Raw genomic sequence first — 71205 nt, 5'->3', positions numbered from 1 at the left:
TATTTCTCTCCCTAAATTCTAAGTGGCTTCTCAATTTATGGATATGTGACCATTTCAAGAGGAATGCATTCGTTCATTTTGTTCGGATGTGAAGACTATATGTTGCAATTTTCATTCCGTTGGATTCAGCTTCATTTATCTGTCTATGTGCTAACGATGGTCAACCTCTTCAAGATGGCTCCCGCTAAGAGCACCAATCAGAATCAAAATCAGGATCCGCCACCACCTCCACCTCCTCTGGAGGCATGGCAAGCTGTGATGGCCGCAACCAATGCAAACACACAGTTGATCATGAAAATTCTTCAAGAGCGCAATCAAGGCAACCAAGGGAGCCAAGGCAACAATCAGAATCACTTTGCTACACTCAACCAGTTCCTTGCTAACGGGCCAAAGACTTTCAGCAATTGTGTTGAGGCAACCGATGCTGACGATTGGCTTGTGGATCTGTGCAAGCATTTCGAGTGCAGTAACATCAGGCCTGAGGACTTTGTCAAGTTCGCTTCCTTCCAACTCAAAGATCAAGCTGTAGAATGGTTCCAGCAGTACAAGGATTCCAGAGGTGGACGTGTTATTACCTGGGATGAATTCCGTCAAGATTTCAGAGCTCATCATATTCCCCGGAGCGTGGTTGAAAGCAAGCGTGAGGAATTCCGCAACCTGAAGCAAGGCTCTTTGTCTGTCTATGACTACAACAAGTTGTTCCAGAAGCTCGCCCGCTTTGCCAAGCAGGACGTCCCTGATGAGAAGATCATGATATACCAGTTCAGGGGTGGTCTCAGAGAAGAAATTCAGCTAGCTCTTGTTCTCTTTGAGCCCTTGAGGTACGATGAGTTCTACAACATGGCATTGAAGCAAGAGGCTGCTCAATTGAGGTGTGATGCTTCCAAGAAGCGAGTCAGAGATGCTACTCCTTCTTCCTCGACTCAAGTGGCCAAGCAGCAGAAGTATTGGCTTCCTCCTCCTCCGTTCCGTCAGCCGTATCAGCAGAAGAGCAAAGGTGGAAGTGGATCTTCCCACCCACCCAACCCTGGCTTTCAGAACAAGACTTCGTCTCAAGCTCCAAGATCGAGTGCTCCGTATCACCGTCCGCTTTCAGAGGTCACATGCAACAAGTGCCAACAGAAGGGTCACTATGCCAACAAGTGTCTCAACCAGAGGCGTCTTCCTCCTCCTCCTGTCAGATCAGCAAGTACAGCTGTGGTCAAGCATAACCCCAAGTACGCCAAGGTCAATATGGTGAATGCAGCCCAGGCAGAGGACTCATCAGATGTCATCATGGGTAACCTTCCTGTTAACGATATCCCTGCAAAAGTTCTTTTTGACACTGGTACATCCCATTGTTTCATTTCCAAACCTTTTGCATCGAAGTATGAGTGCGATTATCAGTATCTGCAAAATTCCTTGCAAATCGTGTCACCGGGCAAGCAAATGACAGCTAATTTCTGCGTCCCGGATATTACTATCATGTTGGGCGACTACAAATTTCTAGCTTCTCCTATTGTTCTTGGTAACTCGAATATTGATCTTATTCTCGGAATGGATTGGCTTTCTAAGCACAAGGCACATCTTGATTGTGCTGCCAGACAGATTCAATTGACTCATTCGTCTGAGGATGTAATTGTCTTTGCCGCTCGTGATGATACCATCCGTCTGTTTTCTCTCAATGAGAAGGGTGAACTGGATGCTATCTCGCAAATTCCAGTCGTTTGCGAATATCAAGATGTCTTTCCAGAAGAGCTTCCAGGAATGCCTCCGCACCGGCCAGTTGAATTCGTTATTGATCTTGAGCCCGGTACGGAACCTGTGTGCAAGCATCCTTACAAGCTCGGACCTGAAGAGTTGAAGGAGCTGAAGAAGCAACTCGATATTCAAGAGAGAATGGGTCTCATCCGGCCTAGTTCTTCTCCGTGGGGTTGTGGTGTTCTTTTTGTGAAGAAGAAGAAGGATGGAACGGACCGACTTTGTGTTGATTACCGTCCATTAAACAAGAAGACCAGCAAGAACAAATACCCACTTCGCAACATCAACGAGCTGTTCGAACAACTCAAAGGTGCCCAAGTATTCTCCAAGCTTGATCTCCGTATGGGTTATCATCAGATACGAATCCGTGAGCAAGATATTCCCAAGACAGCTTTCAGGACAAGCTATGGTTCATATGAATACACTGTCATGTCTTTTGGCCTCGTCAACGCTCCTCCGACTTTCTCTCGCATGATGAACTTCATCTTCAACGCCTACACCAATGACTTCATTTTGGTCTATCTCAACGACATTCTGGTTTTCTCGAAGAACAAGGAAGATCATGCCAAGCACTTGCGTTTGGTACTCGATAAGTTGAGGGAACACAAGTTCTACGCCAAGTTCTCCAAGTGCGAATTTTGGCTCGATGAGGTTCTTTATCTTGGTCATATCATCTCTGCCAAGGGCATTGCGGTGAATCCTGAGAAGGTGTCTGCAATTGTGAATTGGGAACCTCCTCAGAACGTGAAGCAACTCCGTAGCTTCCTCGGTCTCGCAAGCTATTGCCGAAGATTCGTTGAAAACTTTTCTAAGATCACGAAGCCTCTCTCAAATCTTCTCCAGAAGCACGTCAAGTACGTTTGGTCTCCGGAGTGTGACATTGCTTTCAACACTTTGAAAGAGAAATTGATCACTACTCTAGTTCTCACTCCGACTGATGAATCCAAGCCGTACGAGGTCTTTTGTGATGCCTCTCTCCAAGGTCTTGGCGCAGTGTTGATGCAAGAGAAGAAAGTTGTTGCTTATACCTCTCGCCAGTTGAAGCCTAATGAGAAGAACTACCCCACTCATGATCTCGAGTTGGCGGCAGTTGTGCATGCTCTTTTGACTTGGAGACATCTCTTATTGGGAAGAAAAGTGGACATCTTCACCGACCACAAGAGTCTCAAGTACATCTTCACTCAGCCTAATCTCAACCTCGGGCAGACTTGATGGGTCGAAATGATTCAAGAGTATAATCCGAGTATCGAGTATACTCCAGGCAAGGCCAATGTGATTGCTGACGCATTGAGTAGAAAGGCTTACTGCAACAGCTTGATTCTCAAGCCTTATCAACCCGAGCTTTGTGAAGCTTTCCGCAAACTTAATCTGCAAGTTGTTCCTCAAGGTTTCCTCGCCAACCTTCAAGTCTCTCCTACCCTGGAAGACCAGATTTGCCAAGCTCAGCTTCTTGATGCTATGGTGAAAAAGGTGAAGATTGGGATTGCCAAGAGTCAACCCAAGTACAAGTGCTACCGCCTTGATGACAAGGATACTCTCTTCTTCGAGGATCGTATTGTTGTGCCCAAAGGTGACCTCCGTAAAGTGATCATGAACGAGGCTCACAATTCTCTCCTCTCCATCCACCCTGGGAGTATGAAGATGTATCAGGACCTTAAGCAGGCTTATTGGTGGACTCGAATGAAGCGCGAGATTGCTCAATTTGTGAATGAATGTGATGTCTGCAGAAGAGTGAAGGCAGAACACCAAAGACCAGCGGGTCTCCTCCAACCTCTTGCCATTCCAGAATGGAAGTTTGACCACATTGAAATGGACTTCGTGACTGGGTTTCCAAAGTCCAAACGTGGCAATGATGCTATATTCGTTGTCATCGACAAACTCACTAAAGTGGCTCACTTTCTGCCTATCAAAGAGTCAACCACTGCAGCTCAATTGGCGGAACTCTATACCTCTCGAATTGTCTCTCTGCACGGTATTCCTCAAGTGATCTCTTCAGACTGTGGCAGCATCTTTACCTCCAAATTTTGGGATTCTTTTCAGAAGGCCATGGGCACCAACATCCGCTTCAGCACAGCTTTCCATCCTCAAACTAGCGGTCAAGTCGAGCGTGTCAACCAGATTCTTGAAGATATGCTCAGGGCTTGTGTGATCTCCTTCGGCATGAAGTGGTAGGATTGTCTTCCATATGCTGAATTCTCCTACAACAATAGTTTTCAAGTAAGTTCGGGCAAGGCCCCATTTGAAATCCTGTATGGCAGGAAGTGCCGTACCCCTCTCAACTGGTCCGAAACCGGTGAACGTCAGCTTTTGGGTAATGACTTAATCACAGAGGCAGAGGAAATGTGCAAAGTCATTCGAGATAACCTCAAAGCAGCCCAATCCCGCCAGAAGAGCTACTATGATAGTAAGCACCGTGGTTTGGCTTTCGAGATCGGAGATCATGTTTACCTCCGCGTCTCTCCTATGAAAGGTACTCGTCGCTTCGGTATCAAAGGGAAGCTTGCCCCCAGATATGTGGGACCTTTCAAGATTGTCAGCAAGAGAGGCGATCTCGCCTATCAACTCGAGCTTCCTTCAAACTTTGCAAATGTTCATGACGTGTTCCATGTCTCTCAGCTTCGAAAGTGCTTCAAGACTCCAGACCGCACCATCAACTTCGAGGACATTGAGCTCCAAGAAGATCTATCTTATCGTGAGCACCCAGTTGCTATTCTTGAAGAGACTGAACGCAAGACTCGCAACAAGTCAATCAAATTCCTCAAAGTCAAGTGGTCACACCATTCCGACCGTGAAGCTACTTGGGAACGCGAGGATCACCTCCGTTCCGAGTACCCGGCGTTCTTTCAGTCCTAGATCTCGGGACGAGATCCTTTCGTAGTGGTGGAGTGTTGTAACACCCCGGATATGACTTTCCCAATATGTACTCCAACTCTTGCCGTTTCCGGCGTTAAGTTATTTTATTTTCTCAGGTTCGGGTTTTTGTCTTCGTGTGTTGTTGTCGTTGTCATGCATCTCATATCATGTCATCATGTGCATTGCATTTGCATACGTGTTCATCTCATGCATTCGAGCATTTTCCCCGTTGTCTATTTTGCATTCCGGCGCTTCGTTCTCCTCCGGTGGTCATTTCTACCTTTCTTTCGTGTGTGGGGATTAAACATTTCCGGATTGGACCGAGACTTGCCAAGCGGCCTTGGTTTACTACCGGTAGACCGCATGTCAAGTTTCGTATCATTTGGACTTCGTTTGATACTCCAACGGTTAACCAAGGGACCGAAAAGGCCTCGTGTGTGTTGCAGCATAACACCCCTCCAATTTGGACCAAAACCCTCTCCATCATCTAGAGCGTTCGATCACGATCGCGTGGCCGAAAACCGCACCTCATTTGGACTCTCCTAGCTCCTCCTATGCCTATTTAAAGAACCCCCTTCGAAATTTCTTTTCTCCTCCCCCGAAACCTTAGATCCATTTCATCCGCCGCCGCCGGACAAAAACGTCCACCGATGGACATGTCCGGATAGCCCCGTCGCCGCCACGTGTCGCCCGCCGGTTGGCCCGGCCGCATCTCCTCCGCCGCCGGCCCGCGGAGCCCGCCGACGGCCCTCCCGCGCCGCCAACCGGGCCGCGTCCCGCCGCCACCTACCTCCCTCGCCGCGCCCCACCGCCACCTACCTCCGCCCGACGCCGCCCTTCGTCGCCATCGCCGACCGCTGTCGCCCGGCGGCAACCGCAAGTCCGGCCGGCAGCCGCCGCCCCGCCACTCGCCGCCTCACCGCCGACCGCCGCCTCCCGGCGCCGCCATCGCCACCGCCGGCTCCGGCCTCACCTCGCCCCGGTCTTCTTCTTCCATTCCGGCGATGCCCCCTGCTTCTCCGGCGAGCTCCGGCGACTTCTGCGATGAACCTCGGGAAACGTGCCCCGGATCTCAGATCTGAAATTCAAACCCTAGGGTTGACCTTTTTTCTCCCAAGTCTGCAAATTATTTGCTCATGTTCATCGTGTCGTAACTTTGCATCCGTAGCTCCGTTTTGGGCATATAGCATATCAAAATGTTCGACTCGGAGAGTACATCATTTTATATCATTGCATCATTTTCATTTGAGTTCATCTTGATGCCCGAAATGCTGTTTGAAGAGTGCTACTTGAGATAATTGTCAGATATGCTGCTCCTTTTAGCTATTTGTCATTTTTGCCATGATTATTGTGTGCATGATATGCCCATGAGCCCTACATATGTTTTGTTAAGGATTTTGCCATCTTTCCAGAGGTGCAACCCATGTATTTTTGTGATGTGTGTGGTGACTAGCACAAGCTTGCAAAGTGAGGCACTTGGTAATGCTGATTTCAGGGACTTAGCATTTCCACTAAGTCCTTGAGCTGTTTATCTCATATGGCCATATGTTCATGTTGTTTCCTACTGATCCGTGCCTCTTTTGAGGATGAACAGTAAGGATGTTTTGTTAATCTTGTAGTTCTCTATCCATCCATGTCTTTGTTTGCAATTATGGAGCACCCTAGCTTGAGTCAATCGAGCTCTATTTTTGCTGCTTCGTGAATCTGGGCATATTGTCTACTTGTTAGCGATTTTGCCGATGATGTTGTAGTTGATCCGTGCATGCTATGTTATTGTTCTTGCCATGTATAGCTTGCATTTTGTGTATTCTTGATGGGTGTATGCTTAGTTTGTCATGACTTGCTCTGTAGTGAGTGCATCGAGCTCGTAAACATGCCTACTTGATATTTGTTTTCAGCATGCTCCAGTTTTCACTAAGTCTGAGAACCGATTATGTTTTTGCCATGTTCACATGCTTGCAATTGTATTTTATGATCCCTTTTGGCTCAAGGTCACTAAGGGACTTTTGTTAAGCTCTTTGAGTAGCTCCATGCCATGCTTTACTTTGCCATGTTCAGGTCCTGTAGCATGTAGTTTTGTTGCTCCGAAGAGTGCTATCTGATCTGAAATTCCAGACAAGTGTTAATTTCACTAAGTCTGAGATCTGTTTACCATATGCATTTTTTCCATGCTTGTTTGAACCTGTTAATGGATGAATTGGCCGTAGCTTAGTGCTAGACTTTTGTTAAGAATCTTGAATTAATCCCTGCCATGTATTTTGTTGTCATGTTTGGGTGATGTAGCTTGTTCATCTCGTTGCATTTAGATGGCTACTTGCTGTAAATCGCAGACCGGTGTCATATTTGAATCGGTTGCCATTTCCAAACCGTAACTCCGATTCCGGCGTTCTTTATATCGTTTTCAAGCGATTTCATCTCATCTTTCCAGTGGCACACTTGGATTACCAAGTTGAGGCCAGGTTCATGCATCCCTTGTAAAATCTTGCATATGTATTCCGCATCGCATCCCGCATAGCATACCATCTTCGCATTATATTGTTTGAGCTTTGCACGTGGTTGATTGTGTTCCGTTTGCTTGTTTTCTTGTTTGGGTAGAGCCGGGAGATGAGTTCGCTAACGAGGAGCCCATTGAGTTTGCTTTCGAGGATCTAGTCAACTCTGACAACTTTACAGGCAAGATGATCATACCCTCAAAATCACTACTATCTTTGCTTTGCTAGATGCTCGCTCTTTTGCTATGCCAATGCTACGATGTCTACCACTTGCTTTCAAGCCTCCCAAATTGCCATGTCAATCCTCTAACCCACCATGTCCTAGCAAACCATTGATTGGCTATGTTACCGTTTTGCTCAGCCCCTCTTATAGCATTGCTAGTTGCAGGTGAAGATTGGGGACCGTTCCTTGTTGGAATATTTATTTACTTGTTGGGATATCATTATATTGCCATGTTATCTTAATGCATCTATATACTTGGTAAAGGGTGGAAGGCTCGGCCTCTCGCCTAGTGTTTTGTTCCGCTCTTGCCGCCCTAGTTTCCGTCATATCGGTGTTATGTTCCCGGATTTTGCGTTCCTTACGCGGTTGGGTTTTAATGGGAACCCCTTGATAGTTCGCCTTGATTAAAGCTTTTCCAGCAATGCCCAACCTTGGTTTTACCATTTGCCACCTAGCCTCTTTTTTCCCTTGGGTTTCCGGAGCCCGAGGGTCATCTTATTTTTGCCCCCCCCCCCGGGCCAGTGCTCCTCTGAGTGTTGGTCCGAACTAGAGTCCTGTGCAGCGCCCCCTCGGGGAAACTCGAGGTTTGGTTTTAGTTGTATGGAGAGCTCATCTGAGTGTTCCCTGAGAACGAGATATGTGCAGCTCCTATCGGGATTTGTCGGCACATTCGGGCGGTGTTGCTGGATTTGTTTTAACCTGTCGAAGTGTCTTGAAGAACCGAGGTACCGAGTCTGATCGGAACATCTCGGGAGGAGGCCTATTCCTTCGTTGACCGTAAGAGCTTGTCATGGGCTAAGTTGGGACTCCCTGCAGGGATTTGAACTTTCGAAAGTCGTGCCCGCGGTTATGGGCAGATGGGAATTTGTTAATGTCCGGTTGTAGATAACGTGAACCTTAACTTAATTAAAATGAATCAACAGTGTGAGTTACCGTGATGGCCTCTTCTCGGCGGAGTCCGGGAAGTGGACACGGTGTTGGAGTAATGCTTGCCACAGGTTTGCCCTCTTTAGTTATGCGTTCGCGCTTTGCCTCCTCTTCTCGCTCTCTTTTGCGAACAGGATAGCCACCATATATGCTAGTCGCTTGCTGTAGCTCCACACATATTTACCTTGCCTTACCTATAAGCTTAAATAGTCTTGATCGCGAGGGTGCGAGATTGCTGAGTCCCTGTGGCTCACAGATTACTATTACACCAGATGCAGGGCCTGCTGATTCCGCTCCAGGTGACGCGCTCGAGCTTAAGTGGGAGTTCGACGAGGACTCTCAACGATACTACGTGTCTTTCCCTGATGATCAGTAGTGGTGCCCAGTTGGGGGTGATCGGGACCGTGTCGCATGTTGGGTTATCTTTTATTTTGGCGCTGTAGTCGGGCCATGAGTGTTTGAATGATGTAATGTTATTTATGTACTTGATTGACGTGGCGAGTGTAAGCCAACTATGTTATCTCCCCTTTTATTATCTATATATTACATGGGATGTTGTGAAGATTGCCTAACTTGCGACATATGCCTTCAATGCGATTATGTCTCTAAGTCGTGCCTCGACACGTGGGAGCTATAGTCGCATTGAGGGTGTTACACTCCCCCTCTACTCTCTTGTGATGAATTGAGTTTTCCCTTTGAAGTTATCTTAACGGATTGAGTCTTTAAGGATTTGAGAACACTTGATGTATGTCTTGCATGTGCTTATCTGTGGTGACAATGGGATATCACGTGATCCACTTGATGTATGTTTTGGTGATCAACTTGCGAGTTACGTGACCTCATGAACTTATGCATAGGGGTTGGCACACGTTTTCGTCTTGACTCTCCGGTAGAAACTTTGGGGCACTCTTTGAAGTTCTTTGTGTTGGTTGAATAGATGAATCTGAGATTGTGTGATGCATATCGTATAATCATACCCACGGATACTTGAGGTGACATTGGAGTATCTAGGTGACATTAGGGTTTTGGTTGATTTGTGTCTTAAGGTGTTATTCTAGTGCGAACTCTTAAATAGATCGATCAGAAAGAATAAGTTTGAGGTGGTTTCGTACCCTACAATAATCTCTTTGTTTGTTTCGGCTATTAGTGACTTTGGAGTGACTCTTTGTTGCATGTTGAGGGATAGTTATATGATCCAATTATGTTATTATTATTGAGAGAACTTTCACTAGTTAAAGTATGAACCCTAGGCCTTGTTTCAACACAATGCAATACCGTTTACGCTCAGTTTTATCATTAGTTACTTTGCTATTCTTATATTTCAGATTATAAAAACCTTTATCTACTATCCATATTGCACTTGTATCACCATCTCTTCGCCAAACTAGTGCACTTATACATTTTACCATTGTATTGGGTGTGTTGGGGAGACAAGAGACTCTTTGTTTTTTGGTTGGAGGGTTGTTTGAGAGAGACCATCTTCATCCTACGCCTCCCACAGATTGATAAACCTTAGGTCATCCACTTGAAGGAAATTTGCTACTGTCCTACAAACCTCTGCACTTGGAGGCCCAACAACGTCTACAAGAAGAAGGTTGTGTAGTAGACATCAGGAGCCAAAGAATATTTGCAAGTATTAGTAGCTGAGTTGTTAATTCAACCACACCTGGAGATTAATTATCTGCAGCAAAGTGATCAGTAGTAAAATAGTATGATAGTTTTGATAGCGAAGGCTATGCTTATCACAATAGTTTACATAAGCTCTTTCCTGACCTGGAATAGACGAATCCTAACAAGATTCTAGACATACGTGAGATGAAACAACATCTACTCGAATTTCATTCACAAAGCCATCAAGGCTCTTCCAAAATAGGAGACGACTATGGACAGAGATACCAGCTAAATGGAGTGCCAGTGATTGCCTTGGTTGATAGTGGCAGCACGCACTGTTTTGTAGACCCCAAAGATTGTGAAGCGGGCTGGTTAATTAGTTGCCTAATAAGATAGATGAATATTCCATGATCTACGTAGAAAAGTCTTCTTTATATAGTAATTCGACCTATTGCTCTGGATCCCTGTTTACTAGGAAGATAAGAATCAAAAGGATCAAACTACCTACTCATTATTCAATCGCGGTATGAGTTCTGATCTCAGACTTTGGTTTGGGGGCTGCTGGCCCCTTCGCATCGACAAGGAAACTGTGGACGACATCAGGTAGATCCATATGTTCTGAGGGGGGGACGAGGTGTACTAGCAGCAAAAGCAATAGTAACGGTAACAATGATAGCAATGATTTTGTAGGAAGTGTAACAGTAGCAGTAGCAGTAGTAACTTAGCAAGAACAATATAAGAGAAATTTGTAAGCATTGGATCGGTGGATTCGTTGGATGATATTCATCATATAACAGTCATAACCTAGGGTGATACAGCACTAGATCCAGTTCATAAATATAACGTAGGCATGTATTCTGTAAATTGTCATACGTGCTTATGGAAAGAACTTGCATGACATCTTTTGTCCTACCCTCCCGTGGCAGCGGGGTCCATATGGAAACTAAGGGATATTAAGGTCTCCTTTTAATAGAGAACTGGAACAAAGCATTAGCACATAGTGAATACATGAACTCCTCAAACTACGGTCATCACCAGAAAGTATCCTGACTACTGTCACTCCGGGGTTTACGGATCATAACACGTAATACGTGACTATAACTTGCAAGATAGGATCTAGAACATAGATATAATGGTGATAAGATAAACGGTTCAGATCTAAAATCATGGCACCCGGGCCCAAAGCGATAAGAATTAAGCATGGAAAAGTCATAGCAACATCAATCTCGGAACATAGTGGATACTAGGGATCAAACCCTAACAAAACTAACTCGATTACATGATCAATCTCATCCAACTCCTCACCGACCAGCGAGCCTACGAAGGAATTACTCACTCCTGGTGGGGGGTATCATGGAATTGGCGATGGAGAAGGGTTGGTGATGACGAAGATCGAAAATTGCTACTTCTTGAGCTTGCGTTCGTTTTCCCTTGAAGAGGAAAGGATGATGCAGCAAAGTAGAGTAACTATTTCCCTCAGTTTAAGAACCAAGGTATCAATCCAGTAGAAGACAACGCACAAGTCATCGAATACCTGCACAAACAATCAAACAACTTGCACCCAACGCGATAAAGGGGTTGTCAATCCCTTCACGGTCACTTGCAAAAGTGAGATATGATAGAGATAGATAAACGCTAAAGTAAATATTTTGGTATTTTTGGTTTATAGATCGGAAAGTGAAATATTGCAAAATAGTAGATCGGAAACTTATATGATGGAAAATAGACCCAGGGGCCATAGGTTTCACTAGAGGCTTCTCTCAAGATAGAAAGTATTATGGTGGGTGGACAAATTACTGACGAGCAATTGATATAAAAGCGCAAAGTTATGACGATATCTAAGGCAATGATCGTGAATATAGGCATCACGTCTGTGTCAAGTAGACCGACTCATGCCTGCATCTACTACTATTACTCAACACATCGACCGCTATCCAGCATGCATCTAGAGTATTAAGTTCATAAAGAACGGAGTAACGCTTTAAGCAAGATGACATGATGTAGAGGAAATAACTCAAACAATATGAGGAAAACCCCATCTTTTTATCCTCGATGGCAACAATATAATACGTGCCTTACTGCTCCTACTGTCTCTAGGAAAGGACACCGCAAGATTGAACCCAAAGCTAAGCACTTCTCCCATTGCAAGAAAAACCAATCTAGTTGGCCAAATCAAATCGATAGTTCGAAGAGACTTGCAAAGATATCAAATCATGCATATAAGAATTCATAGAAGATTCAAATAATATTCATAGATAAGCTGATCATAAATCCACAATTCATCGGATCTCGGCAAACACACTGCAGAAAAGTATTACATTGAATAGATCTCCAAGAACATCGAGGAGAACATGGTATTGAGAATCAAAGAGAGATAAGAAGCCATCTAGCTACTAGCTATGGACCCGTAGGTCTATGGTAAACTACTCATGCTTCATCAGAAGGGCAATGGTGTTGATGTAGTAGCCCTCCGTGATCGAATTCCCCTCCGGCAGGACACCGGAAAAGGCCCCTAGATGGGATCTCACGGGTACAGAAGGTTGCGGGGGTGGAGAAGTGTTTTGGTGGCTCTCTCTGTTGGTTTTGGGATATATGAGAATATATAGGCGAAGAAACTAGGTCGGTGGAGTCACGAGGGGCCCACAAGGGTGGGGCGTGCCCTACCCCCTGGGCGCACCCTCCGTCCTTGTGGCCGCCTCATGGCTTCTCTGACTTGCACTCCAAGTCCTCTGGATGTCTTCTGGTCCAAGAAAAATCATCGCAGAAGTTTTATTCCGTTTGGACTCCGTTTGGTATTCCTTTTCTGTGAAACTCTAAAACAAGGAAAAAACAAGAACTGGCACTGGGCTCTAGGTTAATAGGTTAGTCCCAAAATAATATAAAATAGCATAATTATGCATATAAAACATCCAAAGCAGATAATATAATAGCATGGAACAATAAAAAATTATAGATACGTTCGAGACGTATCAAAGATCCCCCTCTCCGGAGCCCCAAACGGACTCCAAATATGGCCACTCGATGAAGAACATGAGGTGGCGGCGACTCCGTCTTGTGAAACGCGATAATTCTTTCTCCCTGATTTTTTCTCTGAAAATAGGATTTTATAGAGTTGGAATCAGGGTTTGCGGGGCCACCAGGTGGGCTCAACCCACCTAGGCGCGCCAGGAGGGGGGTGTGCCCTGGTGGGTTGTGCTCACCCTGGGGGCCCCCTCCGGTGGTTCTTGGCTCCAGTAATTTTCTTTTATTCCATAAAAAACTCCAAAAAGTTTTGTGCCGTTCCGAGAACTTTTATTTCTGCACAAAAATAACACCATGGTAGTTCTACTGAGAACAGCGTCAGTCCGGGTTAGTTTCATTCAAATCATGCAAATTAGAGTCCAAAACAAGAGGAAAAGTACATACGACGGAGACGTTTCACGCGTCGACCCCACCCGCCGCCTTTGGTAGCCGGGCGTGCCGCCACCGCTGGCCCCGGCGCCAGCAACAACAACATACGATTGAGGGAGGAGATCAGCCGCTCTACTTGATCTAGGGTTCGGGCCTCCAGAGTCGCTCGCGCAGGCGACTGATACGTCTCCAACGTATCTAATTTTTCTCATGCTTTTCCTCTTATTTTGGACTCTAATTTGCATGATTTGAATGAAACTAACCCCAGGCTAACGTTGTTCTCAGCAGAACTACCATGGTGTTGTTTTTGTGCAGAATTAAAGGTTCTCGGAATGGAACAAAACTTTGCGAGGATTTTTTATATCAATAATAAGAATTTCTGGAACCAAGACCCACCACAGAGGGGCCTTGGGTGGGCACAACCCACCAGGGCGCGCCGCCCTCTCCTGGCGCGCCCAGGTGGGTTGTACCCGCCTAGTGGCCCCGCTGACGACCCCCCTGATACTATAAATCACATGTTTCCTGAAAAAAATCAGGGAGAAAGAATTATCACAATCCACGAGATGGAGCCGCCACTAGGCCCTGTTCTTCCTCGGGAGGGCAGATCTGGAGTCTGTTTGGGACTCCAGAGAGGGGGGTCTTCGTTCTTCGTCATCACCAACCCTTCTCCATCGCCAATTCCATGATGCCCCCACCGGGAGTGAGTAATTCCTTTGTAGGCTCGCTGGTCGATGAGGAGTTGGATGAGATTCATCATGTAATCGAGTTAGTTTTGTTAGGGCATGATCCCTGGTATCCACTATGTTCTTAGATTGATGTTGCTATGACCTTGCTATGCTTAGTGCTTGTCACTTTGGGCCCGGGTGTCATGATTTCAGATATGAACCATTTATGAATTCATTATTATATCCATGTTTTAGATCCGATCTTGCAAGTTATAGTCACCTACTGCGGTTATGATCTGGCAACCCCGGAGTGACAACAACCGGGCCCACTCCCGGTGATGACCGTGGTTTGAGGAGTTCATGTATTCACTTTGTGTTAATGCTTTCTTCCGGTTCTCTATTAAAAGGTGGCCTTAATATCCCTTAGTTTCCAATATGGAACCCACTTCCACGGGAGGGTAGGACAAAAGATGTCATGCAAGTTCTTTTAATAAAGCATGTATGACTATTTACGGAATACATGCCTACATTATATCGATGAAATGGAGCTAGTGCCTATCGCCCTAGGTTATAACTGTCTCATGATGGATATCATCCAACAAGTCACCGATCCAATGCCTACGAACTTTTCCATATTGTTTCTGCTAAGTTACTACTGCTATCATCATTGTTACACTTGCTACAAAATTACTGCTATCACTGCTACTATTACTATTGCTGTTGTCACTACTATCAAAACTATCAAACTGCTTTGCTACTGATCACTTTGCTGCAGATAATTAATCTCCAGGTGTGGTTGAATTGAGAACTCAGTCACTAATACCGTCAAATATTCTTTGGCTCCCCTTGTGTCGAATCTATAAATTGGGGTTGAATATTTACCCTCGAAAACGGTTGTGATCCCCTATACTTGTGGGTTATCAAGACCTTTTTATGGCACCGTTGCCGGGGAGCATAGCTATATTTGTTGAGTCACTTGGGATTATTATCATATTATCACTATGAAGAATCTGAAGGATCCAAAGACTAAGATATTTCCCTCAAGGACGAGGGGAGGTAAGGAACTGCCATCCAGTTCTGCTTTAGATTCACCTTCTGTTATGAGTAAACTTGCAACACCACCACATGTTATTAATTCTGATATGTCGCAAGTTATTGATGATGCTACTTCTACTATGAATGATGCTAGTACCTTGCTTGATAATGATGATGTGCCACTTGGTGAATTTCTTGATAAACAAATTGCTAGAGTTATACAACATGACATTGTTGAATCTGATGTGAGCTTGAAACTGAATCTCTTGAAACACCTGCTAGAACTAGCCCTCCTAGATATGAATTGCCTAAGGTACCGGAAGGTTATGTTATGAGTGAAGAAGCAACTAGAGATATTCTTGCTTGCAATGATAGAGATGATCTAGATAAATTACTACACAAGTATAAAGAAAAATATCTAAATGCTAGAATGAAGTGTGATCCTAAGTTTGCTACTTCACCTATCTTTATTGATGACAAGGATTATGAACTCTCTATCGACCCAGAGTTGATTACTCTGGTTGAATCTGATCATTTCCATGGTTATGAAACTGAAACTGTTGTGGCACATCTTACTAAGTTGAATGATATAGCCACCCTTTTTACTCATGATGATAAAACTTGCTATTACTTTATTCTCAAATTATTTCCTTTCTCATTAAAGGGTGATGCTAAAGCTTGGTACAATACTCTTGCTCATGGTTGTGTGCATAGTCCCCGGGATATGGTTTATTACTTCTCTGAAAAATATTTTCCTGCTCATAAGAAACAAGCCGCCTTACATGAAATATTTAACTTTGTGCAAACTAAAGAAGAGAGTCTCCCACAAGCTTGGGGGAGGCTTTGCCAGTTACTTAATGCTTTGCCTGATCATCCTCTTAAGAAAAATGAAATACTTGATATCTTCTATAATGGACTAACTGATGCTTCTAGGGACTTCCTAGAAAGTTGTGTTGGTTGTGTTTTTAGGGAACGAACTGTTGGACAAGCTGAGGAATTATTGAATAACATATTGAAAAATTATGATGATTGGACTATTCCTGAACCACCGCCTAAACCCACTCCGAAGAAGAGTGGTATATTATATCTCAGTCCTGAAGATATGCAAGAGGCAAAGAAAACTATGAAGGAAAAAGGCATTAAAGCTGAGGATGTTAAAAATTTACCTCCTATTGAAGAAATACATGGGCTTAATACACCACCAATGCCTAAGGTGGTAGAGGTAAATTCTCTTATGAAGTTTAATTATAATGACAATCCTCACAATATGCATCCTAGTCAATGCCTTTATGAGTTTGAAAACTACATTAGAAAACAAGACCACTTCAATGCAAATGTTATGAAACAATTGATATACAATTGATATGATTGCTCGCTTGAGTGACTTGTTATTTAGACTATCAAATGATGTTAGAGTTGTTGGAAAACATGCTTCTATGGTTCAAACTCAATTAGAACAAGTTGCTAAATCACAAAGAGAATTGCTTGATGAAATGAATCATAATATGCATGACTTTTCTGTTAGAGTTGCAACTAGAGGAGGTAAAATGACTCAGGAACCACTTTATCCTGAGGAACGCCCTAAAAGAATTGAACAAGATCCACAAAGATCTAACACTAGTGCACCTAGTCCTTCTAGAAAGAAAAAGAAAAGGAAAAATGATAGGACTTTGCACACTTCTAGTGAACCTGAAATAGAAAAACCTCCTGATAATGATAATGAAATTTCTATCTCTGATGCTGAAACTCAATCTGGTAATGAACACTCACCTAATGATAATGAAAAAGATAATGCTGAGGTTCATGAAGACTCTCAACCAACCAATGAAAAAGAACCAGATAATGATGTTGAGATGGAACCACCTGTTGATCTTGATAACCCACAAGCTAAAAATAAAAGATATGACAAAAGAGACTTTGTTGCTAGAAAACACAGTAAATAAAGGGAACCGTGGGTTCAAAAACCTATGCCTTTTCCACCCAAGTCAACTAAAAGGAATGATGATGAAGAATTTGAATGCTTTGCTGAAATGCTGAGGCCGGTCTTTTTGCGGACTCGCTTGACTGATATCTTGAAAATGCCTCCTTATGCAAAGTATATGAAAGACATCATCACTAATAAGAGAAAAATACCGGAAGCTGAAATCTCCACTACGCTTGCTAATTACACTTTTAAAGATGGAGTACCTAAAAAACTTGGAGATTTGGGAATACCAACTATACCTTGCTCTATCAAAAAGAATTATGTGAAAACTGCTCTGTGTGATTTAGGAGCTGGTGTTAGTGTTATGCCTTTCTCTTTATATAAAATACTTGACTTGAATAAACTCACACCTACTGAAATATCTTTGCAAATGGCTAAAAATCAACTGCCATACCTATCGGTATCTGTGAGGATGTGCCTGTTGTTGTTGCTAATGTTACTATTTTGACTGACTTTGTTATACTTGAGATGCCCGAGGACGACAACATGTCGATTATCCTTGGTAGACCCTTCTTGAATACTGCAGGGGCTGTTATTGATTGCAATAAAAGCAAGGTCACTTTTCATATTAATGGCAATGAGCACACGGTGCACTTTTCGAAGAAACAATTCCAAGCAAATGGTATTAATGTTATTGAAAAATCTCCGACAATCACTATTGGAAGTTTCCAAATACCTCTACCTACTGTCAAAAAGAAATATGAAATGCTTACTGTTGGGGAAATGCATATCCCCATTGAGGTAACTTAGTGGTTTACGAAAGTTCTTCGGTTTCATGTTAATCGAAAGTGGTTGTTAATAAGACTTGATCAACCTTATTAATGGATCATTTTTGAACGGTGTGAAGTTGATGAATTTAGTAAGCACTATTTTCTGTCCCTACTTTTTATTCTCTATTTTTATTAGTTAAATAAAATAATATACCATGTTTTGTCTGTTTTCTGAATTTCTCGTGCAATAAAAAATGACCCAAAAATAAAAGTTCTCAGAATACCCTGAAAATTTAATACAATTTTTTCTGAATATTTGAGAATTTTTGGTGCAAATAACATCAGAGGGAGGTGCACTAGGTGGGCACAACCCACCTGGGAGCGCTAGCACCCCAGGTGCGCCCTGGTGGGTTGTGGTCCCCACATGGGCCCTCTCACTTATATCTTCATGCCACATCATCACTTACCTCCAGAAAAAACCTTTGCTCTCTCTCTCCCGTGTTCTTAAGCTCAAACCCACGGATTTTGATCTCTTTGCTCGAAGCTCCGTTTCCGAAACTGTTTCGGGGGATTGTTGCTTGGTATGTGACTCCACCATTTGTCCAATTAGTTTTTGATTTAGTTGTTTATACTTTAAATAATTAGCTACTCTTGGTGCTGTTGTAGATGTGCTTGCATGTTGAATTCTTAGTGTTCTAAGTAGTTTGAATGCTTGCTATGGCTTCTATGTATCCCTCTGAGTAGTTGCTATCAATCTTACAAAGTTTGGTTGACAAATTTTTGTCACTCCAAAATGTTTATTTTCATAAAATTGTACGCGAACATGAATATCTTCAGGAAGTTTGGCTCTAAGAAGAACTCCAAGGGTGTTATTGGGGAGTTTTCTGACAATGATCTCCACCCTCAGAGGTTGGTAGAAGTACGGCCGTGCGAATGGCCGCACACCCCGTTCCTGGAAGAGGATGGAATTCTTGAGGAGTTCATGCAATATATTGCTAATGCCAGCCTCACCGACTTCATCGCAGATGAGCATGACCAGCACCACATCCTCACAAACGTCTTTGTTCAGAGCTTTACTTTCTTGCCTAAAAATAATCCTCCTGAAGTGAGCTTTAATTTATATGCTAAAAACCATCAGATACCACTTACTGAGTTTTGTGACATATGCATGATTCCGTCTGATGGAAGCTTGGTTGCGCCTAGGCCGACCGAGTTTGAGGATTTTTACCGCACTCTGACCGTGGGTGATGAGAGAGGAGTGTCAGCCATCACTGCCACTGGCTTACATTTTCCCGTTGTTCGTTACTTTGCACTTTTTATTACCAAATGTTTGCTTTCTAGGGAGAAGGTGGGTGCACTTAGTTCACCAGACCTTGTTGTTTTACGTCATGCATTAGAACGCGACGACACTTATAGCTTGGGAGCTATTGTGGCTCGTCGCCTCCATCTTAATAAATCTAAGGGCAAAATACATGGTGGGATTTATGCTACTCGCTTGGCGGCTCACTTTGAGGTTGAGATACACCCATGATTTCCCCCTGACCAAAGTTTACCTAGACCGTCCAACCATGGATCACCACCATTTTACTGATATAGAATCTCCTCACATCCCTATTCTCTATAACCTGGTTTTTAGTGTGAGGACTCGTGATGTTATTCCATTACCTGCTCCTGCTTTATTTTATTCTTCTGTCAGGGGCGGATATAGGATTATGCCTGCAGATATCATCACCTACCGAAATGCTCAGGCTGCTGCGGAAGCGGCACAGCAAGCCCCCCCCCCCCAGCACTCGGACGAGTGGATGCCCGCTCCTCAGCACCCCTACTACCCTCCAGGCTACTGACCAATTACCAACTTAGGCCAAAAGCCTAAGCTTGGGGGAGTATGTGTTTCTCACCGACATTACATTCATGCATATCATCCCATTTGTCGGTGCTCATACTTTTTCATTGTATCATCCATGCTTAGATTTATTTCCTTGCTCTCTCCTTGTGTGTTTGAAAAACTTTAGAAAAACCCAAAAAAAATTAGTTGTAGTTAATTTACTTTCTATGCATGCTTAGTAGTAGTACTAAAAAGAAAAACCAAAAAGATTTTCTTGTTCTTCTTTTGCTTGTTGGGAGCTTTCTCGTGTAAATAGTTTTTCTCGTTTTTGCATTTCCCTTTTATTTGCTTGTTGAACAAAACCAAAAACTCCAAAAATATTTCAGTGTGTTTCTCTGAATTTCTTTTCTTTTATTCGAGTTGTACCGACGAGAAGACCGTAATGAAAATGTTGAGTGGCTTTCATATGAATAATTGTTGAACTAATAAGAGCCCATTTTACCTTGTCTTCTCCTATTGAATAAAATGTTTGCAGATTCCAGCTTAGTCCATGGCACTCTTGCACTATTATTATTTTCATATCATTCGGTCATGCAAGTGAAAGGCAATAATCACGACATTCGATGAACTGGTCGTGGCAAAGAGAAACTGGTATGAACTCGACTTGTCTTGTCTATGTAAATATGTTTAACCTAGCATCCATGCTTCAACCCATTATGATTAAACATGTTTGCAATGACAATTAGAGATTATAGTTTCTCATGCCATGCATAAGTAGCTGGGAGTTAATAATGATTTATCTTGGATATCAATATAGCGTTAAGATGATTGTGATGTAGTATGATGATATGGTATCCTCCTCTGAATATTCAAGTGGCTTGACTTGGTACATGTTCATGCATGTAGTTGAATCAAAACCAACATGGCCTCTATAATGCTTATGTTTATGGTGTCCATATCCTACTCATGCTAGTGTCTAATGTTACTTATGCATAATGCATGGTTATGATCGTTGTTGCTCTCTAGCTGGCCGCTTCTCAATCTAAATTGCTAGCCTTCACCTGTACTAAGTGGGGATTCTTCTTGTACATCAAAAACCTTGAACCCAAAGTTATTCTAGATGAGTCCACCATACCTACCTATATACGGTATTACCCTGCCGTCCTAAGTAAATTTGCATGTACCACCTCTAACAACTTTTAAAAAATTATCCGTTTTGTGTGCCTGGATCGTTCATGGAATGACAGGAGGTGGTCGATATCTTCCGTGCTAAGCGGGTTATTCTCAGGTCGAGTGTTTATTCACTCGCCATCACACGAGAAAATGGGCGGTAATAGGGATGAACGGTCCCAAACTGCAAACATGAAAAAGAGTTCATCTCTGAAATAATTAAACAAAAACTCCCAATGGAGTCAAAACCTTTACTTTTACCGCTTGGGAACCGCCACTAGCGTGCTTAGCATGGAAGATGTTGATAACTGATGGTCGTGAAGTGAATAAGAAAGGTGCATGTCTCAAAATATCATTTATCTCTATTTTAAAAATTGAGCTCTGGCACCTCTGCAAATCAGTGCTTCCCTCTGCGAAGGGACTTTCTATTTACTTTTATGTTGTGTCATCACCTTCTAACAAACAAGCGTCAGAAACTGAGTAGAGCACAGCGGTCATGATTTATGCATTGTGTGTAGCTAGTGTTGGGTGCGTCATGGCTGGATCTTTTCTACCATGAATTACAATGTTTAGTCACTGCTTGAACTTTGGAGGTGCTCTGCATTTATGTTTTGCGGTCTCAGAAAGGGCTAGCGAGATACCATTATTGTCATATTATATCATGGTTGTTTTGACAACGTGTTGTCGTTTGAGATATCTTATTATTGCTTGCTAGCTGATTATGTCATTGATATGAGTCATTATAATCTTTAAGAGTTATTGTCGACATGGTTAGTTATAATGTTGGCTGAAAACCTGGGTGCTATTTAAGATTATTTATGCAAACAAGAGCAAAAGAGTTCGTAAAAGTTTTTCTTTCTCACTTTCAGTTTATCAACTGAATTGCTTGAGGACAAGCAAAGGTTTAAGCTTGGGGGAGTTGATACGTCTCCAACGTCTCCAACGTATCTACTTTTTCTCACGCTTTTCCTCTTGTTTTGAACTCTAATTTGCATGATTTGTATGAAACTAACCCCGGACTGACGCTGTTTTCAGCAGAACTATCATGGTGTTGTTTTTGTGCAGAAATAAAAGTTTTCGGAATGGAACGAAACTTTGCGAGGATTTTTTATATCAATAATAAGAATTTCTGAGCCAAGACCCACCAGAGAGGGGCCCCTAGGTGGGCACAACCCACCAGGGCGCGCCCCCCTCTCCTGGCGCGCCAGGTGGGTTGTACCCACCTGGTGGCCCCGCTGACGACCCCCTGATACTATAAAATCACATATTTCCAGGAAAAAAATCAGGGAGAAAGAATTATCGTGATCCATGAGATGGAGCTGTCGCGAGGCCCTGTTCTTCCTCGGGGGGCAGATCTGGAGTCTGTTTGGGACTCCGGAGGGGGGGGTCTTCGTTCTTCGTCATCACCAACCCTTCTCCATCGCCAATTCCATGATGCTCCCCACCGGGAGTGAGTAATTCCTTCGTAGGCTCGCTGGTCGGTGAGGAGTTGGATGAGATTCATCATGTAATCGAGTTAGTTTTGTTAGGGCCCGATCCCTAGTATCCACTATGTTCTTAGATTGATGTTGTTATGACTTTGCTATGCTTAATGCTTGTCACTTTGGGCCCGGGTGCCATGATTTCAGATCTGAACAGTTTTTGAATTCATCATTATATCCATGTTTTAGATCCGGTCTTGCAAGTTATAGTCACCTACTGCGGTTATGATCCAGCAACCCCGGAGTGACAACAACCGGGCCCACTCCCGGTGATGACCGTAGTTTGAGGAGTTCATGTATTCACTTTGTGTTAATGCTTTGTTCTGATTCTCTATTAAAAGGAGGCCTTAATATCTCTTAGTTCCCAATATGGACCCCGCTGGTCGGTGAGGCCTTCATAAAGCACGTATGACTATTTACAGAATACATGCCTACATTATATCGATGAACTAGAGCTAGTGTCGTATCACCCTAGGTTACAACTGTCTCATGATGAATATCATCCAACAAGTCAACAATCCAATGCCTACGAACTTTTCCATATTGTTTATGCTAAGTTACTACTGCTATCAAAACTGTTACACTTGCTACAAAATTACTGCTATCACTGTTACTATTACTATTGTTGTTGTCACTACTATCAAAACTATCAAACTACTTTGCTACTGATCACTTTGCTGCAGATAATTAATCTCCAGGTGTGGTTGAATCAACAACTCAGCTGCTAATACCTTCAAATATTCTTTGGCTCCCCTTGTGCCGAATCTATAAATTTGGGTTGAATATTTACCCTCGAAAACTGTTGCAATCCCCTATACTTGTGGGTTATCAGCGACTCGGGGGCGGAGGGGGTCGTTCTCCTATAGCTACATTGTAACTAATTAGCTAGACGGTTAATTAGATCCATTTATTTTGAGAACGAAGGGTCAAATAAACAAGTAGCCATTAATGCTTAATAATCGCCCCTATTTTCTTTCATCGAATCCCTGCCTCGCCTACGGCTGCATGCAATTCATTAGCCTAGTCTATAGCAACCACTCTTGGTTCAAACCTCCACTAAATCAAAATTTTATTTGACTTTCCTAGCCACACTCAAAAAAAATCTTACCAAAATCTAGATATGGAGTGTAAGGTATATGTCAGGGCATGATTGATGTTGAACCACTAGAATATGAATGTCCCAGTTGCAATGCGCGGGGCAATTATCTAGTGCCTCTTCAAGATCACACATGGTTAGACTTGTCGTGATTGTTCATGACATAACTGCGCCGCTCCATGGGTGTTTTATAGGAACCTTAACCCTCCCCTCCTTGTTTTCGTTGGAGTATAGGCTAAGCTTGCACAGTCAATGGTGATGGTGAGGCAACCTCCTCATGTGTCACCCGTCGGCGTGTGCGCTCATTGTGGGGAGGCTCGACCTCATGGGTTTTGCACAACACTACAACCTTTGACGACTCTCTAGGTGGTGATACTCCAACATTATGATGCATCTTTATGTCTTTCTTGTTGCGCGTTGGCGGCCTTCGTGGACTTTGGTCCATTGTCTCTGTCTCGCCTAGTATGTTGATGGTGGTCCTGCTCTACACACTTTGATGGATGTGCATTGCTTGTGACAATGACATACCCCCACTCGCACCGCACCCTGACAGATTCGGGTGTGCTCTGATAGATCTGACTCACCAGCAGCTGGTGACGAGGTTTGTAGAGGCTCCCGTGTGAAATTGGTGCATTTGCAGCGTTCGGGGTGTGCGGGCCAACGGGATTGTAACGCCCTCGATGCGGCTATATCTCCTACGTGTCGAAGCACGACTTAGAGGCATAACCGCATTGAAAGCAATGTCGCAAGTAAGGCAATCTTCACAACATTCCATGTAACATAGATAATAAAAGGGGAAGGTACATAGTTGGCTTACACTCGCCACGTCAAACAAAGTACATAAATAGCATTACATCATCCAATCACTCATGGCCCGACTACGGTGACAAAATAAAGATCAACCCAACATGTGACACGGTCCCGATCACCCCAACTGGGCACCACTACTGATCATTAGGGAAAGACACGTAGTATCGGCGTGAGTCCTCGTCGAACTCCCACTTGAGCTCAAGCGCGTCTTCTGGAACGGAGTCATCGGGCCCTGCATCTGGTTTGGAAGTAATCTGTGAGCCACAGGGACTCAGCAATCTCGCACCCTCGCGATTAAGACTATTTAAGCTCATAGGTAAGGCAAGGTAAAGTATGAGGAGCTGCAGCAAGCGACTAGCATATATGGTGGCTAACCTATTCGCAAATGAGAGCGAGAAGAGAAAGCAATGCATGATCGAATAACTAGAGAACAACCTGCGACAAGCATTACTTCAACACAGTGTTCGCTTCCCGGACTCCGCCGAGAAGAGACCATCACGGTAACACACACAGTTGATTCATTTTAATTAAGTTAAGGTTCAAGTTATCTACAACCGGACGTTAACAAATTCCCATATGCCCATAACCGCGGCATGGCTTTCGAAAGTTCAAATCCCTGCAGGGGAGTCCCAACTTAGCCCATGACAAGCTCTCACGGTCAACGAAGGAATAGACCTCCTCCCGAGACATTCCGATCAGACTCGGTATCCCGGTTCTACAAGACACTTTGACAAGTTAAAACAAATCCAGCAACACCGCCCGAATGTGCCGACAAATCCCGATAGGAGCTGCACATATCTCGTTCTCAGGGCACACTTAGATTGTCTAAACTTCTGGTAGGCCGGCCTCACCGCTCCGGCGAGGCACCGCCGCCCCGACGCCACCACCGCTCCGCCGCTGACGCCCCCATCGCCGGCGTCCCTCACCGCCGCCTCCACCGCGCCGCCCAAGTCCCACGCCGGCCGGCCCCCGCTTCCCCGTCGAGCTCCGGCGGTCAACCTCCTCCCCGGTGAACAGTTTCCGGCGAGCCTCGAAGTCCACGCCCGGTTGGATCTGGATCTGAGAAAATATCTCGGTTGACTTTTTTGCCCGAAACCCTAATTATTTGGCATTGTTCATCGCATCGTAACTCCGCATCCGTAGCTCCGTTTTGGGCATATAGCATATCAAAATGTTCGTCTCAGAGAGCAGATCATTTCATCTCATTGCATCATTTTCATTTGAGTTCCTCTTGATGCCCGAAATGCTGCTGGAAGAGTGCTATTTGGGATAATTGTCAGATCTGCTGCTCCAAATAGCTATTTGTCTTTTTTGCCATGATTATTGTGTGCATGATATGCCCCTGAGCTCTACATGTGTTTTGTCATATGCTTTGCCATCTTTCCATAGGTGCAATCCATGTATTTTTGTGATGTGTGTGGTGACTAGCACAAGCTTGCAAAGTGGTGCATTCGTTAATGCTGATTTCAGGGACTTAGCAATTCCACTAAGTCCTTGATCTGTTTTTATCAATATGCCATATGTTCATGTTGTTTCCTAGTGATCCGTGCCTCTTTTGAGGATGATCAGTAAGGATGTTTTGTTAATCTTGTAGTGCTCTATCCATCCATGTCTTTGTTTGCAATTTTGGAGCACCCTAGCTTGAGTCAATCAACCTCTACTTTTACTATTTCGTGAATCTGGGCAGATTGTCTACTTGTTAGCGATTTTGCCGAGGACGTTGTAGTTGAACCGTTCATGCTATGTTGTTGTTCTTGCCATGTCTAGCTTGTATAATGTGTATTCTTGACGTGTGTATGCTTAGATTGTCATTCCATGCTCTGTAGTGAGTGCATTGAGCTCGTAAACATGCCTACTTGATATCTGATTTGCATGCTCCAGTTTTTCTCTAAGTCTGTGAGCTGTTTATGTTTTTGCCATGTTCACATGCTTGCAATTGTATTTTCTGATCCCTTTTGTCTCAAGGTCACTAAGGGACTTTTGTTAAGATCTTTGGGTAGCTCCATGCCATGCTTTACTTTGCCATGTTCAGGTCCTGTAGCATATAGTTTTCATACTCCAAAGTGTGCTACCTGATCTGAAATTCCAGACAAGTGTTAATTTCACTAAGTCTGAAATCTGTTTACCAAATGCCTTTTTGTCATGCTTGTTTGAACCTGTTAATGGATGAATTGGCCGTAGCTCAGTGTTCATCTTTTGTTAAGCTTCATGAATGGATCCCTGCCATGTATTTTGTTGTCATGTTTCGGTGTTGTAGCATATTTAGCTTGTTGCATTTAGATGGCTACTTGCTATTTATCGCAGACCGGGGCCATATTTGAATTGCTTGCCATTTCCAAACCGTGTATCCGATTCCGGCGTTATTTATATCGTTTTCAAGCGAAATCACCTCACCTTCCCAGTGGCACACTTGGATTTCCAAGTTGAGGCCAGTTCATTCATTCCTTGTCAAATCTTGCATATGCATCACATATCGCATCCCGCATAGCATACCATCTTTGCATCATATTGTTTGAGCTTTGCACGTGGTTGATTGTGTCCTTGTTGCTTGTTTGTCTTGTTTGGGTAGAGCCGGGAGACGAGTTCGCTAACGAGGAGCCCGTTGAGTTTGCTTTCGAGGATCCAGACAACTCTGACAACTTTGCAGGCAAGATGATCATACCCTCGAAATCACTTCTATCTTTGCTTTGCTAGATGCTCGCTCTTTTGCTATGCCTATGCTACGATGCCTACCACCTGCTTATCATGCCTCCCAAATTGCCATGTCAAACCTCTAACCCACCATGTCCTAGCAAACCGTTGATTGGCTCTGTTACCGCTTTGCTCAGCCCCTCTTATAGCGTTGATAGTTGCAGGTGATGGACACCGTTCCTTGTTGGAACATTATTTTCTTGTTGGGATATCATTATATTATCTTGTTATCTTAATGGATCTATATACTTGGTAAGGGTGGAAGGCTCGGCCTCTCGCCTAGTGTTTTGTTCCACTCTTGCCGCCCTAGTTTCCGTCATATCAGTGTTATGTTCCCGGATTTTTGCGTTGCTTACGCAGTTGGGTTATAATGGGAACCCCTTGATAGTTCGCCTTGATTAAAGCTTTTCCAGCAATGCCCAACCTTGGTTTTACCATTTGCCACCTAGCCTCTTTTTCCCTTGGGTTTCCGAAGCCCGAGGGTCATCTTATTTAACCCCCCCGGGCCAGTGCTCCTCTGAGTGTTGGTCCACCTCGTCAGCCGCCGGTGGCCACCAGGGACAACTCTGGACTGGCCTACCGGAAGTTTAGACAATCTAAGTGTGCCCTGAGAACGAGATATGTGCAGCTCCTATCGGGATTTGTCGGCACATTCGGGCGGTGTTGCTGGATTTGTTTTAACTTGTCGAAGTGTCTTGTAGAACCGGGATACCAAGTCTAATCGGAATGTCTCGGGAGGAGGTCTATTCCTTCGTTGACCGTGAGAGCTTGTCATGGGCTAAGTTGGGACTCCCCTGTAGGGATTTGAACTTTCGAAAGTCGTGCCCGCGGTTATGGGCAGATGGAAATTTGTTAACGTCCGGTTGTAGATAACTTGAACCTTAACTTAATTAAAATGAATCAACTGTGTGTGTTACCGTGATGGTCTCTTCTCGGCAAAGTCCGGGAAGCGAACACTGTGTTGGAGTAATGCTTGTCGCAGGTTGTTCTCTAGTTATTCGGTCGTGCATTGCTTTCTCTTCTCGCTCTCATTTGCGAATAGGTTAGCCACCATATATGCTAGTCGCTTGCTGCAGCTCCTCATACTTTACCTTGCCTTACCTATGAGCTTAAATAGTCTTGATCGCGAGGGTGCGAGATTGCTGAGTCCCTGTGGCTCACAGATTACTTCCAAACCAGATGCAGGGCCCGATGACTCCATTTCAGAAGACGCGCTTGAGCTCAAGTGGGAGTTCGACGAGGACTCACGCCGATACTACGTGTCTTTCCCTGATGATCAGTAGTGGTGCCCAGTTGGGGTGATCGGGACCGTGTCGCATGTTGGGTTGATATTTTATTTTGGCACCGTAGTCGGGCCATGAGTGATTGGATGATGTAATGCTATTTATGTACTTTGTTTGACGTGGCGAGTGTAAGCCAACTATGTACCTTCCCCTTTTATTATCTATGTTACATGGGATGTTGTGAAGATTGCCTTACTTGCGACATTGCTTTCAATGCGGTTATGCCTCTAAGTCGTGCTTCGACACGTAGGAGATATAGCTGCATCGAGGGCGTTACAAGTTGGTATCAGAGCCGACCCTCGCGGTTACACGGATGTTTGCGGACAGGTGCGCGGTCATGTTGTTCAAGACGTTTGTGACCCGTCGTGGCACCCGGCATGGCACATGTACCAGACTGGAAGCACAGACGTTTGTGCCAAGAGGGAACGTTCCTGTGGCCCAACGAGGACGTCGGTTCCTCTGAGTGGGGGTGTATGTGATAGACTGGCTTATTAGGGATGATAGACTACTCATATCAATAAGGAATTCCTTCTTTTCCGGGAGCCCATTTATACAGAACTCCAAAGTTAAGCGTGCTCAGCTTGGAGTAGTGTCAGGATGAGTGACCGACCGGGAAGTTGCTCTCGGGTGCGCATGAGTGAGGACAAAGTGCGCAGAAAAGACTAGTATTGATCTGTGGGGCCAGTCTAGATCCCGCCAGGAGTAACGACCACCGGCGGGTGTGTCCGGAGTGTTACAGGGATGTAAGAGAAGGTATTTGGGTTGTATGTGGTTGGGGGTTGTGTTGCTCTATGCGGCTTTTTGTTGACCATAGGTGTTGGCACTCATGGGCATTGCTCTCCTCATTTGGAGTTGTCGTGGAGATCTACAACATCCTCCACCCAGAACCAGATGTTTAGTCTTCAGGAGGAAACCTAGGATCTATATTTGTCGGATCTAACGACGATGTCATGTCTGACATCGTTATCTCATTGGAGTGTCGCCTTTTAAGACCTTCATCCCTTTTAACATTCCTTATGGTTTGGACACATGTTTCATCACAACTGGCAAGAGATCGACAGATAATGTTGATTGGTGGTGTGACGACTTGTGTGGCAAAGATGGTGACCTATGACGTATGGATCACGACAAGGGCTACGTGGTTGGCTCTGCAACGTGTCCCATGGATTCTCGTACTCTATTCTTTGTGTCACGGTGGAATCAAACCTCTTGGCATCATCCGACCGGCGACGATGAGCTTGCGATAGACGGATTGGTCGTGGTGGTTGGATTGGCGCAACTTTTGCTTGTCTCGCCTTCGAAGCTCATCGCCAAAATCAGAGTTGCCTATCACCAAATGCATGCCAAAGGTGGGTAAAGCTCAAGGTTGTCAGAATCGCGATTTTGAATCGGATCGGAGCTTCGGTGGTAGGATGACAAATCGTAGAATCCTCACTATCGGAATTTTAGAAACGTAGATTCTAAGAACTGAAATCGTAGAATCATAAGGGTTAGTTTGGATCGTAAAGTCATAAAATCGTATGACAGAATCGTGATTCTAACAACCTTGGTAAGGCTTGACGTGTATGGGTTCTATTCTTCTTCTTCTTCTTCTTCTTCTATATCAGGTTTGTGGACCCTTGAATTTATGATTTATCCGGGGTTTTCATAATTAATCAGACAATATTCTTCTGAATGCATAGATAATTTTGTTGCCTCGATAGGATTTTCCTTCATAACTTTTTTTCACAACTGGATAGGGGAAACGAACTTGTTCACCACATGGAAGCACCCTCCCACCGGAGTTTCGGGCAATATGGCCGAAATCGTATGCGTCGCACGCTTGACACATGTGTTGATGTCACGAGGAAGATCCTCCTATCAGTGTAGTCGCACGTAGTCCTGGCCATGGGAAGCCCGGCCCGGCCGGCCGGACCCAAAAAAGCCCGACCCGGCCCGGCCCGACGTTGCTCCTAGGTCGAGCTCGGGCCTAGATTTTGAGCCCGATGGCCGGGCCTGGGCCTGTCAATTTTGCGATTTTCTGAAGAGGCCCGGCCCGAGGCCCGAGGCCTGCCAGGCTTTTATGTGTTCGGGCCGGGTTTGGGCCTAAAAATCAGGCCCGACGGCCGGGCCGGGCCCGGGCCTGGGTTTTTTGCCTCGGGCTTGGCTAGGCCCGCCCCGAGGTTTGGCCAGGTATAGTCGCACGCGCCGCACGCTCCACAAGTCGACATCCCGGGTTCACGCGATGCGAAGACCCTTCCAAATGCCTCTACGCGTCATTTTTGTCATGGTTGGCACACTGCTAGTGTGCACGTCACGCTACCAGTTTACATAATAAGAAAGATATTTTTCCTATTTCATTAACAACTGAACAAAGTTAACCACTTGCTGGATCAGTCGCCACACCCGTGGAAGCAAGCCATATTTGTTTTTTCAGCTTGAAAATGAATGGATTCCTTTGCTGTTCACTCTCAACATAAGCTTATCTGGCTCACAAACTGCTTACCATTTCAGCACAGGGAGAAAAAAGAATTGCACACGGACAGACCAGAATCCTCCATTTGATTTTGTGCTCTCTACAAAACCTATCCAACTTCAAGGAATCCAACAACAGTTGTATAACGGAAGAAAAATCATCTTCCGTGTTCCTCATCCTTCCAGATCAGAACAGTCGCCGCACCCAAATCGATCTACTGCTATGTTACAACATAATAACTTCATTGATAATGGCTACAATTCAAACTGACAGCAAGCAAGACACAGGACGTCATTCGTCTTCGGAGGTCTCGTCGGTTTGCTCATCGGGTTCTTCCTCTGGCAGGGCGGATACGATTGCGGCACAGCAGAAGGAATCGCGGTCCTTCAGGAGGAGGCAGCTTCCTGCCGAGTTCCATTTCAAGTCGACTATCCGGAAATCTGGCAAGGGAATGTTGACACAGCAAGCGCCGGATGGTGTCCACATGTACAGGTGCGGGCTCTCCGTGCACAATACGAGGCGTGGACATGTAGGGTCCCAGGCAGCAGCGCGGATCGGATCTTTCTGCACAAGAACGGCCGCAAGCTCGAGGCGGCAGATGTCCCATATCCAAAGAACAGTAGGCATGTTGTCGTTCCGGGTGAAGAAATAGTGGCTGTCGCTGCTCCACGACAGCATACCTGCACAACGTTTGTAACTTGAAAGGTGAGAGGTATTTCAAGGTTTCTGCACAGAAAGAAACTCTGGATGCAATTGCAATCTTAGCAATGGGGGTTTCTCCGTAATACAACACACTGATTCTTCAACATTTTTCTGCTAGAATTTTGAGAATCAGCAAGACAAATCACCTAAGGGACTGTTGGTAAGTGTTATTCATCACGTCTATACTGATATTACTTAAAATGGCCTTGCAAGAGGCATGAATTGGAGCAGAAAAAGACAAGTAAAAGCAGCTAACCGATTCCTTGTTTGGGGTTGGGCTTGTCACTAGCTGGTTTCTGTGCTGGCACGGTGATTGGAACATCCATCACAGCATATTTTACTCTAGAACCTCCTTCTGAGCCATTTTCTGATAAACAAAACAGGAAAATTCATTACAGAACAATACAATGAAATAATTGACAAAAGTACACAAAAGGCAGCATACAACGTGTCAGTTTGGTTATGTATGTTCTTGAGCTATTGTGTACATAGTCTCCATAAATCTAGAAAATATTAGAGGAGACCGCCCATCTTAACACCGAGATGGCCTTAAGCTACAACCCATCAATAGTTTTTACTTACACGTGGTGTTGCAAAGTAATGTATTCTCTACACCAAGTCAACACTCAAAGAAAAAGTCCAACATAAATAGAACCGACACTTATTTTGCTGACTATGCAAAGAAACATACCAAGGTGACTCACACTATAGGGTACAATGTTACCAATGTCAAGACTCAAGACATAATAACTAAGTAAAGTAAATACATCTTCAGACGTATCACATTAAATGCCAAAATCAGAAAGGTTAAGCTTACAAGTCTGATAAGACTGTACACACAAAAAAGGATGTCCCAGAATATGCTCTTGTTCAATTTTGTTAGATAGGGTAACATCTTGATGATTTCTTTGGTTAATTCCATAGACCGTGCACAGCCTATTTCAGTTGATAAGGGAACTGCCAAGCAAGAAATGCTAAGAAAATGGTATGATGAATGGGTGAACATAGGGAAACAAGCAATAATGAGTATAAATCCATTTTCGTAATCTTACCAGTGCCATTGTCTCGCATGTTACGAGACAAGCCTTCGCTTAGACATAACTCTGACATATCAAGCTGAAATGGGTCATCCACTTCCTGTGTCATATTTTGTTGTTATAATCAAATGGCATGGACAGTAAAAGTGTAAATATGCTGAGTTCAAACACCAAAACAACAGTAAATCTGCTAAGATGGGAATTAATGATAGGAATAGACAGATTTACCTTAAATACTGCAGCATTATAGGGACTTCGAATCGAGGCTGCATGAGTGAACTCGGCAAAGGTTTTCCATGTCAAATGGTTCAATATTCGCACTGATTGATCATAGCTGCCCACTGCTAAAAATTGTCCACAAGGTGACCAACCAACAGTTTTGACACCTAACCCACTTTCATATGCTGAATACTTGAACAGGCATCGCCCATCCGGTGAATATATTAGAACCTGCACAAGACATGTTCTTTGAATGATCAGTTTACATTTCACTACCTCAGAATTGTTACCTCTGCACTGAACTATCTCACCTCATTTTTCGTCTAGGACACAAAAGAAGATCTTTAAGAGTTGAATACAAGATTGGTTGAGCTATAAAAATGGAGGGTGCTTTTGAAGGATCGCGCAAGGAATTATTTTTTAAGCCATGGCCCAATATGTTTTAAGGGAAACCATAACCCCGTGTTCCAATTGATCAATCATCAAAAACCAAATTAAACATATAGGTACATGGCATGAACCAAATGCAATAATGTCCTCAAGTACCAGTGGTTGCACAAGAGTAAACTGCTGTGTGCCCTTCAAAAAAAGATAACACGGTGTGGCATGACAACCATGCAACAAATAAGGTAACTCAAGCAACGTCATCTCAATTTAAAAAACTTAGCTATCTTAAGCAAACTAGAAAGATGTGAGGTAAGATCATGAGATACTGTAAATGAAGATAATTATGGAAGAGTACCATAATATAACAAACGGGGTAACTAAAACTGCTGCATAGAGATATACATAAGAATTGGCTACAGTCACAAGCCATAACACATAAAACACCAGGAAGTTTCTGTAGAGATAGCACATGCACCTTGTATTCAAGAAGTGAATCCCAGGCCACAATAGCACTGTCATCAGGCGACCACTCAACACCTGCCAAGTCTAGTGTGTCAACAGCGAATACACCCATTATCTCCCAGGAATGACATGAGAGCAAATTTATGTAATCTTTGCAGTCCCGCCTGGTGCAGATCGCAGCAAACTTCCCATCCTTAGTGAAAGAAACACCTCGGGCTGCATGCTTTGGCCACTGTACATGAACGCAGGCAGTATTTACAAGAGACCATACAGTCAAACGGAGTTGGAACTCTGATGTAGTGAGTATATGACGACTGTCAGGACTCCAGCGAGCATAAGCAATCCCTGCAGATCCTTCATCAATCTTACAGGTCCAGTCAGGCTGGCTCAGCGACCAAGCCTGCACCATTGGCCGCTTGTAAAGTCCACATAGAATGTATTCTGAATCTGGTGCCCACTCCAAAAAGTTTATCTTGTCTACACATGAAAACAACTGCACCACCTGCACAAGCAAGTGAAAGCATGTGTTTACAATTTTTAGTGTCTAGATGTGACTAACATTCTTATAATGACAAGGAGATCACATAAACTTAAGATTCATGCAACTCCTATGGGCACAAAGTTGTAAGGAATTATACATTTTCTTAGGTAATGGATGCAATATGCAAGGTATTACATACATAGCCATTCTTCAAAGTTGAAATGATAACACAATAATACAGCATGCCACTTTCGCATAAAAGATATAAAAACGTGAAGAACTCATGGAACTTGCATGAATCCAAAAGATAGTAAAGAGTAATCTAGAAGTTACACAATACATTAGACCAATAGTAATGATAACACAAATAAAAGGGTGCATTCTAAGCTGAAAGAGCAGCTAGAATTTATATGTGCAGAGCAGATGCACCCATCTAAACCTGAACATGAAAAACAGAACCCCGTATTATCCACTCCCATACCACTCACAACCCAAAATTGACCCCTTAAACAATGTGAAGTCTCGTACTACAGATGTTGTAGGAGACATCAATGTTGAATCATCCAAGACAGTAGCAAGGCAAGTACTAGCTACTTAGGAGCAATCAGGTCGAATCACATTACTTAGTTATAGCAAGTACAGACCTAAAAGACCTAAATGTTTGTCAAGGCGAGAGTCCAGACACGAGTTTGAAGTGTCATGTCGATTCATATGCTATGGCAGGTCGATCTGATTTCAGTCAAAATTGAACTAAGCTGGGATCGATTAAAATTGGGCGCATTCCACGCATCAAGGCGCCCAAATCTGAAGCACGCCAGTTGGCACGAACCTCAAATCCCAGATTCGCCAGCAACTTGAACCCCAGACCCGCAGCCCAATTCTACGGGGGAGAAACAGGCCGGGTAAATGGTGGCGTGTATACCTTGAGGGTGACGACGTCGCGGACCACGAGGCGGTAGTCGCAGGCGACGGCGAGGAAGCGGGCGTCGGGAGAGAAGCAGCACGGGCCCGTCTGCTTGTACGCCTCCGTGAACTCCATACCCCCTGCTCGCTCGGCGCCTCCCCCCGGGTCGTCGCGGGAGGGGTGGGGGGGTTGGGGGCGAGCTGAAGGCCTGTCGGTCGCCGGCGACCTGCTCAGGCGAGGTGGGGGTGGGGGGCTGCGTTGGAATGTCGATTTTCCTAGAGGCTTTTGAGGGGTTCGTGTTTGGGATTTGAATTCGTTCGGAGGGTGGAGACGTAAAGTCGGAAGTGCGCGTAGTGTAGTACGGACTACGCAACGATATGTCGGCTGGAATTGTACTTTTTTTTGCGCAGGCTGGAATTACTGTTGTAAAGTAAAATTAGAGGGACTGAATTTTTTTGAGAAAAAATTAGAGAATTAGAGAGACCGATGATGACAATAGTAATGGAGTGAAGAGTTTTTCCTTAAAAAGAAAAAAAAATAATGGATAGAGTGGGTACCGGCCCGAAATTCAATTTGGCTTCCGGGAGCACGTGCTCCCGGGCCCCAAAATAATATTTGATATGTTAAAAAAATCAAGACAATTTTTTTATGTGTTTTTGGTCACATCCAAATAGTACCTGCAAATTTTGAGACAAAAAGGTTAAGTATTTTGGCATGTGCAAAAAAACATATTGAACCCCAAATTTTGTTTTTTCACTGACGAAACATTGCTGCTCCGATTCGCATGAATTTTTTAAGCATGCTTGCGACACTAACACGAACATCCATAAAAAAACAGAACTTTTTAAAAACATTTATTATTATTTTTCGTGCTAGTGTACCAACCGGAAGAATGTCATGCGGAAACCAACATTCGGTGAAAACCACAAGAAAAGGATGATTAAAGTTTCGAAAAAAAAATTAAAAAAATACGGGATGTTAAGAGGATGATTACCTATGTGTGGCAATAAAACATCACCCTTTTAATATCCCGTATTTTGTTCAGATTTTTTCAAAACTTTAAAATATGGTTTCCATAAAGTTTTCGTTGAATATTGGTTTCCATATGATACCCCCCTACCTCCCCCCCCCCCCCCCCCCCCCCCTCCAAAAAAAAAGCCCAGCCAGCTCATTTTTAAATAAAAAGTGGGTGCTAGCTAATATTGGCACTATAGAAGTAATCAACTGTCACTATAGCAGAGCAGGCCTAACACAGTTCCAGTTAGATGCTCACATCACATTTAGCAGTTAGGTAAGTAGTTTCGTCAGGAAACAATACAAATGACTGTCGTCACTCTTGAGAAAACAATGATTGGTCTTACTTTTAAAAATCTCTCCAACGCCACAAGGACGTTAGCTTAGCGAGGCTGGAGACCTTGTCTCTCCGGTGTGTAAACAAGTTTCAACTCATACATTATGTGTCACTTCTATGAGCCCCCTTCTCGGCGAAATGAATTACGTGCATGTAAATAAAGTCTTAATTCTCTTGTCACTCTTTTATTGAAATAAGATGGTAATTGAGCATCTTAGATGTGTCATTTTATTTTTATTTTGGCACAACCAAATTTTGGAAAAACTACAGTAGATAATCGATATCGATCTTCTTTTTTGTTTCTTCGATCATTCGAGCTTTGCAGGAAGCTGAGTTATTAGTCGAGGAATGGATAATCGGTGTAGCCCACGACAGGGTCAGAGGTATAGAATGTCATCCTGTCATAGTCATTGAGCGGCGCATTGAGCTCGAACCTCCTTGGTAGGTCTGGGTTTGCTAGGAACAGCCGCCCATAAGCGACGAGGTCAGTGTACCCCTCACCGACCACCTTGTTCCCCTCCTCCGGGTCGTACCCTCCGTTGGCGATGAAGGTGCCATTGAAGGCCTCCCTAAAGGGCAGAAGGCGGTGCGGGACTTGGCGTCGGCCATCGACGTGCGCCATCCTTGGCTCAATCATGTGGCAATAGAGGATGCCATAGTCATTGAGCTTGTTGACGAGGTGGAGGGCAAGAGCCTGAGGGTCCGAGTCATGGCAGTCCATGTAGTCGGTGAAGGGAGACAAACGGATGCCCACGTGGTGGCCGCCCACCTCCCCGACGACTGCGTCCACCACCTCTAGCGCAAAGCGACATCGGTTCTCGCGGCTGCCACCGTACTCGTCGGTGCGGTCGTTGGCGCTGTCCTTGAGAAACTGATCGATGATGTAGCTGTAGGCGCCGTGGATCTCAACGCCGTCAAACCCTACATGCATGCACATAGATCAACCAAAGGTTGCTTGGACAGAGTATGATCGAACTCTAGTAAGTAGTAGTACGTGAATGGCCCACAAAGTGAAGTAGTATCGGTGAGTAACACGTACCAGCTGTGATGGCGTTCCTTGCGGCTTTTCTGAAGTCATCGACGACATTGGGTATCTCGTCCTTTGTAAGCCTCCTCGGAGGTGAGAACTCCTCGAGACGACCGTCAGCGCTCATCTGAGGACTCACTTGCTTGTCGGTGCTCGATATCGGCGCCTGCCCATTCGGCTGTAACTCTATATTTTCGAACAATCAACACAAAAAATCAAACGTACTACTACAACCAAACATACTTGAAAAATCAGGAGAACGTAGGAGAGCCATTACTGTAGTTTGAGACGCGTCCGGCGTGCCATATCTGGCAGAAGAAGAGCGCACCCTTGGCATGCACGGCATCGACCACGGGTTTCCACGCGTCGATCTGCTCCTCCGTCCACACGCCAGGGGCGTCCTTGTACCCCTGTGCCGTGTCTGACACACCCGTCGCCTCCGCGATGAGCAGCCCACCCTTGGTCGCCCGTTGCGCATAGTACACCCCCGCGTGCGGCTGCGGCACGTTGCCGTAGGACCGCTGCCTCGTCAGTGGCGCCAGCACAACCCTGCACAAACGCAGTATGGATGAACAAGGCTGCACGACTTTGGGCCGGGTGCACCAAACCATGTCCGCATCAAGATTGACGATTTTTTCTTGTTTGCTGATATATCAATATTATTTCAGGCAGATTTGGTCAAAAGTTAAAAAAAATCAATTTAGGGATTTTTGCCTGAATTTTTCAGGCACAGACAATTTGGTAATCCTCGTCGAAGCTCAATGAAATTCCCAGGAAAAAAATCCAGACGCATGTGCATGATCGATCTATCATCAGAATAACAAGAAAAAGACCCGCAAAAAGAAAAGAATAACAAGAAAAAAGAACTTGAGCTACGATGGCATGAAGGGAAACTGTGCTGGCTGGTTGCAATGCCTGTGCGAGAGGTCGAACTGGCCCATCTTGTGCGGCGTCAGGAGAGGAGGCGCCGGCGTGGACTCCATGGATCGATGGATGTTGGTTCCTGTGGCCGAGTGAGTGATGTGTGTTTGGTAGGTTGGCTTCGAGTGAGTGAGTGAGTGCTGTGGAGGTACTCATTTTATAGAGCGGATGCGATCATACGAGGTACATATATTAAGATAAGAATACGATGCGATGGTGCATGGAGGGACCCGGCCGGGTGTTAATTAAGCTAGTTTTTTTAGACAAGTTAATTAAGCTAGGTGAAAGCTCCTTTCTGCGCCTGGGCCCCGGACGGCTGCTAAGCGCACTTTCTCTCGTCCCTCGTATAATAATCCTCGGTGCAAAGATGATGCCGATGACGCACCTAGACACGCAGGAGAGTCGAAATTCACGGGGAAGGAGACGAATGGAGGTGGCTGCTTTGCGTGCCTCTGGCTACCAGCCGCGCCCAAAGTCCGGGCGGAGAAAATTACAAACAAAACGTCACATTTTGGGTTAGATCATCATGTAACTACCATCCGTGTTAAAGATTATAAAGAAAACCATCACAATTAGGGCAGGTGTGTAACATATTACAGTACTACTTCTTTACATGATGCTGGATGAGAGCGTACGATGTGGAGTAAAAGCGTACGTGGTCTATTTACGTCCTAATTGCTTGCACATGGGTACACATGAGGGCACGGACGAGCATCTTTCTTTGGGATGGAGAAATGATCGATGATCAACATCGCAGCGGCCTGCTGTAGGTGGGCGGCGAGGAGGGGCAGTTCTCGTTCATGTTGGCGTACGGCTGGATGGTGTTGTACTCCGGGAGCTCCATCTTGTACTCCCCGAGGATCTGGCAGAAGGGCAGCCCGTCCGCGTCGCCGTTGCACCACCCCGGCAGCCTCGTCCGGTTGTCCTCGAAGATCCTCAGCGTGTACGCGTCCCGGATCTAGGGGAAGAAGAAGAAGCAAAGCACTTGATCAGCCGAGGTCAGGAGCAGATAAAAAGGGCATGCAGCTTGACTGAAGCGGCCGGCACTCACGGTGAACTCCGTGACCTGGATGGACTCTGTGAAGGGAGCGAACACCCCGGCCGCCTTGTACATGGCGAGGATGAAGGCGACGCAGGTCGTCGACTTGCCGTCGCTGTACTCCCACTCGTCCTGCTCCGGTATGGTCAGCAGCTGGTTGAAAGACATGCCCCGCCGCTCCGTCTCGCTGATGATGCCATGCAGGTCAAGTTGCTACACGGACGGGATGAAGCACATCATCGTCATATACTTGCTGTCAATTTCTCAGTCCTCTGTTCCAATATGAAGTGAAATGTATTGCAGGGTAGTTGATTATAACAACCTCAGTCCCAAGTCGCTTGTTAAGAGCCTCGTTCCACATGTTTGAAGCATAGTGTGGTTGTAATCTGGTCCACATGGACATAGCCGCCATTACCTGAAAACAGAATATATGAGATTTTTTTCTTTTTTTTTCCGAAAAAGAGGTTAAAACCCCCTGCCTCTGCACCATTGCGATGCACACAGACACAACCATCTTTACTATTAGTTTTATTAGGCAGAGTACAAAATAAAGACAACCACGAGTATGAACAGACGAAACCAACATGACAGAAGACGAATCAAGCGTTCTAAAAGAACTATTATCAGCAAGTATAATAGGGAAACTATAACAAATATATAAAACCAAATACAGATAATTGTACAGCCATAGCTTACAGCATCGGCTGTTTACAACACCTCACTGCTTCACTGTCAGATGTTCAGCGCCACAAAGTTACACAGAAGATTAGAAATTTTGTTGTCTACCTCTATGCATTACTGTTATGCATAATAAAACTGGAACCAACACATAATGCACATAGCACTTCCAAGACTGAATATACCTACTCCATCCGTTCACTATTATAAGATGTTTTGGATATTTCAATATGGACCACATACGGACTGAAATAAGTGAACAAACACACTAAAACACGTCTATATACATCCGATTAAGAAAAAAGCTAGAACATCTTATAATAGTGAATGGAGGGAGTAGCTTTTTAGAATTACTCTTATACATCGTGAAGTCCCTCAAGAAAATGTCAGTGAAAAAATACCCACATGAATGAAGAAAAGACAGCATGAAGCTCCAAGAAGCAGCAAGAATTTTCAACTTAATAAGAAACTTAAAAAATTGAAACAATTATGCGGAAGGACTAGAGGGCAATGGAGATATACCAGGTTAGCATCTAGAGGTGGAGGATAATTTTCCGACATTGTATCAATCCAACTAAATATCATATTATGATAGCCATACGGTTTTCCGTACATGCTTCGGGCGAATTCCCATGCAGCACTTTCATTGAATCTGGCCCTCACGTCAGGGTGCAAGGGAAGCAATGCTACCTGTGGATTCGAGTCATCTTTGAGTGCCACTCCCCACCATTCATCCCATGGAACTATAGCAATAACTTCTTCACCCTATCATTGTAACATATAAAACCCAACAGAAACAACTTGTGAGGCCTAGCATTACACAAAATCATATATAATGGGCACTTTACTGCAACCACATGACAAATAGCAAATATACAGAAACGAAAAACTAGTCACTAGATGTGATTACAAGATTAAATTTAAAAGATAAGAAAAATGATACGACATGACCAAATATGCACTGCAAGATATGACCAACTTAACATTCTCGCCATGTAGTACCTTCTTATTTTCGTAACCTGATTCTGCAACCCAGAGAGTGCCGTTCTCATCTTTCAGGCAAACTGCGGTATGCCCAGCAAACGCACCAGTCACCCATTTCTCCAAGGTCTGAAACCCACCCCATCGCCCTCGAATCTTGGAGAGAGCCAAGAAATCACCACAGTGCACATCCTCTTTCCGTATGTTGGAGGCCCAAGGCTGAGAACGCTTCTCAAATGAAGCCCCCATGTGCTTCTTAAGAAATGCCAAGTTGGCGTCCTGTCCCCAAATGGTGTTGGAAAACAGAGGAATCACATCGATCAGAGATAACAATGTCCCGAGCATTCCGGATGGCATGAGGAAAATGGCAACCCCATGCAGCTTCACCTAATCAGAGATCGATCCAGAGATGCCGATTGTTAGAATTTAGTAAGGCGAAACTAAGTGGCCATGTAAATAAGGAGAAATTTGAAAACAACCTACGTAGAGGGACGGGACGTACATATTCCATTTCTCCTGCTTCTTCCCACGATTTGATCTCGAAAGTGTGTTGATGTGCTCTGGTGTAGTAATCCCATCCTATCCTGTACGGTGTGGCAAATACATACAGGTCCATGCATGTCCAGCTCTGAGCCGAAGCAGTCTATATAGACCCACAAGAAATATTTCGTCAGGCAAAACTCGTCATATATAAGGGACTATGTTCAGTAAACGAAAACAAAAACATACAGTAGGAACCATGCATGCCTCTAATTGTCCATTACATTGACAGATTCGCATGAAGGTGCTTGCTCGCAATTTGGCGTTGTTATTGATTGAAATGATTGCAACTTGTCACTAACGAATGATATAACTCGTGGGCATCCTATTAGCATTCCCTAACATGCGAGTTTTTCTGTCTTCTTACAGAATCATTACTTTTAGATTTCGTGGGAATCAACTTCCTTTTCTATTTTTAGCCCTTGTCGTATGTCTCGTTTGGATCACATTCACATGAAGACAATTTCCTAGCTATTTTTACTAATGAGAACCAAATACTGGGAATCCTATGGGAAATTAAAGCTGAGATGCATGCACGGTGAAATCAAACAGAACTTGCTATTACAACATCAAAGTTGAAAGTCAATCAAAAGGCAATTTGAACCCGCAAAAAAATATTTCAAAAGGCAATTTGGAGGGCAATGTAAGGGGACCTTGAGGCGTAGGACGGCGCCGCCAAGGCCCGCGGCCGTGCCGTTGCTTCCACGGGGGCCGGGCGTGAGGCTGAGGACCGCCTCGTTCTCCGCGAAGCACGCGCCGCGCCAGGCGGCCGCGGGGCCGCCGGGCGCCGCGAAGGCGACGAAGGTCGGGAGGAGGTCGACGGCGCTGTGTATGGTGTCGCCCATGAGCGACCACGCTAGCCGGCGCGGCAGAAGGTCGCTTGCCGCGGCATGGCACCGCGGCGGGGCCAGGAGAAGGTGGAGGACGGCGAGCAGGATAGGCACGGCGAGACGTCGCTGCCGCTGCGGTTTGGGCGCCGGCGCCGCCATCGCCCGGGTGCCGCGGTGGCCGCGCCGGGGCACCCACTTATCTATGCGCCCGTGACTGGAGCTCCGTGAGCGTCAGGCCATTTGCTGCTCTGCCGAGTCTTCGGCTCAGTGGTTTGTTTGCTTGCTTGGCCTTGTGCCTCGTGAATGGCCGCGTCGTGACGAACGTTTTCTTTTCTTCCCTTTTTCTTTCCACCGCCGCCAGCGTACAGAGGGAGACCGGGCGCACGGGAATTTTGGACCGCCCGAGGTTCGATCCATGCAGCGCCGCCGGCGGGGGGCGAGAACTCAAGCTAATTGTGGCCCGCTGAGCAGTGGGTCCGGGGACACAACGGTAACGGACCTCGTGAAAATGACAACGTTCTTTGCACTCACGAGAGTGGTTTTCCCATCCACCGTCCGTCGTTGCTTTGCCCTATACATACTCCCTCCGTTTTGATTTACTCTTTATATTAGATTTGACTGAAGTCAAATTTCATAAAGTTTGATCAAATTTGTAGAAAACATTATAAACATCATCATAACAAATTTATATGATGTGAAAGTACATTCAGTAATCATCTGCAAAAAAAGAATATTCAATAATAAATCTAATGGTATTGGTTTGTTATCATATATGTTAATATTTTTCTTTATAAACTTTGTCAAAGTTTTATAAAGGTTGACTTTGACAAAAACAAATATGAAGTCTAAATAAAAACGGAGGGAGTATTTCGTTAGATATATTATAAAAGTACACCGAACGTACAAACCATCTCAAGCATAATAAAAATTACACCAAGATTCTGAGACCACCGAACGACCATTACTACCGCCAAAACAAGCCATCGACACGCCAAGCCTACCAAACTAATTGTGAAGGTCAATTGGTCCTAGATTTTCTTCTGCAACTCCCAGAACAACACTTGTTTTTTACTCAGGCAACATGACATATGTAATTTAATAGCAGCGACACCGTGGTATATGTGGTGGGAGAGACGCAAGTTCGTCGTGGTGAAAAGATGCATGATGCAAGTCAGATACTCTTATTTGTGCGTGCTCTAGCTGCAAACTATGCAGTTGTGTTGGCTCCAAAAGCAATGTTGAGGTTGGGAGGATGGGAGAAACTGCCCAAGCGACATATAAAATAAAACATCGGATGCCCCCTTTGGTCATGATCTCCTCTCGGGTGTTGTTGGGGTAGTACTTTGTGATTCTTTGGGAAATTTTGTCGTGGCGACAAACAATAAGATTGATGTATGTGTGATGTTTTAATAGCTGAAGCTGTGTGGCGCTTCGCTTCGGTCTTTCTTTGACACAGACAACGAGTTGCAGCGAATTAGTTATCAACTCTGACAATGCATAAGTTATTGAGATTATAAAGAAGGGAGGGAGATAGGAATCTCAGTGACTGCTACCACTTTCTCCTTTGGTTTGGAGGAATTTCATAGGAATTCTAGAGGATAGGATTCTTATAGGATTTTTTTCCTTTAGAGCCCTTTGGTTCATAGGAATGGATTCCTATGAAATTCCTATGAAAATTCTATCTTCTACAAAAAATTCCTATGAAATTCTATAAAAATTCTATCTTCTAGAATTCCTATGAAATTCCTCTAAACTAAAGGAGGCCTTAGCATTGTTTTAGAGAGCATAATGTTGTTGCCTATGAGTTCGCTAGGAGAGGCTCTTCCAGAGAGTGGTTTGACGATGCTCCCTTTGAGCTCATTCCTCAGCTACTATATGATGTATCATGATTACAAGTTAATAACACAAATATTTTTTGTTAAAAACAATATACCGTTGAATTTGTATGTGAAAAGAGTTTGTAACGGTATTTTTTTTAATATCATGCAACTCATATTTTAATAATATTATCAATGGTGAAAGACAACTTCAAAAAACATATTAGGCCATAAATATTTGAACGGAGGAAGTACATGTTATAACATTATTCGGACCAGCTCATAAAACACCCACATACGGATCCCAGAGCAGTACCTAATGGGACATATAGTAGGATATATGTGCTGTTAGAAACGTAAGACTTTAAAATACAGGAATAGAAAAGAAAAAAACACATGAATTAAATATGTTGTCTATTTTGAATTTATGTGGAAAAACTTCAAAACTATCATTTGGATGTCGTGTAGAAAGCACAGGAAATATAGACACGAATAGAGGAAAATATGAGGTGGGACCTGATGTTTGGTTTCCTCCAAATTTTATATGAAGCATCCCAATCCATATATATCTCAAAGGAATGTAAGATATCAATCCTTGTGTTTCAAATGGCATTAAAGTTTTTTTTTTCTACGTAGATCCTACCATCTAACATTCCTAGTCCCTCCTCCAAGAAAAGGCGGCTAGGGTTTCTGCCTCCCGTCGGCGGCGGTGCCGCCGATCTCCCATGTCTCCTGTGGCCTTAGGGCCATCGGTGCGCGGTGGATCCTGGCCCTTCCTGGAGGGATGACTCTATTTTCAGGTGCTTCTTTAAGTTTTGTTAGGGTTTATGTCCTGCTCAAGAAGACGAGATGACGGTGGCTTCTTGAAGATGAAATAAGGTTCTTCCCGCCTAGCCTCCGTCCCGATGATGTGTCTAGCATCGTCGGAGAGCATGTGGAGGTGTGTCTCTAGCGGATCTCTCAGGATTCGGTCGGTGGTTGTGTTTTTTGGATCCACTCGGATCCGGTCTTTATTCATCTTTGTTCATGCGTTTTCAGATTGGATCCTTCCGATCTAAACTTCTCTTCACCGGCGACCCTTCTGGTGTGTTGGTCCTATAGGGTCTTAGCACAACGATTTGCCGACTATCTACTACAACAAGTTGTGGTCGGCTCCGGTGAGGGAGAGGCGACGACGACGACGCGGCTTCAACTCGTTTTAGTGCTTGTAATCATTGCTAGGTGGTCTATGAATCTCGATGCAATTTTTATTATTTCTGGTGTTCGTTGTACTGCTATGATTGAAAATGAATAGATCGATAGTTTCCTTAAAAAAAAAGACATCCCTAGTCCCCGCAAAGAAAAACTTCCTATACTTTTCCTCATTTTGAACGGTTCTAAAAAGGGACAGAGGTTCTAAAAGAAAGATTTTGTTTTTAAAGTGTGAAGTTGGGGTTTGGAAATTGCAAGGAGTGATGGGCTTGCTCGCACATGGCCCGTCCTTCAGTTTAGCCCAGCCGCCGTGTGTTCCACGAGTAGGCCCAACTCATCGACGGCCAGCCACCGGTGCTACCTCACTCCTGTACTCGTTTCTCCATTGCAATAGCTGTGACGGCGACGACGCAGCTTGAAAGGTAGTTGCCCGCGACCAACCCCCTCCCCCTCCTGTCGACGGAGGCCGACGCCGATGGCGAGTCGGCGGGAACGGAGGCTTCCGCCCGCACCCGCTTTCCAGATGGAGAACCCCTTCAGCGTGAAGGTTCTTCAGGTCTTCACTGGCGCCGGCGTCGGCTGCGGCGTCGGAATCGGCGTCGGCCGCCCCATCTACCTAGGTAATAAGAATCAAACCTTCCACGCGCTGCTGTTCCTTCTATTCTTAGGATAATCAGGATGGACATCGATAGAGTCCGTCACCAGTCGGCGGGTTCGGCATTTCGTCGAACAGCTGAAGCGGGTGATGAAACGGGGCACCCTGTCGAACAGTTAGTGCCGTACTGCCGTGTGGAGTTGTAACCGTGCGGGGTTGTATTTTAATTTAAAGCGTTCAAGGCATACACCAGATCAAGATCAAAATTTGATGACCGGGAAGCACAGGGAAGCAGTGTCAGCTACTTAGTTCAAGCTTGCTGACAGTGGCACCGTGCACATCCATGCTGTACTGACTCTGCTCCGTGCTAAGAAGAAATCGACTAAATTTCAGTGAGTGGTTGTTGTTTAAGCAAATGGCTCTTGTTCTGGTGGTCAGGTATGATACCGGGCCTTCAACAAGTTATGAGTGCCACAAGAGGTGCAACCGATTCTTTTTCTGGTGTCACGAGACATGTTAATTCTGCTGTAAGTCACTCTCCCATGAGCGTATGCACGACTAAATTGATTTTGTATTTAGTGATTTTCTGGATCTGATTTTGCGTTTTAATTCCTTGTGCTCTAGCTAAGGAAAGCAGGGTTAAAGAACATTGAAGCGGGCATTGGATGCGGAGTTGGTATAGGACATGGTTTTGGGATAGGTACACATTGCAGCTATTCCATCTATTTAGCCATGTAAACTTTCTGTTGATGTTGTCCTAGAAAGACTGGTCGTGATTATTTTCAATTATAGTGGCTCATCAAGTAAAAACATCTTTAATCTCTTACCCGCTCAGTATATCTGTTCTTCTCTTGATGGCCACATAATAGTGAGTCTAGTTGCCTGCACAGAAATCAGACTAAGGTTAGGATGACACTGTGATGCACCAATACTTCTATTATTCTTTAGTGTTTTCCCATTTTTGTTCACTGCTGTGTGGAGTTTTCAGCGCCTGTGCACACGCATGTGAACATTGCTTCAAAGATCTCTCACTAATTTGTAATATGAAGTGACAATGGAGGACATTCATCTTGATAGAACCTTCCATATCCAGCAGACTAGAACTCTCCCTAAGTAGTGTGCATGGGCAATTTCTTAAATTCCTCCAATGCTTCCTCCTCAATATTTTCTTTTTACCACAACTTATGATTCTTACTGTGTTCCTTTACATACATCATATGCACCGCAAACTAGCTTAGAATCATTAATGTTACATTGTGAACTGCCTTTCTGCACAAGCATGTCATCTTGTTTGCCATGGTCTTGAAGCTAAATCAATAAAGTATCTCTTCAATTTTCAGGAATTGCCTTGAAACCACGAGCAATTCATGGAATTCAATCATCGATTGCAGTACAGACCTTAACTTTAATTTGTCCTGATTTCTTCTCTGTTTCCTTTCTTGTTGTATGAACATTAACAGAACAACTTTTTCTAGGAAGTTTTGTCCAAGTTAACTTCAAAGCTGAGGGATTCCAGTGGGGAGACAGCTACATCAGATCTTACCTCTGGGTCGTTGCCTACCAGTGGACAAACACCCAATGGTATGTCCATGGATCTAGAGGCTAAGGCATTCAAAAGCAATTTCCACCATACTTCAAGCAATGAAATATCACAAGTACAGCCGACTCATGAATTGCGTGACCAGAATGGGATGCCGCAAGAGATGATAACAGGAGGTCGAACTGAAAAGGTCATTGCCAACTTTCTGCAGAGTCCCCTGTTCCAGAATGATACAAAAACGGACATCAGGGATGCAGTATGCGCTAAAATCTCACTTCTATGTTCTTGCTAACATGTATCATACATATTGATGCACTATTATATTTTGCAGCTATGTCTTCTGCTGCTCAATTTGCTTGTGCATACATTGTTGTGTAATGGACATTATAAACACTCACTTTTTCTTTATTATTTTTACAGGCTGTAAATTTGCATGGGACGGACAATGTACTTCAGTTGGTGAGTTCAATCACATCTAATGCTCCTCATGCATACTTCTTGACTTTACTCTATGGCTCGCTAGTTCTATCCTTGTCCTTTCTGTCAGATGGGTTTTACTCATTTGCACCCAGTGTGGCTTTAAAATGATGTGTCTTACCTATTTAACGAGTAAAATATTACTCGCGTCTCAACTGACAGTAGCAGAATTGCTAGGGCGGTTATTGTTGCAAATCGTTTGTTTTCTTGTACGAAATGGTTTACAATTTCCGTCTTTCATTTCATAGCTCACTACTAACTAGTGATGCATTTTTTGCTTGTCAGGTGCTGAAGCACCAAAGAGTTATCGAAGAATTACGAGACGAGAATGAAAAGCTGCGTCAGGTGCTCATAGAGGAACTTAAGATTTCACCAGCTAAATTACAATCGGATCGGACAAGTGGAGTGAAGGCCTACTATCCATGCTCGGAGTGCTTTGACTGCCGCCGTCGAAGTCGGAAATCAAACAGATAGCAGTGGCATTGACTCTAGTTATTTGTAGCCAAGTTTTTGCTATGTTTTCCACTAGCTGAATCTTTCACTAGAGCTATAGTCATAGCTTTCTGCATGATATTCTCAACAAAAAACGGCCAGGCCAGCTATTTTTGCTGAGACACTTTATCTGATCTACGTTATGTTCCATGTAGATGGTGAAAATTTTGAAGCTTGATGTCTCTACTGGGTACAACGAGTGATGTGTGGCTTATCTTGCAATCACACATATAAGTTTGAAATGTTCTTCATGTAAACAAAAGAGATGAGGTTGTAGGAGCTAAAGCCCATTTTTACATGTTAAACGCTTCTGCAAAGAATATGGATATGTTCTCAGTTTAGGCCCCTTTGGAGAGCAAAGAAAAACTTGGAATCTTGAGATAATGCCTCACAACTCGTACTGGTGCTGTTAACCCAGAACAAGAGAAGAGAAACCCTTTGAAACACGGTATAACTAACAACACGCATTTTTTGGAGAAAAGTGTCATTTCAAGGTCAAAACCTGTCTGAAGCACAGGGGTGTCAGATGCCTTTGGAGTGGTGGACTTGTCTGCCTCCAACGTAGTGGACTCATCTGGTGTAGAGTAACTTCACGATGCATCCCAAACCCATAAAGTTGAAACGAGCCTAAAGTGCAGCGTCACGAAATCACCCCTCTGACCACAAGCATAACACTATCCTACCCATCTCTTATCACTCAGATGTACGCTACATTGCCTACTCTTTGTCTACCGTGTCTTATCCATGGTATATGTTATGCCTCTCGAGTTCACCATCCACACCAACCCAAGCAAGTACCAAACAATTATGTTATAACTTATAAGGAGCATGTGCGCTGGTACATTACAAGATGAATGTAGAGGCAAATTTCGACAACCGGCTCCCCCCACCCTTCTGTGGCAACATTGAACCCCTCTTCATGGAAGGAGAATGGAGCTATCCTATTTATCTAGTGATGCAAGAAGTATGCAATGGCATAAGAGCATCTCTAGCAGACCCTTATATCGCGCCGGCTCCCCCCACCCTTCTGTGGCAACATTGAACCCCTCTTCATGGAAGGAGAATGGAGCTATCCTATTTATCTGGTGATGCAAGAAGTATGCAATGGCATAAGAGCATCTCTAGAAGACCCTTATATGGCGCCGAATTGTAAAATAACCGTCACTTCTTTTTGCGCCGAAAAAGCGGTCTGAACAGAGACCTTAAACGCCTCCGACCCTTAAATTTTTTGAGGGGCACGGTAAATTGCACCCCCCCTCGACCTGCGAAAACACAGCACCCCCCCCTCCCCCCCGCCCGCCCCGTCAGTGCCCTGTATACTGCAAAAGCAGTTGGTGGGAGGGACATTTCAGCCCGTGCGCATTCCATCCCCCTCATTCCGCAGCCACCCGCCCGCCGCCTTCGATTCCGGGTCGCCGCCGCCCCGGATCGACCACCGCCCGCCCTGGATCCGCCGGCGAGTGCTTTTCTACCCATTCTAGTTTGATTTAGCGAATGATTTCCGTTCATTCCAACTCCGTTGCGATTTGTAGATGGATTTGAGCCCTTGCGAGGAATTTTTGCTCGAGGATTCGTCCTCGTCCGATGACTCAGACATAGAGATGCTGCTCTAGAACAATCGGCAGCAGATGGTGGTGGTGGTCTTCGTTGTGAAGGAGCTCAAGGATATGAATAGAAGGAGACGGTGAGGATCGACCGTCGTCCGTCTTTGCATCCCTTGCAACCGCCATCTCGGCACATGATGCTCATGCAAGACTACTTCATGGCGAAGCCTACATATCTGCTGCACCTCTTTCAAAGAAGGTATCGAATGCGCCAATCCCTCTTCGTAAAAAATAGTACAAGCTTGCGAGGCCAATTCTTGAAATTTTACCCAAAGGAGAAATGTTACGGGCTTGAAGGGTTTTAGTGCATATCAAAAAATCTCGACAGCTATGCGGGTGATTGCATATGGCATTTCGGCTGACTATGCCGACAATGCGAAGATACTACAATTGAGTCAGTGCACAAGTTCGTCAAAGTGATCATATGTGTCTTTGGTCCTGTCCATCTTCGGGCACCCAACGAGGAAGACACGAAAATGTTGATGACAACAAATGAGAAACAAGGTTGGCCGGGCATGCTAGGAAGCATTGATTGCATGCATTGGACTTGGAAAAACTGTCCGAAGGCATGGCACAGATAGTATTGTGGCAAGTCTCGTGATGCAACAATTGTGCTAGAGGCCGTTGCATCCGAGGATTTATGGATATGGCATTGCTTCTTTGGTTTGCCGGGTACTCTCAATGACATCAATGTGTTGCACCGGTCTCATTTGTTTGCTAGACTTGCTAGTATTGATGCTCCTACTTGCAACTACATGGTGAATGGGCATCAGTATACAAAGGGCTACTATCTTGCAGATGGTATTACCCTTCTTGGTCTACATTTGTCAAGACCATCAAACAACCCAAAACTAGGAAGGAAGCTGAATTTATGGAGGTCCAAGAGGCTGCCCGAAAAGATACTGAAAGAGCCTTTGGAGTTTTGCGAGCTAGGTTTGCCATTGTTCGTGGTCCTGCTTGTTTTTGGGACAAGTGAACCTTGAGCAACATCATGACATGTCGTGTGATTCTTCACAAAAATGATCATCGAAGATGAGAGGGACATGAACTTGGAGTTCTTCTACGACAACGTCGGTAGTCATGTGAAGTCATCTAGAGACCCTGACCGCATACAAGCTTTCCTTCAGACATACCGGGAATTGAAGACTCAAACACACACCACCAGCTTCAGGACGATCTCATTGAGCACCATTGAAAAAGGCATGGGAAGTAATAAAACCTGCCATTTTTACATTCATTTAATTAATTCATGTTTCATGTGTATCATTGTTCGGAACAATTCTTGTATCAAACTGTAAGTTTAATTCTAAGATCTGAATAATTATTGTAATTTGGTTGATTGTTGTATTGTAATATTCAGATTTTAGTTTATATTGATTTGAATAATTATTGTAATTTGATGATTGCTTTTTCGGTTTGAGGGCTGACGCGGGCTGCGGAAGAACAGACCCCGCAAGGCCGAACGGTAAAACATGTTGGGGAACGTAGTAATTTCAAAAAAAAAATCCTACGCACACGCAAGATCATGGTGATGCATAGCAACGAGAGGGGAGAGTGTGATCTACGTACCCTTGTAGACCGACAGCGGAAGCGTTAGCACAACGTGGTTGATGTAGTCGTACGTCTTCACGGCCCGACCGATCAAGCACCGAAACTACGGCACCTCCGAGTTCTAGCACACGTTCAGCTCGATGACGATCCCCGGACTCCGATCCAGCAAAGTGTCGGGGAAGAGTTCCGTCAGCACGACGGCGTGGTGACGATCTTGATGTACTACCGTCGCAGGGCTTCGCCTAAGCACCGCTACAATATTATCGAGGATTATGGTGGAAGGGGCACCGCACACGGCTAAGAATATGATCACGTCGATCAACTTGTTTCTCTAGGGGTGCCCCCTGCCTCCGTATATAAAGGATCAAAAGGGGGGGTGCGGCCGGCCAGGGAGGGCGCGCCAGGAGGAGTCCTACTCCCTCCGGGAGTAGGATTCCCCCCCTTTCCTAGTTGGAATAGGATTCGGGAGGGGGGAAAGAGGAGAGAGAGAAGGAAGGGGGCGCCGGCCCCCTCTCCTTGTCTTATTCGGACTAGGGGGGGAGGGGCGCGCGGCCCAGCCCTGGCCACCTCTCCTCTCTTCCACTAAAGCCCACGAAGGCCCATATACCTCCCGGGGGGTTCCGGTAACCTCCCGGTACTCCGGTAAAATCCCGATTTCACCCGGAACACTTCCGATATCCAAATATAGGCTTCCAATATATCAATCTTTATGTCTCGACCATTTCGAGACTCCTCGTCATGTCCGTGATCACATCCGGGACTCCGAACAAACTTCGGTACATCAAAACTCATAAGCTCATAATATAACTGTCATCGAAACCTTAAGCGTGCGAACCCTATGGGTTCGAGAACAATGTAGACATGACCGAGACACGTCTCCGGTCAATAACCAATAGCGGAACCTGGATGCTCATATTGGCTCCTACATATTCTACGAAGATCTTTTATCGGTCAGACCGCATAACAACATACGTTGTTCCTTTTGTCATCGGTATGTTACTTGCCCGAGATTTGATCGTCGGTATCTTAATACCTAGTTCAATCTCGTTACCGGAAAGTCTCTTTACTCGTTCCGTAATACATCATCTCACAACTAACTCATTAGTTGCAATGCTTGCAAGGCTTATGTGATGTGCATTACCGAGAGGGCCCAGAGATACCTCTCCGACAATCGGAGTGACAAATCCTAATCTCGAAATACGCCAACCCAACATTCACCTTTGGAGACACCTGTAGAGCTCCTTTATAATCACCCAATTACGTTGTGAAGTTTGGTAGTACACAAAGTGTTCCTCCGGTAAACGGGAGTTGCATAATCTCATAGTCATAGGAACATGTATAAGTCATGAAGAAAGCAATGGCAACATACTAAACGATCGAGTGCTAAGCTAACGGAATGGGTCAAGTCAATCACATCATTCTCCTAATGATCTGATCCCGTTAATCAAATAACAACTCTTTTGTTTATGGTTAGGAAACATAACCATCTTCGATTAACGAGCTAGTCAAGTAGAGGCATACTAGTGACACTCTGTTTGTCTATGTATTCACACATGTATTATGTTTCCGGTTAATACAATTCTAGCATGAATAATAAACATTTATCATGATATAAGGAAATAAATAATAACTTTATTATTGCCTCTAGGGCATATTTCCTTCAGTCTCCCACTTGCACTAGAGTCAATAATCTAGTTCACATCGCCATGTGATTCAACACTAAGAGTTCGCATCACCATGTGATTAACACCCATAGTTCACATCGTCATGTGACCTATACCCAAAGGGTTTACTAGAGTCAATAATCTAGTTCACATCATTTATGTGATTAACACCCAAAGAGTACTAAGGTGTGATCATGTTTTGCTTTTGAGATAATTTTAGTCAACGGGTCTGTCACATACAGATCCGTAAGTATTTTGCGAATTCTATGTCTACAATGCTCTGCACGGAGCTACTCTAGCTAATTGCTCCCTCTTTCAATATGTATCTAGATCGAGACTTAGAGTCATCCAGATCTGTGTCAAAACTTGCATCGACGTAACTTTTTACGACGAACCTTTTGTCACCTCCATAATCGAGAAATATTTCCTTATTCCACTAAGGATAATTTTGACCAATGTCCAGTGATCTACTCTTAGATCACTATTGTACTCCCTTGCTTAACACAGTGTAGGGTATACAATAGATCTGGTACACATCATCGCATACTTTATAGAACCTATGGCTGAGGCATAGGGAATGACTTTCATTCTCTTTCTATCTTCTGCCGTGGTCGGGCTTTGAGTCTTACTCAATTTCATACCTTGTAACACAGCCAAGAACTCTTTCTTTGACTGTTCCATTTTTGAACTACTTCAAAATATTGTCAAGGTATGTACTCATTGAAAAAACTTATCAAGCGTCTTGATCTATCTCTATAGATTTTGATGCTTAATATGTAAGTAGCTTCACCGAGGTCTTTCTTTGAAAAACTTCTTTAAAAACACTCCTTTATGCTTTGCAGAATAATTCTACATTATTTTCGATCAACAATATGTCATTCACATATACTTATCAGAAATGATGTAGTGCTCCCACTCACTTTCTTGTAAATACAGGCTTCACCGCAAGTCTGTATAAAACTATATGCTTTGATCATCTCATCAAAGCGCATATTCCAACTCCGAGATGCTTGCACCAGTCCATAGATGGATCGCTGGAGCTTGCACATTTTGTTAGCACCTTTAGGATTGACAAAACCCTCTGGTTGTATCATATACAACTCTTCTTTAATAAATCCATTAAGGAATGCAGTTTTGTTTATCCATTTGCCAGATTTCATAAAAATGCGGCAATTGCTAACATGATTTGGACAGACTTAAGCATCGCTACGAGTGAGAAAATTTCATCGTAATCAACACCTTGAACTTTGTCAAAAAAAACCTTTTTGACAAGTCTAGCTTTGTAGATAGTAACACTACTATCAGCGTCCGTCTTCCTCTTGAAGATCCATTTATTTTCTATGGCTTGCCGATCATCGGGCAAATCCATCAAAGTCCATACTTTGTTCTCATACATGGATCATATCTCAGATTTCATGGCCTCAAACCATTTCGCGGAATCTGGGCTCATCATCGCTTCCTCATAGTTCGCAAGTTCGTCATGGTCTAGTAACATGACTTCCAGAACAGGATTATCGTACCACTCTAGTGCGGATCTCACTCTGGTTTACCTACGAGATTCGGTAGTAACTTGATCTGAAGTTACATGATCATCATCATTAGCTTCCTCACTAATTGGTGTAGTAGTCACAAGAACAGATTTATGTGATGAACTACTTTCCAATAAGGGAGAAGGTACAATTACCTTATCAAGTTTTCTACTTTCCTCCCACTCACTTCTTTCGAGAGAAACTCCTTCTCTAGAAAGGATCCATTCTTAGCAACGAATGTCTTGCCTTCGGATATGTGATAGAAGGTGTACCCAACAATCTTCTTTGGGTATCCTATGAAGACATATTTCTCCGATTTGGGTTTGAGCTTATCAGGATGAAACTTTTTCACATAAGCATCACAACCCAAAACTTTAAGAAACGACAACTTTGGTTTCTTGCCAAACCATAATTCAGATTGTGTCGTCTCAACGGATTTAGATGGTGCCCTTTTTAACGTGAATGCAGTTGTCTCTAATGCATAACCCCAAAACGATAGTGGTAGATTGGTAAGAGACATCATAGATTGCACTATATCCAATAAAGTACGGTTATGACGATCGGAAACACCATTATGCTGTGGTGTTCCAGGTGGCATGAGTTTGTGAAACTATTCCACAATGTTTTAATTGAAGACCAAACTCGTAACTCAAATATTTGTTTCCGCGATCAGATCGTAGAATTTTTTTTCTTGTCACGATGATTTTCCACTTCACCCTGGAATTATTTGAACTTTTCAAATGTTTCAGACTTATGTTTCATCAAGTAGATATACTCATATCTGCTCAAATCATCTGTGAAGATCAGAAAATAATGATACCTGTCGCGAGCCTCAATATTCATCGGACCACATACATCAGTATGTATGATTTCCAACAAATCTGTTGCTCGCTCCATTGTCCCGAAGAACAGAGTCTTAGTCATCTTGCCCATGAGGCATGGTTCGCAAGCATCAATTGATTCATAATCAAGTGATTCCAAAAGCCCATCAGCATGGAGTTTCTTCATGCGCTTTACACCAATATGACCTAAACGGTAGTGCCACAAATAAGTTTCACTATCATTATTAATTTTGCATCTTTTGGTTTCAATATTATGATTATGTGTATCACTACGATCGAGATCCAACGAACTATTTTCATTGGGTGTGTAACCATATAAGGTTTTATTCATGTAAATAGAACGACAATTTATTCTCTTACTTAAATGAATAATTGTATAAACATGATCAAATCATATTCATGCTCAACGCAAACACCAAATAACACTTATTTAGGTTCAACACTAATCCCGAAATTATAGGGAGTGTGCGATGATGATCATATCAATCTTGGAACCACTTCCAACACACATCGTCACTTCACCCTTAACTAGTCTCTGTTTATTCTGCAACTCCCGTTTCGAGTTACTAATCTTAGCAACTGAACTAGTATCAAATACTGAGGGGTTGTTATAAACACTAGTAAAGTACACATCAATAACATGTATATCAAATATACTTATGTTCACTTTGCCATCCTTCTTATCTGCCAATCACTTGGGGTAGTTCCGCTTCCAGTGACCAGTCCCTTTGCAGTAGAAACACTTAGTCTCAGGCTTAGGACCAGACTTGGGCTTCTTCACTTGAGCAGCAACTTGCTTGCTGTTCTTCTTGAGGTTCCCCTTCTTCCCTCTGCCCTTTTCTTGAAACTAGTGGTCTTGTCTACCATCAACACTTGATGTTTTTCTCGATTTCTACCTTCGTCAATTTCCGCATTACGAAGAGCTTGGGAATCGTTTCCATTATCCCTTGCATATCATAGTTCATCACGAAGTTCTACTAACTTGGTGATGGTGACTAGAGAATTCTGTCAATCACTATCTTATCTGGAAGATTAACTCCCACTTGATTCAAGCGATTGTAGTACTCAGACAATCTGAGCACATGCTCACTAGTTGAGCGATTCTCCTCCATCTTTTAGCTATAGAACTTGTTGGAGACTTCATATCTCTCAACTCGGGTATTTGCTTGAAATATTAACTTCAACTCCTGGAACATCTCATATGCTCCATGACGTTCAAAAACGTCTTTGAAGTCCCGATTCTAAGCCATTAAGCATGGTACACTAAACTATCAAGTAGTCATCATATTGAGCTAGCCAAACGTTCATAACGTCTGCATCTGCTCCTGCAATAGGTCTGTCACCTAGCGGTGCATCAAGGACATAATTCTTCTGTGCAGCAATGAGGATAAACCTCAGATCACGGATCCAATCCGCATCATTGCTACTAACATCTTTCAACACAATTTTCTCTGGGAACATATCAAAATAAACACAGGGAAGCTACAACGCGAGCTATTGATCTACAACATAATTTGCAAAATACTACCAGGACTAAGTTCATGATAAATTTAAGTTCAATTAATCATACTTAAGAACTCCCACTTAGATAGACATCCCTCTAATCCTCTAAGTGATTACGTGATCCAAATCAACTAAACCATGTCCGATCATCACGTGAGATGGAGTAGTTTCATTGGTGAACATCGCTATGTTGATCATATCTGCTATATGATTCACGCTCGACCTTTCGGTCTCCGTGTTCCGAGGCCATATCTGTATATGCTTGGCTCGTCAAGTATAACCTGAGTATTCTGCGTGTGCAACTGTTTTGCACCCGTTGTATTTGAACGTAGAGTCTATCACACCCGATCATCACGTGGTGTCTCAGCACGAAGAACTTTCGCAACGGTGCATACTCAGGGAGAACACTTCTTGATAATTAGTGAGAGATCATCTTATAATGCTACCGTTAATCAAAGCAAGATAAGATGCATAAAAGATAAACATCACATGCAATCAATATAAGTGATATGATATGGCCACCATCATCTTGTGCTTGTGATCTCCATCTTCGAAGCACCGTCATGATCACCATCGTCACCGGCGCGACACCTTGATCTCCATCGTAGCATCGTTGTCATCTCGCCAATCTTATGCTTCCACGACTATCGCTACCGCTTAGTGATAAAGTAAAGCATTACAGCGCGATTGCATTGCATACAATAAAGCGACAACCATATGGCTCCTGCCAGTTGCCGATAACTCGGTTACAAAACATGATCATCTCATACAATAAAATTTAGCATCATGTCTTGAACATATCACATCACACATGCCCTGCAAAAACAAGTTAGACGTCCTCTACTTTGTTGTTGCAAGTTTTACGTGGCTGCTACGGGCTTAAGCAAGAACCAATCTTACCTACGCATCAAAACCACAACGATAGTTTGTCAAGTTGGTGCTGTTTTAACCTTCGCAAGGACCGGGCGTAGCCACACTCGGTTCAACTAAAGTTGGAGAAACTGTCACCCGCTAGCCACCTTTGTGCAAAGCACGTCGGGAGAACCGGTCTCGCGTAAGCGTACGCGTAATGTCGGTCCGGGCCGCTTCGTCCAACAATACCGCCGAACCAAAGTATGACATGCTGGTAAGCAGTATGACTTATATCGCCCACAACTCACTTGTGTTCTACTCGTGCATATAACATCAACACATAAAACCTAGGCTCTGATACCACTGTTGGGGAACGTAGTAATTTCAAAAAAAATTCCTACGCACACGCAAGATCATGGTGATGCATAGCAACGAGAGGGGAGAGTGTGATCTACGCACCCTTGTACACCGACAGCGGAAGCGTTAGCACAACGCGGTTGATGTAGTCGTACGTCTTCACGGCCCGACCGATCAAGCACCGAAACTACAGCACCTCCGAGTTCTAGCACACGTTCAGCTCGATGACGATCCCCGGACTCCGATCCAGCAAAGTGTCGGGGAAGAGTTCCGTCAGCACGACGGCGTGGTGACGATCTTGATGTACTACCGTCGCAGGGCTTCGCCTAAGCACCGCTACAATATTATCGAGGATTATGGTGGAAGGGGGCACCGCACACGGCTAAGAATATGATCACGTCGATCAACTTGTTTCTCTAGGGGTGCCCCCTGCCTCCGTATATAAAGGATCAAAAGGGGGGGTGCGGCCGGCCAGGGAGGGCGTGCCAGGAGGAGTCCTACTCCCTCCGGGAGTAGGATTCCCCCCCTTTCCTAGTTGGAATAGGATTCGGGAGGGAGGAAAGAGGAGAGAGAGAAGGAAGGGGGGCGCCGGCCCCCTCTCCTTGTCCTATTCGGACTAGGGGGGAGGGGCTCACAGCCCAGCCCTGGCCACCTCTCCTCTCTTCCACTAAAGCCCACTAAGGCCCATATACCTCCCGGGGGTTCCGGTAACCTCCCGGTACTCCAGTAAAATCCCGATTTCACCCGGAACACTTCCGATATTCAAATATAGGCTTCCAATATATCAATCTTTATGTCTCGACCATTTCGAGACTCCTCGTCATGTCCGTGATCACATCCGGGACTCCGAACAAACTTCGGTACATCAAAACTCATAAACTCATAATATAACTGTCATCGAAACCTTAAGCGTGCGGACCCTACGGGTTCGAGAACAATGTAGACATGACCAAGACACGTCTCTGGTCAATAACCAATAGCTGAACCTGGATGCTCATATTGGCTCCTACATATTCTACGAAGATCTTTTATCGGTCAGACCGCATAACAACATACGTTGTTCCTTTTGTCATCGGTATGTTACTTGCCCGAGATTCGATCGTCGGTATCTTAATACCTAGTTCAATCTCGTTACCGGCAAGTCTCTTTACTCGTTCCATAATACATCATCTGACAACTAACTCATTAGTTGCAATGCTTGCAAGGCTTATGTGATGTGCATTACCGAGAGGGCCCAGAGATACCTCTCCGACAATCGGAGTGACAAATCCTAATCTCGAAATACGCCAACCCAACATTCACCTTTGGAGACACCTGTAGAGCTCCTTTATAATCACCCAGTTACGTTGTGACGTTTGGTAGCACACAGTGTTCCTCCGGTAAACGGGAGTTGCATAATCTCATAGTCATAGGAACATGTATAAGTCATGAAGAAAGCAATAGCAACATACTAAACGATTGAGTGCTAAGCTAACGGAATGGGTCAAGTCAATCACATCATTCTCCTAATGATGTGACCCCGTTAATCAAATAACAACTCTTTTGTTTATGGTTAGGAAACATAACCATCTTCGATTAACGAGCTAGTTAAGTAGAGGCATACTAGTGACACTCTGTTTGTCTATGTATTCACACATGTATTATGTTTCCGGTTAATACAATTCTAGCATGAATAATAAACATTTATCATGATATAAGGAAATAAATAATAACTTTATTATTGCCTCTAGGGCATATTTCCTTCAAAACAGAGTCCATGTCTACCCTCATACCATGTTTTCCGCGGTCCTTATACTCGCTTTAAAGATCCATGATATAAGGAGACTGCTAGAGATGCTCTGAGAGGCTTTGCCTCTAGCTAGGCATTTCCCCAACTCCTCTATTATTTACTCACTACTCCCAACTCCTCTATTATTTGGATAAGGATAACCAACAGGGATTCCGAATCTCAAAATTAAGAGGACATGATGACATTTGTGTTGCTATGTGCGTATTGCCTCCATCAACATCTCCAATGATGCATTGCCGTGCTGCACCCCCAACACCAAATGTCGAGCTGCCGGTGTGGTCACCCACCACGTCAATCATGTGCATTTGTCAAGGGCACGACCACGGACGGCAACCCAATGCAGCGGTTGTTCAAGGGGATCACGCCAAGCGTTCTCGCCCCCCCCCCCAACACCCCCGCGCTCCTCAGCTCCACCCAAGACTCGAGCCACCTATGCTCCGGCAAGGCAGAGTGCTTGGCGGGCGGCGGCTCGTACTGCCGTCCCAGTATCACAACGCGCCACGATGCAGCTGATCCAGGAGCTCGGAGACCTAGACCCGAAGGACAAGATGACACCCAAAGTAGCGGAGGCGTTGATCAAGCGTTTCGACGAGGTCGAGGGCATCACCAAGCTCAAGCACATGGACCTAGTTGCGCTTAGGATCGCCGCCGGCATGGCCGGCCCTGAGGCAGCTGCCGACGAGGCCATGGTGTGATCATGTGTTTTGTAGTGTTAGGTAGTCTCCATCGACCGCGAGTCGTTAGCTGGTTTGAGTTTGGTTTTTCTTTCATGTTAGTGCCATGTGTAGCAGTGGTCAGGACTAGATGACACCGGGGTTTTGGGCCTGTTGGTGGCCGGCGTCGCCACCTGGATCAGATGGATGTGTGTTGTAAGCTTGCTTCCAGTTGCTTGAGTAGAAATCGTAGTCGATGGAGAATTGCATTGTGTCCCATGAATGACACAAATTGTCCGATTATGAGCTAGAAAGTTAGGGCGCTAAACTCGTCGGCAAAGCATGAAGCAGTTAGGGAAGTTGTCGTGGTGGGCGCACGATAGATGCCAAGGGATGGCTAAAGAGTGGAGGAGGCTCGAGGGCACTAGTGGGCTCCAGAGGCGAGGTCGGCATGAGCGAGCGCAGGACGCAAGACATACCCAAGTTCGGGGCTCTCAGGAGAGATAACACCCCTAGTCCTGCCGAGTGTAGTTTATATGTAACAGTACAGAGTTGCTCCTAGAGCTGTATCGGGGAGGAAGAAGGAGGCAGGCCAAGGCTTAGGCTGCTCCCTCTCCCGGTGTGTGGCTAGTCTAGCTAGCCTGGTGTTGCTTGCTTGAGTGTGTGTGTGAGTGATACGATTCGCCCATGCATGAGGGCTCCTGGGGTTTTTTATGGTGCAACCCCCAGGGGTACAATGGTAATGTTACAAGGCCGTGGGGCCGGGTTGTCATCGTCCGAGAAGCCGGTGCTGGGACCCGCCGGGTGTCAGGGCTCGCCGGGTTCTCCGGGCACGGGACCCACGAGCCTAGGGGCACTGTTGGCCGTCTTGTCGATCGTCAGGGAGTGGCCGGGTCGAGCCTGCTATAGTGGCACTCCGTTAGGTCACTGCCTGCTGTCGTCAGCAGTGACGACGGGGTGCACTGTAGCCACGCCAACCCTGGTCAGCGGGTAGGTGGGGCACTGTTGCCACGCCCCGACTGACCAGAGGCATGGGAGGGGCAATGTTGCCTTGCCCATCTCTGAATGAAGACTCATTCCATCGTACGGCCATGATGGGACAGGAGCTGACCCGCGGCCAGGTTGGGGAACACGCCAAAGGGAAGCTGGTTTGTTGGAGAAGTCTCGGTGCCCCGGGTTGAGGAATTCGGCCGGGTCAAGCAATCCGGTCAAGCGTGAGCCGACCTGAGGGGCGTTGTTGGCCCCGTTGTTTTTGAAAAGGATCCGGGTTCCATTGCCTGCATGGGGTTCATCCCCCCGACAGTAGTCCCTGAAGCTGTGAAGGTCCGCCGTCTTCTGGTGGGTGGGCCTTCGCAGTCCCCCCCACCGAGGAGGCGAAATTTGTGATCGCCTGGGTCCGGCAACACCCACTGTGTGTTGGCTTCCGGAAGCCGGATCGCGGCATCCCAGCAGGGGCGGGAAACTGAAGAGTTCGTCGAATCTTGAGGCAATCTTTTGTGGTCCGCGCGGCCACCACGTGGCGCCTGGGAGCCCGAGGGGCCAGACAGGCCACGCGCGCGACAGGATGGGGCGATGCGCTGGGGCCCGCCGCCGCGCGCCCTCGGTCCACGCGGGTGGATTTATTGCAGCGTCCGCGAGTCGGTTGCCATTCTCGAGGCAGTTATTGTGCATGTACGTACGCAGTTATTGCAGGGAAGTGGGAGGGGCAAGCGCAAACGATCCCACTTCCCCACGTTTGAACCGTGGGTTGTAAACCGGGGGAGGGGCGGCAGAAATCATTCTCGCTCGCGCTCCCCTGCCTCCTCATCCGCTCTCTACTTCTTGCGACCGCCGCTTTGAGCAGAGCTTCATCACCGCTCTTCTTCTTTCTTCCTCTTTGTCTTCGTCGATGGCACTTCCGTCGGGCTTGTGGATGGGCTCGACCGTCACCCTGGACAACATCGCCTACCTCCGCACCACCAAGCACTGCTGGGGGAGACGAAGGTCGTCGCGCATGTGCCGCAGGGCGAGCAGGAGCCGCGGCCCGAGCGCACGGAGCGCGTGGTCTTCTACCCGCACTTCAAGAGCAGGTTCGGTCTCCCCGCGAGCACCTTCTTCCGTAGCTTCCTGGAGTTCTTCGAGATCTAGCCCCACCATCTTGGCGCAGGCACCATCGTGCAACTTTCGGGCTTCGTTACCCTCTGTGAGGGGTACTTGGGGGTCGAGCCTTCAATCGACCTCTGGGTGCGCTACTTTTTCTTGAAGCGGCAGGGGCTGAGGGCCGGGGAGATGTCCGACTGCGGGGCCGCCGTCATCTCCAAGTGGTCGGGTGCTGACTGCCCCAAGATGCCGCTGGAGGATTCTGCCAAGAAGTGGCAGAATTCTTTCTTCTACATCCGCAACCTCGGTGCGGACCGCATCAACCCGCCGCCCTTCGTCAACGTGCCGCCGCGAGGGAAGCATAATTGGGGTTACTACCCCAAACACCCATCGTAGGAGGTGCTCAACCTGTGCCAGTGGGTGTCATAGATGAAGGAGTGGGAGGGGCTCACCGGGACCGACCTCATCATCGCCTTCATCAAGCGCCGGGTGTTGCCGCTGCAGCAGCGCAGCCACCTCGTCGGTCAGATGACCGGACTCCAGGACCCCGAATGCATGTCGAACTTGTGCCTGGGGGTGGACCAGGTCACGCGCCGGGTCAAGGATATTTCCAAGGCCGGGCTGCGGGATGACTGGGAGTTCGACAAGCCTCCGTATAGCCAGGTGAACCTGGCACCCGTGGAGAGTCCCTGGTCCCGTATTTTGCCGCTGCACATCTTCTCGTTCGTCCTGACGCGACACGGAGCGCCATCCGGCACCCGTATGACCGAGCACCGATGCAGGTGGTGCGGGCTGGCTCAGAGGAGCCCGCGGCCCATGGTGAGGAGGAGGAGGTGGCCGCCGACGTCGGCGCAGTGCATGATGACCCACAAGTATAGGGGATCTATCATAGTCCTTTCGATAAGTAAGAGTGTCGAACCCAACGAGGAGCAGAAGGAAATGATAAATGGTTTTCAGCAAGGTATTCTCTGCAAGTACTGAAATAAGTGGTAACAGATAGTTTTGTAATGAGATAATTTGTAACGAGCAACAAGTAACAAAAGTAAATAAAGTGCAGCAAGGTGGCCCAATCCTTTTTGTAGCAAAGGACAAGCCTGGACAAACTCTTATATAAGGAAAAGCGCTCCCGAGGACACATGGGAATATCGTCAAGCTAGTTTTCATCACGTTCATATGTTTCGCGTTCGGTACTTTGATAATTTGATATGTGGGTGGACCGGTGCTTGGGTGTTGTTCTTACTTGAACAAGCATCCCACTTATGATTAACCTCTATTGCAAGCATCCGCAACTACAACAAAAGTATTAAGGTAAACCTAACCATAGCATGAAACATATGGATCCAAATCAGCCCCTTACGAAGCAATGCATAAACTAGGGTTTAAGCTTTTGTCACTCTAGCAACCCATCATCTACTTATTACTTCCCAATGCCTTTCTCTAGGCCCAAATAATGGTGAAGTGTTATGTAGTCGACGTTCACAAAACACCACTAGAGGCTAGACAACATACATCTCATCAAAATATCGAACGAATACCAAATTCACATGACTACTGATAGCAAGACTTCTCCCTTGTCCTCAGGAACAAACATAACTACTCACAAAGCATAAACATGTTCATAATCAGAGGGGTATTAATATGCATAAAGGATATGAACATATGATCTTCCACCAATTAAACCAACTAGCATCAACTACAAGGAGTAATTAACACTACTAGCAACCTACTAGCACCAATCTCGGACTTGAAGACAAGAATCGGATACAAGAGATGAACTAGGGTTTTGAGATGAGATGGTGCTGATGAAGATGTTGATGGAGATTGTCCTCTCCCGATGAGAGGAGCATTGGTGATGACGATGGCGATGGCGATGATTTCCCTCTCCGGGAGGGAAGTTTCCCCGGCAGAACAGCTCTGCCGGAGCTCTAGATTGGATCCGCCAAGGTTCCGCCTCGTGGCGGTGGAGTTTCATCCCGAAAGGTTGCTTCCTATTTTTTTCTCGACGAAAGACTTCATATAGGAGAAGATGGTCATCGGAGAGCCACCAGGGGGCCCACGAGGAAGGGGGCGCGCCCTAGGGGGGCGCCCCCCACCCTCGTGAGAAGGGTGTGGGTCTCCTGGTCTTCATCTTTGGCGAGGATTTTTCATTATTTATTATAAGGTGTTCCGTGGAGTTTCAGGACTTTTGGAGTTGTGTAGAATAGGTCTCTAATATTTGCTCCTTTTCCAGCCCAGAATTCCAGCTGCCGGCATTCTCCCTCCTTATGTAAACCTTGTAAAATAAGAGAGAATAGCCATAAGTAATTAAGTATTGTGACATAATGTGAAATAACAGCCCATAATGCAATAAATATCGATATAAAAGCATGATGCAAAATGGACGTATCAACTCCCCCAAGCTTAGACCTCGCTTGTCCTCAAGCAAAAAGTCGAAATCGAAAAATATGTCCACATGTTTAGAGATGAAGGTGTCGATAAAAATAAAATACGGACATGAGGGCATCATGATCATTCTTATAACAGCAACTTATATAATTTTTGTCATATGATCTCTAATGCTAGAGTAATAATTCAGTCACAATATCAGGTATGAATGTAAACTTCATTGAAAACTAACAAACTACAATCTCGGTCATTGAAGCAATTGCAATTTATCATAACATAGGAAAGAGTCAATGTATAAGAGCATTTCAGCAAGTCCACATACTCAACTATCATATAATCTTTCACAGTTGCTGACACTCGCGCAATACTTATGGGTATGGAGTTTTAATTGGACACAGAGAAAGATAGGGGCTTATAGTCTTGCCTCCCAACGTTTTACCTCAAGGGTAATGTCAACAGTAATAGTTCGAAAACTCACATCCAGTTAGCCATATATACCAGGATCTTTTCCAACATACTGTGCTTGCCAAAGGATAAAGTGTAAAAAGGAAGGGTGAAAATCACCATGACTCTTGCATAAGGTAGAAGATAATGATAAAAGATAGGCCCTTCGCAGAGGGAAGTAGAGGTTGCCATGCGCTTTTATGGTTGGATGCACAAAATCTTAATGCGAAAGAACGTCACTTTATATTGCCCCTTGTGATATGAACCTTTATTATGCAGTCCGTCGCTTTTATTACTTCCACATCACAAGATCGTATAAAGCTTATTTCTCCCACACCAATCAATCATACATATTTAGAGACCAATTTTTATTGCTTTGCACCGATGATAACTTACTTGAAGGATCTTATTCAATCCATAGGTAGATATGGTGGACTCTCATGGCAAAACTGGTTTAAGGGTATTTGGAAGCACAAGTAGTATCTCTACTTGGTGCAATGAATTTGGCTAGCATGAGGGGAAAGGCAAGCTCAACATGTTGGAAGATCCAAGACAATATAATTTATCTCAGATGTAAGAAAACATCACCCATTACGTTGTCTTCCTTGTCCAATGTCAACTCTTTAGCATGTCATATTTTAATGAGTGCTCACAATCATGAAAGATATCCAAGATAGTATATCTATATGTGAAGACCTCTCTTTCTTTATTACTTCCTATTAATTGCAACGATGACCAAAACTATGCTTGTCAACTCTAAACAACTTTTATTCATCATACTTTTTCTATGTGAGCTCATTACTCTCCATGAGATCCATATGATCTCTTTGTTTCTTTTTATTTCTTTCTCTTTTCTTTTATTCACTTAGGATCATGGCAAAACAATCAAGCCCTTGACTCAACACTAATCTTTATTATATAGCTCACGGACTCGATTACATAGAAGGATAATAAAGCAAAACTCACAACTAGATCATGCCATAAACTTTATTCTACTAGATCAAAATACTGCTGATAAGATCGAACTAAGGAAAACAGTAAAGATAAAAGTGATGGTGATACGATACCGGGGCACTCCCCCAAGCTTGGCAGTTGCCAAGTGGAGTGCCCATACCCATGTTATTATATCTCCTTGGTTGGTGAAGAAGGTGGAGGTGTTGTTGATGATGGATAGTCGCACATCGAGCGTAGAAGGTCTTCTAACTTGCGGATAATGCCCTGAGTGCGATGATATGCTCCTTCAACAAAATATTTTCACGTGTGAGATACTTATTTTGTATACGAGCCAACTCAATCATCTTGAAAGCTTCGATTTTTGTAGGGGTAAGAAGATTATAATCCAGTTGAAGGGTGTCTTCTATTGCTGGAACTTGGTCCTCCACGGCCTTCTTGATCCCTTCATCCTTGTTGATCTCCATAGGTTCTTCTCTCTTCAGCTCTATCTTCATTAGCCAAGCATCGTTTCCCTCATGGTTGGAGGAGGAGGGAGACGACATAGTGCCTGGCCCTGACAACCCTAACAGAAAATAGCTCGAAACAAAGACAGGAGATTTTTGCATGATACGGGAGTCAAAACCTTTGGGAGAATATATAGTGAATTTTTACCGACCAAAATATGTATCGTGCAAGAAAACGGAGTCCGGAAGGCACACGAGGAGCTCACGAGGTAGGGGGGCGCGCCCTCCACCCTCATGGGGCCCTCGTGTCCTTCCCGGACTGCTACTTAATTTTCTATTTTTCTAAATATTCCAAAACAGAGAAATATTGCCTTCAAAATTGATTTGGAGTCGATTTACTTACCGTACCACATACCTATTCCTTTTCGGAGTCTGAAACGTTCTGGAAAGTGTCCCTTATGTATTCCTCCGGGGTTACGGTTTCAATAATATTGGTTTCAACATTTATGGGATTACCTGAGATATAATGTTTGATTCTTTGACCGTTTACCACCTTCGGATTTGTGCCTTCGAAGTTGTTGATTTTTATGGCACCGGAACGATAGACCTCCTCGATAACATAGCGGCCTTCCCATTTAGAGAGAAGTTTCCCTGCAAAAAATCTTAAACGAGAATTGTATAGCAATACATAATCACCTACATTAAACTCACGCTTTTGTATCCTTTTTTCATGCCATCTTTTAACCTTTTCTTTAAACAACTTGGCATTTTCATAAGCTTGGGTTCTCCATTCATCAAGTGAGCTAATATCAAATAACCTCTTTTCATTGGCAAGTTTGAAATCATAGTTGAACTCTTTAATAGCCCAATATGCCTTATGTTCTAGTTCGAGAGGTAAGTGACATGCTTTTCCATATACCATTTTATACGGAGACATACCCATAGGATTTTTATATGCAGTTCTATAGGCCCATAATGCATCATCAAGTTTCTTGGACCAATTCTTTCTAGACCTATTGACAGTCTTTTGCAAAATTAATTTGAGTTCTCTATTACTCAATTCTACTTGACCACTAGACTGTGGGTGATACGGAGATGCAATTCTATGATTGACGTCATATTTAGCAAGCATTTTACGGAAAGCACTATGAATAAAATGTGAACCACCATCAGTCATTAAATATCTAGCGACTCCAAACCTTGGAAAAATAACTTATTTAAGCATTTTAATAGAAGTGTTATGATCAGCACTACTAGTTGGAATAGCTTCTGCCCACTTAGTAACGTAATCAACAACAACTAAAATATGTGTATATCCATTAGAGGCAGGAAAAGGTCCCATATAATCAAAGCCCCAAACATCAAACGGTTCAATAACAAGTGAATAATTCATAGACATTTCTTGACGTCTACTAATATTACCAATTGTTTGACATTCATCACAAGATAGGACAAACTTACGGGCATCCTTGAAGAGAGTAGGCCAATAAAAACCGGATTGCAATACCTTATGTGCAGTTCTATCTCCCTCGTGGTGTCCTCCATAAGTTTCGGAGTGGCACTTGCGTAGGATCTGTTCCTGTTCATGCTCAGGTACACAATGTTTAATAACACCATCTGCTCCTTCTTTATAAAGATAGGGTCATCCCAAAAGTAATGTCTCAAATCATAGAAGAACTTTTTCTTTTGTTGGTATGTGAAGCTAGGTGGTACAAATTTAGCAACTATGTAATTAGCATAATCAGCATACCAAGGGGTACTACGAGAAGTAATTATGACATTTAATTGTTCATCAGGAAAACTATCATCAATAGGTAGTGGGTCATCAAGAACATTCTCTAACCTAGATAAGTTGTCTGCAATGGGGTTTTCAGCTCCTTTTCTATCAACAATATGCAAATCAAATTCTTGTAGCAAGAGAACCCATCTAATAAGTCTAGGTTTAGCATCTTTCTTTTCCATAAGATATTTAATAGCAGCATGATCAGTGTGGATAGTTACTTTAGAATCAACAATATAAGGTCTGAACTTATCACAAGCAAATACAACAACTAAAAGTTCTTTTTCAGTAGTAGCATAATTTCTTTGAGCATTGTCTAGAGTCTTACTAGAATAATGGATAACATTTAATTTCTTATCAACTCTTTCCCCTAGCATCACACATAATTTCAAAGGGTAAATTCCAATCAGGTGGCTGAACAATAGGTGCAGAGACTAATGCTTTCTTAAGTATTTCAAATGCTTCTACACAATCATCATCAAAGACAAATGGTATATCTTTTGGTAATAAATTAGTCAGAGGCCGAGAAATTTTTGAGAAGTCCTTGATGAACCTCCTATAAAATCCGGCGTGACCAAGGAAACTTCTTATACCTTTGATGTCCTTGGGACATGGCATCTTTTCAATAGCATCAACCTTGACTTTATCAACTTCAATACCTCTTTCAGAAACTTTATGCCCCAAAACAATACCTTCATTAACCATAAAGTGGCACTTTTCCCAATTCAAGACAAGATAGTTTCTTCACATCTCTGCAAAACTCGATCAAGATTGCTCAAGCAATCATCAAAAGAAGATCCATAGACGGAAAAGTCGTCCATGAAAACCTCAAAAATCTTTTCACAAAAGTCAGAGAATATAGCCATCATGCATATTTGAAAAGTAGCAGGTGCATTACATAAACCAAAAGGCATACGTCTATAAGAAAAAGTACCAAAAGGGCATGTAAAAGTAGTCTTTGATTGATCTTTAGCCGACACAGGTATTTGAGAGAAACCAGAATAACCATCTAGAAAGCAGTAATGTGTATGTTTGCATAATCTTTCTAGCATTTGATTGATAAAAGGTAAGGGGTAATGATCTTTCTTAGTAGCCTTATTTAATTTGCGGAAATCAATTACCATCCTATAACCGGTAATAATTCTTTGTGGAATCAATTCATCTTTGTCATTAGGAACAATAGTAATACCTCCCTTCTTAGGGACACAATGAACAGGACTTACCCACTGACTATTAGCAACGGGATAAATTATACCTGCCTCCAGAAGCTTTAGTATTTCTTTTCTTACCACTTCTTTCATTTTAGGATTCAGACGTCATTGAGGATCACGAACTGGTTTGGCATCTGCTTCCAAATTTATTTTATGTTGACATAGAGTGGGACTAATGCCCTTAAGATCATCAAGAGTATATCCAATAGCAGCACGGTGCTTCTTAAGAGTTTTCAATAATATTTCGTCTTCATGCTCTGAAAGGTTAGCACTAATAATAACATGATATATCTTATTTTCATCAAGATAAGCATATTTAAGATTATCAGGCAACAGTTTAAGCTCAAACACGGGATCACCCTTAGGTGGAGGAGGATCCCCTAGGATTTCAATAGGCAAATTGTGTTTTAGCATAGGTTCTTGTTTAAAGAATACTTCATCTATTTCCCTTCTTTCATTCATAAACATATCATTCTCATGGTCTAGCAAATATTGTTCTAAAGGATCACTAGGAGGTACGACAACAGAAGAAAGACCAATAATTTCATCCTTACTAGGCAATTCTTCTTCACGGTGTTGTTTACTAAATTTAGAGAAATTAAACTCATGAGTCATATCATCCAAGCCAATAGTAACAACATTCTTTTCACAGTCTATCCTAGCATTAACTGTATTCAAGAAGGGTCTACCAAATATAATGGGACAAAAGCTATCTTGTGGAGAACTAAGAACAAGAAAATCAGCAGGATATTTAGTTTTCCCGCACAAGACTTCAACATCTCTAACAATTCCCATTGCTGAAATAGCATCTCTATTAGCAAGTTTAATTGTGACATCAATATCTTATAACTCAGCAGGTGCAATTTCATGCTTGATTAATTTATACAAGTCATAAGGTATAACACTAGCACTAGCACCCATATCACATAAGCCATGATAACAATGATCTCCTATTTTAACAGAAATAACAGGCACGCCTACCACAGGTCTATGTTTATCTTTAGCATAAGGTTTAGCAATTCTAGCAGTTTCACCGCAGAACTGAATAACATGCCCATCAATATTATTAGATAAGAGCTCTTTAACAATAGCAATATTAGGTTCAACTTTAACTTGCTCAAGAGGTGTATATGTTTTAATATTGCTTTTACGAACTACAGTTGAAGCTTTAGCATGATCCTTTATCCTAACAGGGAAAGGTGGTTTCTCAACATAAGAAGTAGGAACAATAGGATCATTATAAGTGACAGTCTTTTCTTCAACTTTAATAGGTGCAGCTACTTTTACTTCTATGGGAGGATGATATTTAAACCACTTCTCCTTAGGGAGATCAACGTAAGTAGCAAAAGATTCACAGAAAGAAGCTAATGTCTCGGAATCAAGTCCATATTTAGTGCTAAACTTACGGAAAACATCGGTATCCATGAAAGATTTAACACAATCAAACTTAGGT

General features: G+C 44.3%; 4 protein-coding genes across 6 annotated transcripts; 1 reads left to right on the top strand and 3 right to left on the bottom strand.

Annotated features, from left to right (window-relative positions):
- Positions 1-30483: 30483 nt before the first annotated feature.
- LOC125528083 (Transducin/WD40 repeat-like superfamily protein) lies at positions 30484-34915 on the bottom strand. Its single transcript, XM_048692595.2, has 6 exons — positions 34652-34915; positions 33262-33750; positions 32409-32630; positions 32196-32280; positions 31400-31510; positions 30484-31121 (listed from the first exon to the last, which is right to left on the bottom strand). The coding sequence occupies exons 1-6, from the start codon at positions 34766-34768 to the stop codon at positions 30733-30735; spliced, it is 1413 nt and encodes a 470-aa protein (XP_048548552.1). The 5' UTR covers positions 34769-34915; the 3' UTR covers positions 30484-30732.
- A 983-nt stretch (positions 34916-35898) lies between these two features.
- Positions 35899-38081, bottom strand: LOC147991362 (12-oxophytodienoate reductase 1-like). Of its 2 annotated transcripts, none has more exons than XM_087522274.1 (4): positions 37888-38070; positions 37289-37560; positions 37024-37197; positions 35899-36905 (listed from the first exon to the last, which is right to left on the bottom strand). In XM_087522274.1, the coding sequence occupies exons 1-4, from the start codon at positions 37992-37994 to the stop codon at positions 36322-36324; spliced, it is 1137 nt and encodes a 378-aa protein (XP_087378400.1). In that variant the 5' UTR covers positions 37995-38070; the 3' UTR covers positions 35899-36321. The 2 variants fall into 2 exon arrangements, with proteins under 2 accessions (XP_087378400.1, XP_087378402.1); XM_087522276.1 differs by having other exon boundaries at positions 35905-36905; positions 37927-38081.
- A 380-nt stretch (positions 38082-38461) lies between these two features.
- Positions 38462-42329, bottom strand: LOC147991361 (uncharacterized). Its single transcript, XM_087522261.1, has 7 exons — positions 41824-42329; positions 41133-41273; positions 40652-41017; positions 40172-40414; positions 39294-39386; positions 38984-39184; positions 38462-38890 (listed from the first exon to the last, which is right to left on the bottom strand). The coding sequence occupies exons 1-7, from the start codon at positions 42157-42159 to the stop codon at positions 38678-38680; spliced, it is 1593 nt and encodes a 530-aa protein (XP_087378387.1). The 5' UTR covers positions 42160-42329; the 3' UTR covers positions 38462-38677.
- Positions 42330-45346: 3017 nt separating this feature from the next.
- LOC147991360 (dynamin) lies at positions 45347-48363 on the top strand. 2 transcript variants are annotated; one of them, XM_087522268.1, is made up of 7 exons: positions 45347-45628; positions 46042-46130; positions 46228-46303; positions 46944-46993; positions 47079-47333; positions 47564-47602; positions 47906-48363. In XM_087522268.1, exons 1-7 carry the CDS (start codon positions 45484-45486, stop codon positions 48092-48094), a joined length of 843 nt encoding a protein of 280 aa, XP_087378394.1. In that variant the 5' UTR covers positions 45347-45483; the 3' UTR covers positions 48095-48363. The 2 variants fall into 2 exon arrangements, with proteins under 2 accessions (XP_087378394.1, XP_087378392.1); XM_087522266.1 differs by having other exon boundaries at positions 45348-45628; positions 47079-47399.
- The last annotated feature ends 22842 nt before the right edge of the window (positions 48364-71205 follow it).

The sequence above is a fragment of the Triticum urartu genome, chromosome 1A (assembly GCF_056163025.1).
Source record: "Triticum urartu cultivar PI428250 chromosome 1A, HENAU_Tu73, whole genome shotgun sequence".
NCBI lineage: Eukaryota > Viridiplantae > Streptophyta > Magnoliopsida > Poales > Poaceae > Triticum > Triticum urartu.
The sequence above is the reverse complement of the archived record's forward strand: the minus strand, read 5'-3'. Positions and strand labels throughout refer to the sequence as shown.

Excerpts from the sequence above, each read along its gene's own strand:
- LOC125528083 (XM_048692595.2), bottom strand. The coding sequence starts at position 34,768 with ATGGAGTTCACGGAGGCGTACAAGCAGACGGGCCCGTGCTGCTTCTCT. Across the intron at positions 32,631-33,261 it reads ATTCACTTCTTGAATACAAG|GTTCTAATATATTCACCGGA; the intron begins GTGCATGTGCTA and ends TGTCTTGTGCAG. Across the intron at positions 31,511-32,195 it reads CATGCGAGACAATGGCACTG|AAAATGGCTCAGAAGGAGGT; the intron begins GTAAGATTACGA and ends TTTGTTTATCAG.
- LOC147991362 (XM_087522274.1), bottom strand. The coding sequence starts at position 37,994 with ATGGAGTCCACGCCGGCGCCTCCTCTCCTGACGCCGCACAAGATGGGC. Across the intron at positions 37,561-37,887 it reads CAGTTTCCCTTCATGCCATC|GGTTGTGCTGGCGCCACTGA; the intron begins GTAGCTCAAGTT and ends GCGTTTGTGCAG. Across the intron at positions 36,906-37,023 it reads AAGGAACGCCATCACAGCTG|GGTTTGACGGCGTTGAGATC; the intron begins GTACGTGTTACT and ends GCATGCATGTAG.
- LOC147991361 (XM_087522261.1), bottom strand. The coding sequence starts at position 42,159 with ATGGCGGCGCCGGCGCCCAAACCGCAGCGGCAGCGACGTCTCGCCGTG. Across the intron at positions 41,274-41,823 it reads GCGCCGTCCTACGCCTCAAG|ACTGCTTCGGCTCAGAGCTG; the intron begins GTCCCCTTACAT and ends GGGTCTATATAG. Across the intron at positions 38,891-38,983 it reads TCCAGGTCACGGAGTTCACC|ATCCGGGACGCGTACACGCT; the intron begins GTGAGTGCCGGC and ends TTCTTCCCCTAG.
- LOC147991360 (XM_087522266.1), top strand. The coding sequence starts at position 45,484 with ATGGCGAGTCGGCGGGAACGGAGGCTTCCGCCCGCACCCGCTTTCCAG. Across the intron at positions 45,629-46,041 it reads CGGCCGCCCCATCTACCTAG|GTATGATACCGGGCCTTCAA; the intron begins GTAATAAGAATC and ends TCTGGTGGTCAG. Across the intron at positions 47,603-47,905 it reads CGGACAATGTACTTCAGTTG|GTGCTGAAGCACCAAAGAGT; the intron begins GTGAGTTCAATC and ends TTTGCTTGTCAG.